General features: G+C 40.9%; 1 protein-coding gene across 1 annotated transcript; it reads left to right on the top strand.

Moving 5' to 3' along the window:
• Window positions 1-27452: 27452 nt before the first annotated feature.
• On the top strand, window positions 27453-57896 carry HAS2 (hyaluronan synthase 2). Its single transcript, XM_043601680.1, has 4 exons — window positions 27453-28119; window positions 40109-40735; window positions 52777-52878; window positions 54971-57896. Exons 2-4 carry the CDS (start codon window positions 40109-40111, stop codon window positions 55898-55900), a joined length of 1659 nt encoding a protein of 552 aa, XP_043457615.1. The 5' UTR covers window positions 27453-28119; the 3' UTR covers window positions 55901-57896.
• Window positions 57897-72089: the final 14193 nt, after the last annotated feature.

Raw genomic sequence — 72089 nt, 5'->3', positions numbered from 1 at the left:
ATAAGGATGTGCTCACAAATCTAACACCTATCTTAGAACCTCGTAAACTCAGTTGTTTATTGCCACCTTTTGCAGAAATAAGACTGCATGTTTACTAATTTATTTGCTTTTGACTGGAATTACATCAGCACAGTGTGGTGGACTAGTTTCCCAAGCTAAAATGAAATAATAAATGTCTAATGAATGCAAGATGGCCTAATGGAAAGAGTAGGAGTTTAATCCTAGCTCCATTAATCTGTAGTAAATTGAACAAGTTACTTAAACTCTCTGAGCCACAGCTTTTTCATCCATAAAACAGAGCTAATTCTCACCTGGCAGGGTTAACAAAAAATTTTGGATAATGTGTGGAAAGGATCCAATATGGGGTTTAACACTGCTTGTGCTCAATAAATAGTAATTATTATTATCACTGTCCTTATTAAATAATAAGAAGACAAATCCCCAACTTGAAGGCGAGAAGACAGCTCATTGAATCATATCTCTACAGAGTCAAAGGACTCATTGCCAACTTTTGCAGGGAAACTTCTTTTCTATTTATAAAAAAAAAAAAAACCTCAGCTTTTCCACCTGGGGGCTTATATCCGGGCCTCTGCTTAAGCCCTTGAATCTCCCAAGGAAGTGTCCCTCAAAACTTCTTGTCCTGAATTATGCCGTGTTCTTGGATGTACTTCCATCCCACATACATTTGTTGTGTTCTGAATATTTCTGGGGTTGCCATGGTTTCGAATACTCATTTCTCATCACAGCAGAACGTTGGAGCTGAGAGGTTACCATGTAAGGGAGGGAAGAGGCAGGCATGGTCATGCCACACTTCTAGGTTATTTCCTACAATGTGGTCTCAAATTACCAGTCAATCCTTGTATTTTCCTTACTTATCAAATGGGATCATTACACCTATTTCCCAAGTTTGTCATGGGGATTGCATGGACTAGTGCATGTTAAAACATGACTTTCTTTTACTCCATCTAAACTAAGCTGCTGAAATCCTTTGAGGGGCAAGAAGAGGTCCCAGAGAGCGTGGATTGTGTCGCTTAGTTATATGTGTGACTCCAGAGCTGAGCAAAGACTCGAGCACATAGTATGCATCGCACTCTGTATGTATCAGGAGTCAGACACGTATGAGGGGTGGTCTATGGACATACCTTCCTTGAGGGTCATAAGCTTTTATGGTCTACCTAGTTTTAGTCAGGTCTTTTGTCAAATTCCTGAGGGGAACTTGAGGGGGAGTAGGTGGTATCTGTTACATTCTTTTTTTTTAAATTAAAAAAAAATTTTTTTAATGTTTATTTCTGAGGGAGAAAGAGAGAGAGAGAGAGAGAGAGAGCGGGGGAGGGGCAGAGAGAGAAGGAGACACAGAATCCAAAGCAGGCTCCAGGCTCTGAGCTGACAGAGCCTGACAAGGGGCTCAAACTTGTGAACTGCTGATCTGAGCCGAAGTCAGCCACTTAACCAACTAAGCCACCCAGGCGCCCCAGTGTCTGTTACATTCTTAAGAGGGACCTTATGCCTGAGGGGATTGCTGTGGTCAGCCACTCCCAGCATTGTTCCAAAATATATGTTTTTCCCCACCCAGGGACCTCAGGTCCTAATCTTTCCCTCTCTGCCTACTGCACTGTATCTTTTCCTATCATATTTTCACTCTTTTAGAAAAGGGCCCCCAGGGGCGCCTGGGTGGCTCAGTCAGTTGAGCGTCCAACTTCAGCTCAGGTCACGATCTCGCGGTCTGTGAGTTCGAGCCCCGAGTCAGGCTCTGGGCTGATGGCTCAGAGCCTGGAGCCTGCTTCCAATTCTGTGTCTCCCTCTCTCTCTGCCCCTCCCCCGTTCATGCTCTGTCTCTCCCTGTCTCAAAAATAAATAAATGTTAAAAAAAATTTTTTTTTTTTTTTAAAGAAAAGGGCCCCTCAGGGGCACCTGGGTGGCTCAGTCAGTTGAGTGTCTGACTCTTGGTTTCCACTCAGGTCATGATCTCATGGTTCGTGAGTTCGAGCCCCTCATCGGGCTCTGTGCTGACAGCAAGGAGCCTGCTTGAGATTCTGTCTCCCTCTCTCTCTGCCCCTCCCCCACTCGTTCTCTATCTCTCTCTCAAAATTAATAAAAATAAACTTTAGAAAAGGGCGCCCCACCTGAATGGTATTCTCCTCAGCCTCCACAAAACGTCCTTCATGCTGCCATGACATTACCTTTGTTCATGTATTTCATTCCATTTTGAATGCCTCTTCCTTTCCAGCCTTTAGAAATTTTATCCTCCTTTCAAGATAGAAACTTGCATGCAGAGACCCGCATGATGTCTTTCATGGATTCCCTCACCATCTGCCTTCCATGTGTCTCTTTCCCACTCCTTCCCAAATACAACAGGTCCCAGGTCCCCCCATCCTGTTACTCCCTGGCAACCTGTCCATACCTCCCTCACAGCACTGCATGGACTTGCCGGGTTGGCTTCTGTGACTTATCTTTGTTAGATTATGAACTTCTTGCCAGGAAGATTTGCTTCATTTTTTATCTCCCAGAGTAGGGAACCTGGCAGGCATCCACTCCATTCGATGGGATCACATTGATTTAGTTGGAACTGACAGCAGTTTGTGAAATCATTTGCCTCTGCTGCTTCTCGCATTCTTGTTGACCATTTACTCTAATTACCTCTTACTGGAGTGGTATAGTCAGTTTAGTTTCTTGAGATGGGAAATTAAAACAACAAACAGGATTGAGTGGGGTGGGGCTGCCTGCAAGGTGATTATAAAGGATTTGAAGGCGGTACTGTGGAGACATGCAAATCAGTACCACGAATCCACCCCACCTTATTCTGAGTTATGTAGTTTCTAGCATTTTCTTTTGGGAGGAATTAGCGTGATGCGTCGAGGGTTGGTCTAACAACCAGCTGACTGGAATATGTGTGAACTCTGTAACTCTTTGGATGACTTTAATTGTCAAAGTGTCTTCTGGGAGAGCCTTAACCATAGGTTTGGTTTTGAAAACAAGCAGGAGGATGAGAAAGCTATGCTGTTCACATGTGTCTGAGTTTACATTGTACTAAAGTTTTTTAAAGCATTTTATAAAGGAGCTTTTAATAAGATAATCATTTTTTTGTAAAAGCAATACTTAAAAAGAAAATGCTTAATGATTAAGAAAAGATTAGGAATTGGGGGACCTGGGTGGCTCAGTCAGTTAAGCGTCTGACTTCAGCAAATAATTGTAAATGAATTCATCACACTTTGAAGACGCCACAGGCTTTCAGCTTCGGCTTCAGATCGTGATCTCATGATCAGTTAGTGAGTTCGAGCCCCACATCGGGCTCTGTGCTGACAGCTCAGAGCCTGGAGCTTGCTTCAGATTCTGTCTCCCTCTCTCTCTGCCCCTCCCCCACTCACACTCTGTCTCTCTCAAAAGTAAATAAAAAGATTTTTTTTTTTAATGTTTTTTAAAGAAAAGCTTAGGCAGGGGCACCTGGCTGGCTCAGTCTGTGAGCGTATGACTCTTGATCTTGGGGTTCTGAGTTCAAGCTCTACGTTGGGTACAGAGATTACTTAAAAAAAGAAATTAGAACAAGGACACCTGGTTGGCTCAGTTCTTTAAGCATCCAACTTCAGTTCAGGTCATGATCTCACGGGTTGTGGGTTCGAGCCCTGTGTTGGGTTCTGTGCTGACAGCTCAGAGCCTGGAGCCTGTTTCCAATTCTGTGTTTCCCTCTCTGCCCCTCCCCCACTTGTGCCCTGTCTCTCTCTGTCTCTCAAAAATAAATAAATGTTAAAAAAATTTAATAATTAAAGATGATTGTGTTCTTATTATGTAAATATGCAATTTGGGATATCATGTCTTACCATTTTGATACACATATCCTTTTTTTAAAAATTTTTTTTAACGTTTATTTATTTTTGAGAGAGAGAGAGACAGAGCATGAACGGGGGAGGGTCAGAAAGAGAGGGAGACACAGAATCTGAAACGGGCTCCAGGCTCTGAGCTGTCAGCACAGAGCCCAACACGGGGCTCGAACTCACGGATCGTGAGATCATGACCTGAGCCGAAGTTGGACGCTTAACCGACTGAGCCACCCAGGCGCCCCAATACACATATTCTTATTAACATATGTTGTTTGGCATTCAACAAGGATTTCCTCTTGGGGAACCAGAGTGCCAGGTTTTAGGTCTGTTACTAATTGTGTGACCCTGGGTATGCTGTTTAATCTCTAGAATTTAGTTTCGTTAGCGACAAAATGATAATTTGGATGATGTAACTACTAAGATCCTTTAGGGCTCACAAATTCTGAGTTTGTAACATCATGTAAATTAAAATGTGCAGTTCTGGTCTCCCTTTATTTTATTTTTTTAATTAATTGATTAATTAATTAATTATTATTGTTTTTAAGTAAGCTCTAGGCCAACCGTGGGGCTTGAATTCATGACCCTGAGATCCAGAGTCGCATACTCTACTGACTGAGCCAGCCAGGCACCGCTGTTCTCCCTTTATTTCAAAAATTAGAAAAGCAGAGCTCAGAGAGACTTAACAATGTTAATGGTATTTCGGAGACAGAATTTGGTGTTTCAGAGCGTGAGTTCTAGGGACGGAATGCCTAGGTTTGAATCTCGCTCCCACTTTTGCTTTGCTCTGTGACTTTATTTTTTTTTTTTTAATTTTTTTCCCAACGTTTATTTATTTTTGGGACAGAGAGAGACAGAGCATGAACGGGGGAGGGGCAGAGAGAGAGAGAGACACAGAATCGGAAACAGGCTCCAGGCTCCGAGCCACCAGCCCAGAGCCTGACGCGGGGCTCGAACTCACGGACCGGGAGATCGTGACCTGGCTGAAGTCGGACGCTTAACCGACTGCGCCACCCAGGCGCCCCTGCTCTGTGACTTTAGACAAGTTGTGTAAATATTCTGTGCTTCTTTTATCACCTATCAAATGGGCGATGTTGATGAATGATACCTGTGTGATAAGGTTGATGCAAAGATTTATCAATTAGCATGTGTTAAATGCTAAGAGCGGCGCCTGATTCATCAGAAGTATTAAATGTCATTTCCCACCTTGACCCAATATCCCACACCAGATAACAAAACAAAGGGTCCAGGAACCAAGTCTCCTGGCTGCACAAACAGTACATTTTACACTGTACCACATGCCCTCTAATGGCGTGCTTTAATTAACCATCAACACATATACAAACAGAGAGACTGAGTCCACTATGTATTCTGTACTGTGCTAAGCACCTTACCACCTTTTCTCTTCATTTCTCACAGTGATCCTGTCAGGCGAGTGTTTTCCAGCTACAGCGCCTTACCTGCAATTTCAGAATGACAGAAGCCCCGAACACTGAAAATGCTTCATTATTCATTGGATGACTTCACTGGAACTCCTTTGCAGGCAAAAATCTGACTTGAATGGACGTAAAGCAATGTGTAGACTTTCTTCCATTTAGTGTGAACATGAGCATGATTCACTAGAGAAAGTAAATGTTTTTATAATGGAGAGCTGTCTCAAATCCCCCGAAGATGTTAATATGCATTATTAGGTTGTTAGATAATACATAATGTTTGCACTGCATTCCCTTTTATTATTTGAAACTTCTAAATTGTATCTTTTTAGAGTGACACAAATGTTTTATAACTGGGGTGCCTGGGTGGCTCAGTTCAGCGACTGACTCTTGATTTCGGCTCAAGTCGTGATCTCACAGTTCATGGGACTGAGTCTGCATCAGGCTGCCAGCATAGGGCCTGCTTGGGACTCTCTCTCTCTCTCCCTCTCTCTCTCTGCCCCTCCCCCCCACTCTCTCTCTCTCTAAATAAATAAATAAATAAATAAACTTAAAAGCGTGTTTTATAACTGGACTGTGAGGACAGTTGTACAATTCTGTCAATTTACTTAAACAATCGCTGCGGGCACCTGGGTGACTCAGTGGGTGGAGCGTCTGACTCTTGCTTTTGGTTCAGGTCATGATCCTAGGACAATGGGATCGAGCTCAGCGTTGGGCTCCACGCTGGGTATGGAGCCTGCTTGCAATTCTTTCTCTCTTCCTCCCTCTGCCTCCTCCAGCTCATGCTCTCTCTCTCTAAAACAAACAAACAAGTAAGTAAATAAAAGTACACATGCATTTGAAAATACATATATCATTGAATTGGGTGTGCCTGGCTAGCTCGATCAGTGGAACATGCGACTCTTGATGTCAGAGTTGTAAGTTCAAGGATGTTGGGTATAGAGATTACTTAAAATCTTAAAAAAAATCACTGAATTGTACACAGAAAACACATCAATGTACATAATATTTAAATTTTACCTTAATAACACTATGTTCACAGGTCATTATGGAAAGATAAACATACATAATTATTAGGAACAAAAAAATTAATTAAGGAACACCTGTAACCTTTCAAGTTTAACATCCCCGCTGACCATGGTGTTTGGTGTTTTAGACTGAAGCTAGACTTGGCTGATAAAAGGACTTGAGTGCTGTCTACACAGGATTTGAATCTGTGATGACATGTGAGTGAATTTGATAGCAGTTTTCACAAAAGAGAAAGAAACCACACACACAACATACACAAAATAGACTAAAAAAGAGTAATAAAAAGAAGTTTCAAAAAATTAATGAAATTGAATAATTCCAAATACTGCTTCTTTTATCATTTTTCTTGAATCACCCCATTCCATCAGAATTCATTCCTCCTTATGGGCTTCCACAGACTTTTACGATTCTGTAAGGAAACTTAACAATATAGTCTAGTCATCTGAATTTGTTTTATAGAATAGTAAGCCCCTAGACAGCAAGGATAGTTCTATTCATTTTTGTATTACTTGTGGTTCATAAAGATGTTTAAATAAGGGTCTGATGAGTATCTGAATTATATTGAAGGACCACTTCCTCAGTAAAGGTTTATACGTGAAAAGTCTGTATTTTTCTCCTAAATTCCAAAATACTTCTGATCCCGAGTTTTGACTAAGAGATTATAGGTCACTATTACCACACAATTTCACAAAAACAGATGGTTGGAGATGTTAAGTTACTTACTTGTTCAAGATGACACAGCTATTAAATGGTGGAGCTGGTGTTCCAATCTGTGTCTGGTAAACTTAGAACCCAAACCTCTATCTGCTCCTCTTGAAGAGATCTGTAACTGTGGGTACAAAATTAACACATAAATAATCTTGATTTAAAAAAATTCCCTGTAATATATCAATGTTATAGACATTTAAATTTTTTTTTCTAAGAGTTGAAGATTTTCTTAATATTTTTGGTTAGAATTAGTCAACCTGCTTTCTTCGCTTCAGAACTTACCAGCTCTATCAGACTGCTCAAAACTATGGAGTCTTTATTCTTTTATTTGTCTCCTCTTTTAAAACTGTAAGCAATTACCTGAGCTAACCTCAACAGACAGAATTAGATAAGATAGTATGGAAAAAAACAAAAAAACAAAAATAGAAACTTTATCACCAATTGGGTTTTCTTTTTTTATCAAGCTCTTTAACAAATTATCTCCCCAAGCGCATCTTCTCCTGATACAATTGGGTCTCTTACCATGATGTGAGGTCACAGGATGAACTGTCAGATTTGAAAAGCAATAAATACAGTGCAGTCCAGTTTCCTGGGAAAGATCGAATGTTTTGAGTTTGACTTCCTTTCTATCCCTAAAAAACATTTCAGAAGGAAAAGATTGATGGATTCCTCATTGGTCTTTTTCCTTTGTATGTTTTGTTAGTTGTGTTTTTTTTTTTAAGCCAGGCTGTGAAAAGTTGTTGTTCATTAATGAAACTCAGAAAGTAGTCAAGCCCCTTTGAAGTTTAAGACAGCATCTGTTCCACTGTCCAAAGAGAGTAGAGAAATTAACATCTCCATCACATGAGTTTCAATGTAATTCAAGTTATTACCACCCAGAAGTTGCAGGTGCAAGAATATAGCTAGCTTTGTTTTATGAAGCATATTCATGTGTGTGTGTGTGTGTGTGTGCACCCACGTACAAAATAATGACCAGGTCTTATAAAATGCGTATTTTAAAAGGTAAATTACAAATGCGTTCATATTTTTTTTGCTTTCTTTTTGTTTTTTAATTTAAATGCATGTTAATTAGCATATAGTGTAGTATTGGTTTCAGTAGAATTTAGTGATTCATCACTCACACATAACACCCAGTGCTCATCCCAACAAATGCCCTCCTTAATGCTCGTCACCCATTTAGCCCAATTCCTCACCCACCTCTCCTGCAGCAGCCCTCAGTTTGTTCTCTATATTTAAGAGTCTTTTATGGTTTGCTTCCCTCTCTGTTTTTATATTATTTTATTTTTCTTTCCCTTCCCCTATATTCATCTGTTTTGTTTCTTAAATTCCACATATGAGTGAAATCATATATTTGCCTTTCTTTGATTGACTTATTTCACTTAGCGTAATACATTCTAGTTCCATACACATTGTTGCAAATGGCAAGATATCACTCTTTTTGATTGCCAAGTAATATTCCATTATATATATACATATATATATATATATATACACACCACATCTTCTTTATCCATTCATCAGTTGATGGACATTTGGCCTCTGTCTACAATTTGGCTATTGCTAATAGTGCTGCTATAAACATTTGAGTACAAATGCATTCATATTAAGTTAAAATTGCTCTTCGAATGGAATTTTTCTTTATTTCAAACAACGATAGTTTTTATAGATCCATTAATTCTCCTGACACAAACACTGCTTTGTTAATTTATGTATAATTTCTTAAGGTAATCATAATCGTAATCATAATCATAACCGCCAAAAATAAGGTAAGCTTCTACTTCTAAGAAGATAGAGTAGATATATTTTTCTTTATTTCACCTACAAAGTACAACTGAAACCTTGAAATTATAGATAAGACAAATAAAACCTTAAAAAGTCTGTTTCTGGAAAATAGAATAGAGACAGAGGAAAAAAAAAAACCCAAAGCAAAAGAAATAGAGTTCTAGCAAAAATGGTAGAAGTGTGTGTGTGTGTGTGTGTGTATGTGTGAGACAGCCAAAATGGAAATCTGTGGGACTATCATGAAAGATCTAATATTTGTGAAAAGGAGATGTTCATGACAATTCTAAAAGGTCAAAGTTAAAGGGACACAAAGGGAAATAAGGTTTTTACATTTCACTCAAGTTGATAAAATTTCAACACCAGTATTCTGTGATAAATTAGATATATGTAATGTAGTATCTATGGCAACCGTTAAAAAAGATATATAAAGAGATAAATTGAAAAAACTATAAATAGATCAAAATAACATTTTTAAAAAATGTTTAAGCAATCCATAGGGAGGAAAGGAAAAAAGACAGAAGTGAAAAACAGATAGAACAAAAAGAAAAGAAAATTTCAAATGGTGGGCTTAAGCCCCAACATATCAATAATAACATTAAATGTAAATGGTCCAAATATGCCAATTGTAAGATACAAATAAGCAGAGTAGATGAAAAACATGGTGCAAGTATGTACGGTCTACAAGAAACTTACTTCCAATATAATAATATAGGTAGGTTAAAAGTAAACGAAAGGAAAAAGATATATCATGGAAACATTAAAAGAAAGCAGGGGCACCTGGCTGGCTCAGTAGGAGCATATGACTCTGGTTCTTGGGGTTCTGGGTTAGAACCCCACACTGGGTGTAGACATTACTTTAAAAATAAAATCTTTAAAAAACATTAAAAGAAAGCAGAAATATCTGTATTAATATCAGCTAAAGTAGATTTCAAGGCAGTAAAAATTACGATATGCTACGAGGTATATTACATAATGGTAAAAAAGATCAATCTGCAAAAAAAAACGAATCCTAAATGTGTATGCATCAGACAACAAGAGCTTCAAAATCTGTGAAGGAAAAAATAATAAAATTGAAAGGAGAAATAGACAAATTCACACTTCCAATCTCTCTCTCAACAACTGGGAGAACCAGACAGAAAATCTGAAAAACAGTACAACTCAACAACACAATCAACCAACAGAATCGAATCAACATCTATAGAACACTTTGTTCACCAAGAGTGGAATATATTCAAGTGTCCACAGAAAATATTGCTAGGTGGGCCATACCATGGACCATAAAACAGATCTCAAAACATTTAAAATAAATGAAATCACACAGAATGTGTTTTCTGCTACAATGGAATCAAACTAGAAATTGATAACAGAAAGGGAAGAAAATAACCAAACGTGTGGAAACTAAACAATATACTTTTAAATAATCCATGGGTCAAAGAGGAACTTTCAAGGTAGATAAGAAAATATACTGAATGGAATGAAAATAAAAATACAGCATATCAAAGCATGTGGGGAGTAGTTAAAATGGTGTTGAGAGGGAAATTTACAGTGTTCTACATGCATGCTTTAGAAAAGAAGAAATATCTAAATAAATGTGAGAAATTTTTAAAAATTCTTACATAGTAATTTAGATTAATTTATAAGTTCTTATAATTCCAGTAGTTGCTACTTTATTTTATTACTACTAATTTAGAAGTTTATATGACTAAGAGACAAAAAAGGATATTGCTAACTGACAAAATAAATAACAAATAAAAAGTATAGGAAACACAGAAGTACCTTTAAGTTTACTACTAAACAGAGTAAAGTAGCAACTGATATAAAATTGCTATTGTGGTTTTCATTTGGTGTGTATCATCCATCATTTCAAATTTCTGTTAGCTTTTTTTCTTAAAAATTTCTTTTGCTTGGCTTTTTTGTTTTCAAAAATGTGTCTGTTTAGGGAAAAAATGGTAGAAATGTGTGTGTGTGTGAGATAGCCAAAATGGAAAACTAGCTTTTTATGTGAGTAAACTTAACACATTTATGCTTATTATATTGCCATTTTAAAATATAATTAGACTTATTTTTACCTCTGGTTTCATATATTCTATTTATCATACAATTATATTTGTGGAAAGAAAAATGACATTTTTTTTATAACATTGGGTTTTTAAAAGTTTTTATTAAATCCAGCTGAGTTTTTAAAAAAGTAAATTCTGGGGCGCCTGGGTGGCTCAGCCAGTTAAGTGTCGGACTTCAGCTCAGGTCATGATCTCCCGGTCCATGAGTTTGAGCCCCGTGTCAGGCTCTGTGCTGACAGCTCAGAGCCTGGAGCCTGTTTCAGATTCTGTGTCTCCCTCTCTCTGACCCTCCCCCGTTCATGCGCTGTCTCTCTCTGTCTCAAAAATAAACATTAAAAAAAAAGTAAATTCTACGCCCAACGCACAGCTTGAACTCAAGATCCCGACAAGAGTCACATCCAAGTGAACCATCCAGGTGCCCCAGAAAAATGACATTTTAGATTTGTGCACTTTGCATACTTCACATTGGTGCCTCTATATGGAATTAATGTATGATCAGAAGACCTGTTTATAAATAACTGAGAACCTGAACAATGGAATGGTAGGTGAGATACAGAAGGGAGATTAGATTTGAGAAATGTATAGAAAATAAAAGTAAAACAACTTGAATCTTAGTTGAATGAGGGAAGTGGCAGACAAAAAGATTACTTCACGAGCTCTAGCTGGGAGGACTTACCAGAGGGTGTCAGCAGTATGGAGTACAGTTGCCCCCAATGTGCCATTCCTCTCCCTGTAGATCCTGTCCCCTAGGAGCTCGTTGGAAAATTACACTTTCCATCCCTTTGAGGTCAGCTTTGTCCACGTGACTTGTTTAAACCAATGCACTGGGAGCAGAAGCGTGGTGTCACTTCTGAGCAGAAGTGGCCCAAATCCAGCCTCCTCTGCCACCTTCTCTTCCTTTGAATGTTCCAGGCAGGAGCTGTTCTCTCAGCCTGGACACCCAAGTAAAGAGCCACAAAGCAAAGCCTCAATGACACAAATACATTGAGAAATAACCTTTGCTTTCGTAAGTCACTGTGATTTGGGGTCTTTTTTGTACCGTAGTATAACTTAGCCTCAGCTGACTGATATATGCCGATGAGTTTCCTTATTATCCTGTCAGAACATGTTATTTCTATGAGCCATAGGTATTGACACCACTTTTTCTCTACACTCAAGACTTGCATGAATGGGATGATACAGCAAGTGAATAAAGGTTTAGAATATTTGAAATTGGGACTGCCTAGTAAATCCTCCCTATATGGTCAATTTACTTAAAGAATGTGGATATATGAGTGGGTGGGGAGAAAGAATTTATATATATCTGTATATATTTCTTTATATATTATGTTTATGTTATTATACACATTTATATTATGTATTATATATAATTATATTTACCTCACCTTAATGATATTATTTGTATAGCAACAGAAAACATTTTTATGTTAGTCTCTACAAAGAATAGGAATATGTGTGAAAGTTAAGAATAAGCACAATTTATGCCAATTTGTTTAAACAATTATTTTTAAACCACAATCATTTTTCCCCACTGATCCTAATGTCACCATTTCCCCCCAAAATAAAAACTTTTAGCCTTTTAGATTATAGCCTATGTTTCAAAATATAAATAGGAATATTTGGAGAGAGACAAAAGAGGAAAGAACCTTTGGAGACTGATCTAATCGTACTTGGGTGAGTTACTATAGATGTTTGAGGATGATTAAAATTTCATCTATCAAAATAAAAATAAGCCGGGCACCTGGGTGGCTCAGTCGGTTGAGCATCCGGCTTCGGCTCAGGTCATGATCCCATGGTTTGTGGGTTCGAGCCCCACGTCGGGCTCTGTGATGACAGCTCAAAGCCTGGAGCCTGCTTTGGATTCTGTGTCTCCCTCTCTCTCTGTCCCTCCCCTGCTCATGCTGTCTCTGTCTCTGTCTCAAAAATAAATAAAACATTTAAAAAATAAATAAAAATAAGCCAATGACAGTTATTGTTCAAGAATAATGTTTTGTAGAAGACATAAACATTAGACTCCCTTTTTTCCTTGCTCCTTCCCTTCTTTTATATAAATATATATATTTTTTAGCATCTACATATACCAGGCAGTGTGCTAGATGCTAGGGATTAATCAAAGAATAGGGCAGAGCCTGTCCCTGACTAAAATGAATTACATGTTTTAAATAGGCAGGACACATTCCTTCCTCATCTAAACAAGGCACAAGATAGGCGCCTGGGTGGCTCAGTCGTTTGAGCGTCCAACTTCAGCTCACGTCACCATCTTGTGGTTCGTGGGCTCGAGCCCTGAGTGGGGCTCTGTGCTGACAGCTCAGAGCCTGGAGGCTGCTTTGGATTCTGTCTCCCTCTCTGCCCCTACCCTGCTCGTGCTCTGTCTCTCTTTCCCTCTCAAAAATAAACAAACATTAAAAAATTATACAAAAAATAAATAAATAAACAAGGCACAAGACTTTCAACAAACTTGCAATCTTCACCGAGAAAAGCCAAGTCACCCTCAGGTGTAGCTAGCCAGTTAGAGGCCACTGAAGAAACAGAAGGTTGTTGGCCTTCTCCAATTTGGGTTTTCCCACTGGCAAAAGGAGAGACCGCCTGTATAAACAGTGATTCCAAGAAGCCAACGCCTGTGGCAGAGTACTTTATTAAGTGAAATGGTGGAAAGCCATTATTTAGTTAAAAGGCAAAGCGGAGCATTTGAGAAGACACTGGACTGGAGCAGAAACAAAGCGCGGGGTTCCTTCTGCAAGTCGGGTAACCTTGGGCAAATCGTATCTTCTGAGTTCAAGTTCTTCATCTGCGGAACAGAAGTAACGAGATCGGTTTTATCTTCTCATAGCGTTGTTAGGAATATCAAATAGACACAGGTAATGTTCACTGCAAACGTATCCTGCTCTTTTTATTTAAAAAGTATTTATTTATTGTTTATTTTAGAGAAAGCCGATGTGCATGTGCGAGCCGGGTAGAAGGGCAGGAGACAGAATCCTGTGCGGGTTCTGCACGGAGCCCAACACTGGGCTTGATCCCATGACCCTGGAATCATGACCTGAGCTGAAGTCACGGGTTGGACCCTCGACAGACTAACCACCCAAGGTGCCCTTTGCTCCTTTCATTTGAAATCTTACCATTTCCTTCCCCACCGCCTTTTCCTGCAGTTTTTGTCTATGTAAACAAGTAGCATAAGTCTGGGTTGGCTCCTCCCAGAACATCTAATACTACTGCATTAGGTCCATCATATTATAGGTCAGCCAGTAGCCAATATTTTTTTAATATCTATTATTTTTCAGGCTTCACATCAGGTGCTCCAAGAGACACAAAAGTGAATGGCACAACTGCTTTGGCATGACAGAAACTCTAGTTTTTGCTTTGGTTTGTTTTTAAGATTTTATTTCTGAGTAATCTCTATACCCAATGTGGGGCTCAAACTTACAACCCTGAGATCAAGAGTTACAGGCTCTATGCTTGAGCCAGCTGAGTGTCCCCAGAAGCTCTAGTTTTAAGAATTTATCCCAAGGGATGGGGCGCCTGGGTGGCTCAGTTGGTGAAACATCCGACTCTTCATTTCAGCTCAGGTCATGATCTCAGGGACTGAGTCCCACGTCAGGATTGTGCTGGCAGCATGGAGCCTGCTTGGGATTCTCTCCCCTCTCTCTCGGCCTGCCCCATTCAAAATCAATAAATAAACTTAATAAAAAAAAAAAAAAGAATCTATGCCAAGGGGATAATGGTACACGACTGAAAAAGTTTAAAATGGAAAACATGTCTTACAATATTTTTGTAATAGATAACGGAGAATAAAATAAACTATTAAGCAAAAGAGATTGGTTAAATATGTTCTGAAGTATTGGTAGCATAGAATAATAAGCAGTCATTTAAAAAGACTATGTAGATCGCTGTAACAATTGAAAAAAGAGGTACAAAAAATAAATGTTCCTCTTTTTCTAACTTCTATACATCAATCCATGTATCTATATGAAAAAATTTGCAACACTTCTGAGTGTCAATTCTCTTTTTACACTCTCTTGTGGTTTGATTCACTTACAACAAATAAGCATCATTTCTACAAAAACAATAAAGCTATTTTTTAAAATCTTTAATATTTATTTATTTTTGAGAGAGAGAAAGAGACAGAGTGTGAGCAGGGGAGGGGCAGAGAGAGAGAGGGAGACATAGAATCTGAAGAAGGCTCCAGGCTCTGAGCTGGACACGGGGCTCGAACTCACAAACTGCCAAGACCATGACCTGAGCTGAAGTCAGACACTGACCGAGCCACCGAGGTGCCCCCAAGAAAGCTATTTTCAAAGAATTGAAAGAAAGTGAATGCCATAGGACTAGGCTTCAAGAATTCACAAGCAAAACTAGTGTAAACACACAACTCGTTAGGGATAAGTGTGATGAAAAGAACAGCGTGGAGTCTCATAAAGATAAAGGGAGATGAATAAGAACATCAAGCCAGCCAGAAATAGGAAAAGTATTTTTATTTTATTGTTAATTTCATTATATTTATTTTATTTTATCTTATTTTAGAGAGGAGGGAGGGGCAGAGAGAGAGGGAGAGAGAATCCTGAGTAGGCTCCTCATTGTTAGCACGGAGCCCGTCGCAGGCCTTGATTCCACAATCCTGAGATCATGACCTGAGCTGAAATCAAGAGTCAGATGCTTAACCCACTGAGCCACCCAGGTGCCCTTGAAAAAGCATTTTAGGCAGAAAGGACAAATAGAGGGGCATCTGGGTGCCTCAGTCAGTTAAGTGTCTGACTTCAGCTCAGGTCACGGTCTTGCAGTTTGTGAGTTTGAGCCCCGCGTCAGGCTCTGTGCTGACAGCTCAGAGCCTGGAGCCTGCTTCGGATTCTGTGTCTCCCTCTCTCTGCCCCTCCCCCACTAATGCTGTCTCTCTCTCTCTCTCTCTCTCTCTCTCTCTTTCTCTCTCTCTCCCTCTCTCTCTCAAAAATAAATAAACATGAAAAAAATTTAAAAAAAGAAAAGAAAGGACAAACAGAGTAAGTTATTGGGATGGAAACATGCTCTAACTTGCTTACCATAAGTACACTGTTGTCAGAGAACAAAAAGTCAGTCGAGGAAATCTGAAGATCTAATTGTCTTTATTAAGTGATTCATGAGTGGGGCGGCGTCCCATCTAGCAAGCAGAGGGGAGCTCTGAGGAGGTGTAAAAACAGAAGGTTTTCATAGGAAGGAGGTTGTTAACAAAAGAAGTTAACGAAAGAAAAGACTGTTCCAGACAAGGCCACATTCCTTTAGGGAGAAGGGCAGGGGTCTTATTAGATGGATTACCTCATTTTGGGGGGAGATGGAGAGGGCCCGTGTGATAGATTGCCTCATTGGTACTGATCAGAAAATTCTTGACTGACTCCCTAAGACATATATTTCTGCGGGAAGCTGAAAACTGCAATTAGGTTAGGTATGATGCCCAGATTTGGTGACTTAGCCTAAGTAACACCATTTTGGGCCTGTGGTTTTCTTTCTAACACTGTAAATGGAAAAGTTCGCTATCAGGTTGGAAAGTTTAAGGCCATATCAGACGAAGAGTCTGGGCCTTTGCTGAGCTGACGATGAAAAGTGGTGATATTTTAGGTGAATGATAGATTGCACGGCATAAAATTTTAGTCTTGCGTGGATGCCTTGGTGTAGCTCCTGGCAGTACAACACTTAGAGGAAAGACCTTATTTCTGAGCCTATTCCCAGGGCTAACAAAAGCTTCCACCCTTGGAGGTCAGGGGTCCGAGGAAGGATGCTGTGGTGCCTGATTTCAGGAACAGTGGATGCACTTGGCCGTGTAAGCTGGTACTCATACAATACATGTGTTCAAGGCCCCTGTCACCAGCTAGACCACAAGACCTGACATATACTGTCCACTTTCTTGTACTCACTAATGTTTGTCCCACATTTTCCTTAATCCCTTTTCTCCAGCTTAACTCAGGCAAATGGAACCAGAAACCACCTCTCAGGTGATGGCAACTGCCCTGACAAGGTCTCCAGATGGCCCAGACCACCCAGACTTTCTTTCTATCTTTCTTTCTTTCTTTCTTTCTTTCTTTCTTCTTTTTCTTTCTTTCTTTCTTATTGAGAGACAGAGAGACACAGAGCATGAGCAGGGGAAGGGTAGAGAGAGGGGGAGACACAGAATCTGAAGCAGGCTCCAGGCTCTGAGCTGTCAGCACACAGCCCAGCACAGGGCGTGAACTCACAAACTGCGAGATCATGACTTGAGCTGAAGTCGATCGCCTAGCCAACCGAGCCACCCAGGCGCCCCCAGACTTTCTGAGCTAAACCCATTTGGTGCCTATGCAGATGGACCATGGAGTGACCTATGGACTTTTACATCATTATAATACTAAAATCTCCACCCAAGGAGAAGCCTCAGCCTCACTTACATAACATACAATGTGTAGGCACGTTTCCTTAAGGCCCATTCAGGACCTTATGCCCATCTTTACATACAATGACAAGCCTTCCCTATCTAAATATTCATCCTAACCCTAAGCAAAAAGAACCCATTCACCCTCTCCAGGGGAGCCAGGCTTTGGAACCCATTCTGTGATCTCTTTGTTTACTGCAAATAAGAGTTTTCTTTGTACAACAACTCAACCTGGGGCAGTTTCTGACTCAGTAGGGAGAGAACTCACCTTGGTTGGTTTGGTTACACCATCACATTAGAGGATGTAGCCTGGACTAGGAAAAAGGAAGCCAGTTTGATTTATAGATATTAGGCCTTTAGATATATGGCATATCAGCCTTCACTAGTACTCTTGTGCTGAGTCCTGCAAATGTTAGTGGCCAGACTGTAGAACAGATGATTGATAAGCACATAGTAGATGATCAATAAGCTTTTGGGGAATGAATACTTGGCAACAATGAACACAGTAACTCAAACTGGGGAATAAGGACGGAGCGTAGACCAACTTGGCCAGTATTTCCAAGAGACAAACTCTCCTGCTATACTTCCAACTCAGTATCGTCAGTTAAACAGCATAAATTTAGTTATTTGGAAGAGAGTTGGTAAGCCACGTTCAAGTTATTATATTTAGAATATTTCTTATTTTATTTAGAAAGTTAAATTTAATAATGACACAAGAAATAGCAAATGTATCTCCTTTCTTTGCTCTAAAAGCAGAAGTGTAAATATTTATCTCAGTTAACCATTTATTTGTGGACACTCCTACCAAAGAAACTTGCCAGAAGCCTGGGCATAAAAACCCTTGATTCAATCAGGCCTGAATCACTGACTCATTGTGTATGACCTGGGGCAAGTCACTTGACCTCTCAGAACTTTCAGCAGGAAACACAGGTGTAAAGCAAGAGTGTGCCGAAAACCAGATGCTCCATCTAAGTTGGCTTCATTGGGTAAATACGTCGTGGAAGAAAAAGAACATTGAATTCTTTCAAAGAAGTATTTTATTTATTTATTTAAATGTTTTTTATTTATTTTTGAGACAGAGAGAGACAGAGCATGAACGGTGGAGGGGCAGAGAGAGAGGGAGACACAGAATCGGAAACAGGCTCCAGGCTCTGAGCCATCAGCCCAGAGCCCGACGCGGGGCTTAAACTCGCGGACCGCAAGATCGTGACCTGAGCCAAAGTCGGACGCTTAACCGACTGAGCCACCCAGGCGCCCCACAAAGAAGTACTTTAAATTTGGCATTTAATTCTTAAACATGGGGCTTCTTAGAACTTGGTGAATACTTAGCAAATTCCTTATGAACTGCATACTTCCTTCTGGTACTCAACTTTATTGTAAAAGGATTTTCTTTAGGAATTAAAAACCAAATCTGCAGCTTTTAAATCTTTGAGATTTGCAGGTTTTGAACTTTTTGAAATCTGAGCAATGCTAGTGATGAAGTTTTGGGGTCCTGGGGGGGTTGTGGGGTCTGGAGCCGATGGCCAAGAAAGAATTCCTGAAGACGTCTTTGGTGCAAAAAAGGTGATTTTATTAAAGCATGGGGACAGGACCAAGGAGCAGGAAGAGTTGCATGGGATCCTGATGGGTAACTCGTTACATGCCCTCAGGTTGGGAGGGGGTCAGGGATAGAGTAAGTCTCTAAAGAATTTTGGAAGCAAAGTTTCCAGGACCTTGAGGGGTTACCTGTTGTTGGGAAAACATCATTTATTACTGTTTTGTAAAACCTCAGTCATGAGACCCTTCAGATGTATATCAGGGGTCCATAAGCTTGGAGTCCGATTGCCTAGCATATCCTAGCTGAGATAAAGGAAGTATATTTAAAGGATCCTCAAGATTGGGATAATTAAGCTAAGGTTCTCTTTGGCCCCTAGCAAAGTGTCATCCTTCAGGCAGCTGAGCTCCTAGAGGGAGGTCACTCTGCCAGTTTCAAGGACTTGTCAATGGGTTATAGGCAGTAAGGAATTTAATTTTTCATTTGCCTTAGTTTCCCACATTACCATGCCAAGCACTTAAGCCCCTTTCCTTTGTTCTTGGGCAGCCAGGATTGTCTGAGAAACATCACACATATTCCACCTGGGGGGGGGGGGGCGGGTGTGCTAGCTTGTTCTTTGCCCCTTAGCCTGCCTCATGCTCCCTCATCAGTAAAAATAGGAGCAAAAAGCCCACTAGGACTGGGAAGACTGAATATCTCCATAGCAGCGAAGGAGCAAGTTCTTAGATACTTATATTTCAACCTAACAATGTTTTCAATGACACCAATCATTTTGGTTAAAATTGCTTGCACACTTATCAGAGTTTTAGGTGGATAATTTTATTTACTTCTCACGTGAACTTCTAAAGTCAAGTTTTCCTACAATACCTATTTTACAGAGAGAGAAACTGAGGCTTTGAGAGATTAAGCGATTTGCCCAAGACCATATAGCGTTGCCTGAGACAGGTGGTGGGAGTTTAGAGCTCTCACTTTCACACTTGGTATTACCTTCCTTGGGGTGGAAATCACTGGATTAATATGCCAGCAGATAACGTATTGATTAGATAAGCCTCATCAAGACAAAGATGCTGGCTCTAAAAGAGATATTCTTTGGAACTCACAATTCAGCTGTATTTTGCAAAAGAGGCATTTTTACTCATTTGTTATCCAATCACAGGGACAAAAATCGAATCTTAAAGAGCTATGTGTAAAAAGCCCAGGAAATGATCTCTTCATCTCTAAAGCTGAAGTTCCCAAGCTTCAGAGTGCCTAAGAATTACCTGAGGAATCTTTCAAAATAGGCACGTCCCCATGACTCGCTGCTATGAATTTGCATGAAGTAGGTCTAGGGTTTGAACATGAGTCTGTAGTTTTAAAAGCAGCCAAGTAATTGCAGCGGAGGCTGCCCTCAGTCCACACTTTGAGTTCTGAAATTTCTTTTCACCTTGGATTCTTGGAGATCCCTGGCTTTTCAAAACAAACAATAAGGCTACTTCCCAAATTGCTTAATAGCAGCCTGACAAATTTGGTGTGAACAAACAACAGGTGCTATCTGCAAGAGGTGAGTCAGGACCCAAATCAGAATGTGTGCTGGTTCTTGGCTTAAGCGTAAATACGTAGATGGAACCCTGGCCTACTGAGTTCTCAAAACCAGCGATCTGGGCTGAACTCTGAAACTTTAAAATCCTCGAAAAAAAATGCTATGAGTGAGGACCTGTGCATAGTTCAGAAAAATGGAATTCTTTTGAATAGCATCACAATTGCTTGCTTTTAACCCAAATCATCCTGATACCTGTGGTAGGCAGGAAGTGACTAAGGCAATGCATATGGAGTGACGCCTCTTAATGGTATTTTTAGGACGGAAGGTGGCGGTACGGGTCTCAGGTGCCATTGGAATGGTAATTCTGCTAATTGGGTCTTGGAGCTAACACCTCTCTTGGAGAAAGGTAGGAAGTCTCACTTTACTGAATTGGTTCAGGGTTTTTCCTTCCAAGGATTTCGGCCACCTGTATTTGAAGGCAGACTTCTTACCCTGAAAGTTTGGATGTTGTTGTTTTTCTAAAAGGATAAAATCAGTTCTCAATGCCTGAGGAAGGCTAAATGGGATGGATTCTTGAAAAACTTTGTATTTCTTGGTTCCTATTCTTCTCGGGTAGCTTTCTCCCAAATACCTAAGAGTCCTTTGAGATTTCCCCTCCCCCAATTTAGGCTTTAAAAAGAAAATTAGTGTGAATCATTAGAGAAAAGAAAAGGTTCACTTAGGGTTCCCCCCCTTTGTCTTCTTTTTAAAGCTTTAAGTATATGATGTAACGAATTAGGAAGATGTGATATTTTCAAAGACTGAATAATACTTCTTTTGGACAAGGGAATTTTTAGTTCCTCCATGAACAGATTTTGGAGAAAGCAATCTGTGAACCCCCTGAAATAGTATGGAAAAATTTGAGTGAATATTCACTTTTCTGGGAACAGGGTCAGTTTTTTTTTAATTATAAAAATGGGTTCCCTCTACCTAGAAAACTTTAACAACTAGTAAGAAGTAAATTAGTTTAGAATAAGAAATACGAATATGGAATCAGAAATAACATTAGTTTATAGAAATTAAGCATATCTTTTCTAAGATTTTAAAAAGCTGGAAAGTTTGTTAATCTTTTCAGGACTAAGGTGAAAATCTCCAAGGCAGATCATTTAAATAATATGGCTACTTAATCTAATTTCACAATTAAGACTATTAGCAACTGCTTGTGGACACAGATATTATAACATCTCCTTAGTCATTAGGATTAGGATTAAAATATCAAAGGACAAGTAGACTACACATTTCCCTTTGAGTAACACTTTCTGCTTTTATCGATTTGTCGTGTAAATAATAAATCCTCAGTGACAGAAATCGTTGGCATTCAAATCAAGGAGGATAAATAGTTTTGTCCTTTTCTGTAATCTGAGTCAGAAAAATCCAAATTATAAATGTGTTATTTACACTGTATAAAGAATTTGCTCCCCCTCCAATCCGAAATACATAGGGGCCTGGAGGTAATTTAAAACATTAAAATTTATATAAAATAATTTTAAAAATTATCAAAAAATTTTGATAGACCAATAATATGAAAGTAAAGCTCCCACATATTCAGTGGTTTAAGGTGCAGTTCCAAAAGATAAAGTTTTCTTTCGATATATGTAATTAAATAAACTCTACATTCAATGTGGGGCTAGAAGTCAGTATCTTACTCGCATGCTCTACTGACTGAGCCAGCCCAGCATCCCTCTTTATTCTTTCTTAATGTTTATTTATGTTTGAGAGAGCGAGCATGGGAGAGGCAGAGAGAGAGACACACACAGAATCCGAAGCAGTCTCCAGGCTCCGAGCCGTCAGCACAGAGCCCGATACGGGGCTCGAACTCATGAACAGTGAGATCAAGACCTGAGCCGAAGTCAGACACTCAACCGACTGAGCCACCCAGGCACCCCAAGTCATATAATATTTTAAAGATAGTTTCCTCACTCATGGAAAGGAATATTAGAAGGTGGTTACAAAGAGTGTCTGATGAGAAAGGGATTTCCATCCCTTTTCTTTCATTTGAATAATCCTTACAACATAATTCTAATAATAATCAGGATGTAATCTGAAATGATCAACAATTGATAATTTACTACTCTGATATGGTAAGATCTTCAAACACTATAATAAAATATAAACTATCCTCTTCTACCTTTATCAGTGAATCAATAAGTATTTGGTCTTTTCCAATGTGTTTATTCTAATTTCCTGGATGTCTGATAGATGCTTCCATATCTCCCTATATTCACATCTTCAAATTTAGTCATAAACACAGTTAGCCATACCCTTTTCAAAATTTGGTCTGAATGAAAAAGAGAGCCTCAAAGTTTAGCCTTGGAATTAACATGAAAAGTAGTCTGATATCTATGTGATTCTGGAAACTCCTTCACATTATCCAAACTGGGATCTAGAAAACTAAATTCCAGTTCAATCTCTTTCCATTTTTGCACAGCTCAGACTCACAAACATCTATGTTTTGTAAAGCTGAAAAATGCTGTGTTTTAATCCCTACTGGGGTACAGTCTTAGGGTTTAGAGAATGTTACATCTCAAATGTATATAGAATAAGGAAATACATCAACATTTGAAAATCCTGCATTACTCAGTGAAAGGGTATTTTCCAAAGAATCAATTCACAATGTAAATTCATGAATGGTTGTAAAGGATGCATTTAAATTGTAAAGTAAACCAACAGATTTTAATGTAACAGAGTATACAAAGTTCATTCCTATTGTTTTATTTTTTATTTACATTACTATTGTTTCAGATACAACATTGCAACTTACCTTTATAAAATTACTATTTGGGAGCGCCTGCGTGGCTCAGTTGGTTAAGCTGTTGGTTAAGTGTCTGACTTGGGCTCAGGTCATGATCTCACGGTTCCTGAGTTCAAGCCCCACCTGGGGCTCACTGCTGCCAGGGCAGAGCCTCCTTTGGATCCTCTGTCTTCCTCTTTCTCTGCCCCACCCCCACAAATAAATAACATTAGAAAAATAAAATAAAAATAAAATTACTATTTGTTGGGATACCTGGCTGGCTTAGTCATAGAGCATGAGACTCTTGATCTTGGAATCCTGAATTTGAGCCCCACACTGAAAAAATTTATTATTTTTATTACTTAAGAAAAAATTATTGGGGCGCCTGGGTGGCTCAGTCTGTTGAGCATGCTACTTTGGCTCAGTTCATGATCTCGCGGTTCTTGAGTTCAAGCCCTGCGTCAGGCTCTGTGCTGACAGCTCAGAGCCTGGAGCCTGCTTCATATTCTGTGTCTCCCCCTCTCTCTACCCCTTCCCCACTCATGCTCTGTCTCTCTCTGTCTCTCAAAGATGAATAAACATTAAAAAAATTTTTTAATAAAAATAAAAAATACAAAAAATTATTACTGGTCAAGTTTTGACATAGTGTCAAAGAATATCTAAAAAGACTACTAAGATACTTCTCCAGTTTCCAATTACATATCTGTTTGAAGCCAGATTTTTTTATATACTTCAGTCAAAACAACAATTGGATGTTAAAGCAAATATGAGAATCCAGCTGTCTGCTATTAAGCCAGATAGTAGAGATTGCAAAAATGGAAAACAATGTTACATTTCACAAAAGCGTTATTAAGTTGACAAGCCATTGTGTTTATTATTATTTTAAATGAACTAGTAAATATTTTAAAACTTTCAGTCAGCTTTTATATCTAATCTGGTAAATATTGATAAATATAAACCCTATAAGCAAAGCTTTGTGAAGTCTGCAATAATTTTTAAGAATGTATAGAGAGGTCCTTTACATCAAAAAGTTGAGAGCCCCTTATGCATGGAATTGTGAAGGTACTAAATCCTTTTTCTGGAAACTGCCTCTCAGACATAGTGAGCACTTCTTTTGTGATGTGGGAGGAGGGAGATCAGCAACAAGATACTAACTCACATTAACTAAAGTAAAACTCCTACCTCTGAATTTCTTTGCTACGTTGTCTTGTGTAGTTGACAACATAATAAGTAGAAGTTGTATAAGGTAGGAGTTAGGATGTCAAAACCTGAAACACCTGTCATCTGCTGATCCAAATAGCTCATGTTTAAAATAGACGTTATATTTTAAATTAATTATTGAATGTTATTCAGGTGGTTGGTGCTGTAGATTGTGTAACTGAATCTCATGTCCCCTAATTTGCTGCTTGTGGATCAGTACTACATGGCTGGTGGCCATAATTCAGGCCTACAACTCAGAAGGGAATTTTCGTTAAATGTGAAGGTTTGGGTGTATCCATGGGCACAGAGAAATATTCAATCCATGAGATTCAGTGAGATGACAGCAGGAAGCTGAAGTAGGTCAAATAAATGAGCATAGGATAAAACCTCAGTCAATGCTCATCAAGAATAATATACAGAATAGAAAGCCAGGAGAAGGGTACTGTTTTTTGAATACCCACAACGGTTCTATTAGAAACCACTAGATTATATTTGGAACCCCTAGCTTACATTACCTAAGAGTAGATTTTAGCCCTACCCTTATCTCCTAATTTGGCAAATTATATCATCATAACAACAGTGTAAAGCAGGTATTTTCTTCATTTCCCAACGAGGAAATAAAGGTCTAGTGAGGTGAATACGCTTCCAGGATCACACAGATTCCACATCACACAGTCCCAAATCAAAGATAGGGTTTGGGTTTCAGGTCTCTCTTGGGGCACCTGGGTGGCTCAGTTGGTTAAGCATCCAACTTCGGCTCAGGTCACGATCTCATGGTTCCTGGGTTTGAGCCCCACATCTGGCTCTGTGTTGACAGTTCAGAGCCTGGAGCCTGCTTTGGATTCTGTGTCTCCTTCTATCTCTGTCCCTCCCCCACTCAAGCGCGTGCTCTCTCTCTCTCAAAAATAAACATTAAAAAAGAAAAAAAAGAAAATCTGATATATTTAAATATATATATAATATTTCTACCCTTGAGGAACTTTCATTTCTGGCTTGAAATTGTACTAGCCTTTTCCCTATTCTCTTGAGGTAGGGGGAACTGATAGAAATGCATGGATATGTAATGAGGTTTTATATTCATTCACAGTCAGGTAACATTTTACTTTTTCTTTATGGGCCATGAATTGCAAGTAAAAGGGGACAAACAACAAATGTGCTTTTGTTTAATAAAGAAACCCAGTTTTACTAAAGGTTCTTATTGCTGGAACTATTAGCAAAGGGGCAGCTAAGTGCTACTGAGCAAAAACCTGCAATTCTGCATTACAAATAATAAGCATAGAAATTTAGAGCTAAGATTGAGTGTTCCTGTGGGGTCCCACAGCTAGACACTTGACACCCACAATTTTCACCGTACCCCTAAATCGGCTTAATCCGCATTATATGTAAGAGTACATAAGTCAGATAATATGTTTTTTTTTAAGAAATTTTTTTAGCGCTTTATTTTTGAGACAGAGACAGAGCATGAGTGGGGGAGGGGCAGAGAGAAGGAGACACAGAATCCGAAGCAGGCTCCAGGCTCCGAGCTGTCAGCACAGAGCCCCAGGAGGGGCTTGAACCCACGAACCGCCAGATCATGGCCTGAGCCGAAGTCAGACGCTTAACTGACTGAGCCACCCAGGCGCTCCCCCAGATAATATATTTTCAGTTACAACTTAGCCTTTAAAAACTATCATACAACTAAAATTCAAGAACCAGTCTAAGTGGGATGAATCCGGCTCTCAAATTTAAGCCAGTTCCTCAAGAGTTGAATCACCTCAGGCAGTGTTCACACAAAGGCTGAAGCCTTGAAGATTTGTTGGGGAAAATTAGTGAGTGGGTTTCCCCAGACCAGCGTGAAGTCATCAGGCCAGGGCAATGCTTCCCAGAGGTGTAACCGCGGCGGGAGGGGGGGTGGTGGGGGTGGTGGTGCGGGTGGGGCGGAAACGCGCGGTACTTTGCAGGTCGGCCCCTGGGGACTGGGTTGGCTGACTACCTGGCCTGGTATTGCAATAAAATTCTTGACCTCTAAGCACATCCCCTAACACCACACCCAGCGCGAACTTGTTGAAAAGCATCGTTCCTAGTTTACTCGACTTTTCTGTTTTGACTTGTTCCTTATTGTCCAAAATACGTGATAAGGAGCAAGACCCCACTTTTCAAGACCTAGCTGAGTTCCAAAGCAGTTCACACTTCAGAGGATCCTTGGAAGGCGGGGGGGGGGGGGGGGGGAGCAAAGGAAAGGAAAGAAATCTCTTTTTACCCTGCAATAATTACAGCGGAACCTTCAATGGCCAAATTAGTGAATTTGTAAACCCACTCTCATTTTTTCCTAAACAGTGCCACCTAGTGTCCATTTTAAGTCATCAGGAGACGCTTTGGCGAGGACCAAAGAGAAATAAAGAAAGGGGAAAAGAGTAACCGGGAAGACTCTTTCCAGCTTTAGGGCGTTGGGGAAAAGATGGAGAAAAGAGCGTCTCAAGTATAAGTATTTTGGCTCGTTATCTTCTTAGAAAGCTCGAAAGAAGCAGAAGCCATTTAAGCCATTCCCTTGGAAATGGCTTTTTCTAAGCGCGCTACTTTCGAGTTCTACGGAGCACGATTTTTATTTTGTTATATTTATAATGCTCGCTGCTTGCGTGTTTTTACGTGAGGAGGCCAAGTGAAGGAAAAAAATATAACTATGTTTCCACTTTTCCCGCCACCCAAGACCGAAACTTCCGTGTAGGGAGGACTTTGACACTTGACGCCTGCTCAGAAACTTTTGAGCTACTGGGAAGAAAGGGTTAACACGCGGTAGACCTGTAGCCGATTTTATTTGGAGTCGCTGCCGGCGTTCGGAGGTTCCAGGTGTGCACACACACACACACACACACACACACACACCTCCCAGCTATCTCTCCCCAGGGCTGTTACTTAGTAGCCTAAGGGCACCATTTGGCCTCACAGCAAATTAGTTAAACCGTTTGGGGAGTTTATCGCGAAGAGGGAATCCTTGTAACTCAGACCGGAGCTGAGGGATTTCTGCAAAGCGCGGCCTCCCAGCTCCGTCGCTGGAGGGAAGGAGGGAATCAGGTGGTGGCCAGCCTGTGCGCAGTGCATTTCTCTGCACACGTTAGCAATCAAGTTAATTGAATTCATTGGAGTTTAGAACCGGCCTCTAGCTCAGAGAGGGCTTTGAATGGCCAATTTCTCTTTCTTCCTCTCCCCCTCCCCGCCTCCCGCCCGCCCGCCCGCGCTCCCAGTTCCCTCCCCCCGGGTTCCCCAGTCCGCACCTCCCTTCTCCACTCCCCTCAACCCCCACTCCCTCCTCCGCCCTATTAAAACACCCACCAGCTCCCTTGTTAAGACCCCCTTAAGTTGGAGGAGGCAGAAAGGCAACAACAGCGAGGAAGGAGAAGTCAAGACGTCTGGAAAGAATTACCCAGTCCTGGCTTCCAGCAGCCCATTGAACCAGGGACTTGAACCAGCCCCAGCCAAAGACTTTCTCCCGATTCTGCGCTTCCTGGGTTCTGCTGAGACTTCACCGGGCTTTTCTTGATACGAAAAAGAAAAGAGACTTTCCGTTATCAGGGGAGGGGGAACTGGAGCAAAATAATAATAATAATAATAATGATAATAATAAAATAAAAATAAAGTTAATTTATTTTTAAAGCACAAATTTTTCTTTTAAGAATTAGACTGAAGTGCAACGGAAATATTAAAAAGAATAGTGGTGAAATTTCCTTTTAAAGTGGGGGTGAACCAAACATTTCAGACTACCCCCCCATCCTTTTTAAATGTTGTTTTTAAATTTTTTATTTTTTTTGGCCGGTCGTCTCAAATTCATCTGATCTCTTATTACCTCAATTTTGGAAACTGCCCGCCACCGACCCTCCGGGACCACACAGACAGTCTGAGGACAACTTTATGACCAAGAGCTGAACAAGGTACGTTACACTGGCGCGATATGGTGAACCAGGAGGGCCCCCCGAATAGGCCAGGGAGAGGGAAGAAATTACCCACATAAGTGTTAAAAAATTGTAAAGCTAGTTTTCGACAGAGAAGTTTGAGGTCTGATAATTTCCAACAGACTGAAAATCAGGGGATATTTCAGATCACTGTCAGGCTTGGCAATATAATCCTGGCTTTCCCCATCCCTGCGGCGCTCGGCAGAAATCCGCTGCCTTTCTGGGAACACAGGTAACCTCTCTGCCTGGGAAAGACTGCACGTCCCGAGATGTACTTTTCCACTCCTCATCTTCCGGAGCCGCAGAGGGGCTCCCGGGCTAGGAAACCAGAATTTCCACTGTGCAAGGAAAATGCATTTCGCACAGCCACCCCCCTCCTTTTGCCCCTTCCCTTCCCATCCCTTCCCTTCCGTTCTCCCCCCCCCCCCCCCCCCCTACGTCGGGAGGAAAACCCTGGAACAGCCAGCTCAGTGCCTTTTACTTGTAAGTGGGAAACCCGCTTCTTACTTGGAATGCAAAGGGTTAAAGTGATTTGGGCTCCCAGCTCCTGGGAGCCGAGACCCTCCGAGAAGGAGGGTCCTTCGCCACCTCCTCGCAGCTACCGGCCTCGCTCGGCCACTCCCACTTTCCCGGGCTTCCCGTCCTTTGCACTCCCTGGACCCCAAGGCAGTGTCAGGCTCGGTCTGCCCGGGCTCAGCCCGGCTCCTGAAGCCTTACTTGGGCCAGGGGTCCCGGACACAAGCGGTGGCAGCCGCCGACCCGAGCGGGAGGAGGGCGCGCGAACCTCTGCTCGCCGCCGCCCGGGGGCAGGGCGTGCGTGGGGACCGCGCGCTGCAGCGCAGGCAGCTGCAACGTCCCGGGAGCCAACTCCGACGTGGCACGGAGCACGCTGGCGCTTCTCTTCGCAGCTGCAGCGCGGGGCCGCGCGGGTGGGGGGCTTGGGGGTGCCGTCCCCAGCGCCCGGCCTGGGGAGGGGGGGGACGGGGGCGCGCGGGAGCTGGGGCGAAGTGGGAGGCGAGCCAGAGGCAGGGTTGGGATGGATAATCAACACCTTGGGCGGAATTGGTCACGCTGGTTCCCGCCCAGCGTGAGCGAGGGCTCCGAAACGGGTCCCCGTGAACTGGAGGGCGGGTCTGAAAGGAGGGTCTGTGCGCGGGCCGGACGGGGAGGCGAGAGAGCACTTCCCCTCCGGCCAGGGAAACGCAGCCGAGGGGAAACGGCGCTGAAAGGATAATTAAGGCTGGAAAGAGGGGCTGGGAGCGGAGAGGCGGTGCCTGGGGAGGAGGGTTTACAAGACCCGGGTCCTATTACACCGGCTTCGGTGCCAGCGCCTCTTTTTCCATCCCCCGAACGCGCGCGCGGAGTTCTTGGACTCGGCGACCCTGCGCGCCTCCAGGGCGTGCGAGCCGCTGCAGCCGCGCGCCCAGAAGGTGCGTGTAGGAGCCCTGCCGGCCCCTCCCTGCCCGGTTCCCCACGCTTGGGGACCGTTGCAGCCGGGCGTCTCCCGAGCTGCTGCCCAGAAACGCTGCGCTCCAACCCACGTGGCTGGCCTGGGATTGCCTTTGACGTCACACCCTGGGGGGGAGGTGTGACGCAATAGGTCGGGGAGCCCTGATTGGCCGCGTAGGGCTTTCCCGAACTGGAGGCCTGAGTATATATAGACTCTCAGCTCAGTATTGCGAGTAAAGTGAAGGGTATTGGTAGTTGGGCTTTGCTGAGAAACTGAGGTGACTGCCAAGGGGGGGAAAGACTTCGCTGCCCTTTGTAGATTTCAAGCCCTTTTTTTTTCCCCCTCGCAGATTTTTTTCACTGCAGTGAGGGAGTATGATAATGTACCTTTGGAAGTGTTAAACAAGATTATAATTGTTTAGAAAGGTTTTTTTTTTACCACTTTTTAAAAGGCCAACACTTATTCAAATACATATGCAGTGACGAAAGGTTTAAAATTAAAATGTGCATTTATATAGAATTGGCTAGGACAAATATTTGTGTCCATCAAATTATTTGTAGATACTGTTTTAAATTTTACAGAATAGGATTGAAAAGAATACTTAAATTCTAAACTTTTTCTTTTCATACCAATGTGTGCAAATTGACTCATTAATTATATTTTTGCTGTGTTTTTCTAGTTGCTAGATACGATTACAGGAACCACTGAGGTGCTACATTTTTAATATCCATCATGCCACATCTCAGGTTTTTCCCACTGCTTGGCCCTTTTACGTTTTCAATAAAAGGTTAACTCTTTAACGTGCTTATGTTAGTGTCTATATTATGTCATGTGTGAGTTTGCAATTTTGGAACAAGTATTCAGAATTCTAGGTAAATATTTCTGGATGACAGCATTGTCATTAGAATATCATTACTCCTATTACATTTTTTAATTTATGTATTTCCTGAGGGGTATAGAAAACTGTCTTGTAGATACATTGACAAAAGTATATTACCTCAGTTGCTTGTGTTGTACCTGGAACTAACTCTTTACCAGAGAAAGTTATGCAGCTTATAAAAATGAAGTTCTTAAATAGACGATTAGCATCAAATTTGCATGTCACTCTCCACAAAGCAAAGATGTAGTAGGTTAACCTTCCTGGAACACAGGACTTGGGCAGCAAACGAATAAGAAACTTACTAGAAAGTAAGTCAGATTGGAACGAATAACTTTTGGTAGGTTTATAGAATAGCCTCACAGTTTTGAATTTCATAAACTCTTATTTTACACATGGTTTCCTTACCAGCTTTCTTTTAAAACAATTTTTTTTTTGACATTTTAAGCACAGACTGATTCATTTAGTATCTATTATTGGAACTGTGGGGAAAGCCCTTGGGGAGCGATGTGTAGGTCTCCTTTGGCAAAGCTATATTACATTGTCATAGTTTTAAAAATGGAAGTATAGTTCACACACAGTGTTACATTGGTTTCAGGTGTATAACATAGTGACTCAACAAGTCTGCTCTTCATCCTGTGCTCACCACCAATGTAGCTCCCCCTGCCCCTGGTATCGTACAAACATATTGCAATACCAGGGATTCTGTTCCCTACGCGGTACCTTTTATCCCTGTGGCTTAGTCACACAGTTACATTTTTCAATCTAAGAGCAAGTAGTTTGTTACATTATCAGCATCCTGACTGTTACATAATATGGGAGTGATGAGTTAATGTAATTGGAGAACAGATCATAAACTCCACTGTCTCTTTCTGGGTTCTGTTTTGTTTTTTGGTTGTTTTTTGTTTTGTTTTGTTTTTTGCTTGTTTTTGTTTTTAAATCCACCTTCACTCAGGCTGTGTTCCTCTAGGAGCCTGCAAGGACAGAGCCAGTGGCAGCTAGTAGACAGCTGACTGGGGGAGACAGCTCCCTGTAGAAAAATCACCTCCACCTCAAGTTGGTTTTAATCCTTTTCTCTCCAGTGGCAATCTGCCTAGAATAAGTATCGCCCCACGGCATATACCTTAAATTATTCAAGTATATCTCGAATGTCACCAATACATATAGATTTATAGAGTTTGTATATATACTGCCTTGTCCACAATCTGTCTTTCGAATTTGCACCCAAAGTAGGGCTTGGACTCCTGACCCCGAGATCAAGAGCAGCATGCTCTACTGACTGAGCCAGCCAGGCGCCCCTCACAATCTAGAAAAATGTTGTTGGTATAGAAGTCAAAACAAATATAATGAGGTCACACTCTTAAATATTTCTTTAACTTAAATAATAAAATATTTACAAAAGAATGCCTCTAAGATGCATCATTTTACTGCAAACTAAAAAACAAAAACAAGATGCAGTTCACATTTTAATGGAATTTGTCATACAAAAAATATACTCAAAGAAGTCTATAAATAACCACAGTGTAAGGCAAGACAGAAGAGGACCCATAAAAAGTGAAATAATGGCTACTGTTTATTACATGTCTAAAATGTATCAGGCACTGAGTTAGATACTTTATTTTTTTAATGTTTGTTTATTTTATTTTATTTAAAAAAAATTTTTTTTTTCAACGTTTATTTATTTTTGGGACAGAGAGAGACAGAGCATGAACAGGGGAGGGGCAGAGAGAGAGGGAGACACAGAATCGGAAACAGGTTCCAGGCTCTGAGCCATCAGCCCAGAGCCTGATGCGGGGCTCGAACTCCCGGACCGCGAGATCGTGACCTGGCTGAAGTCAGACGCTTAACCGACTGCGCCACCCAGGCGCCCCAATGTTTGTTTATTTTTGAGAGACAGACAGAGTGTGAGTGGGGGAGGGCAGAGAGAGAGGGAGACACAGAATTCGAAGCAGGTTCCAGGCTCTGAGCTATCCGCACAGAGCCTCACAGGGGACTCGAACTCATGAACCGCGAGATCATGACCTGAGCCAAAGTCCCATGCTTAACCCGCTGAGTCACCCAGGCGCCCCTATTTTATATACATTATATCTAATGTATATGGGCCAAATGCGCATCAAGAAAATTTTGTAATTAAAGGAATCTTGCTTCAGAAAGGTTGAACAACTCAATCAAAGTCACAGTGTTTAGTGAGGAGTGTGGATGAAATTTAATCCAATAAATCTTGAATATAATGCCCTTGAACTGGACTATGCTGTGGCTGGACTAGTCAAGTTTTCTGAGGGCTTAAATTGAGGAGAAATCACATCTGTGAGAGATCAGGAAGGATTTTGTGAAGAGCCTTGGCACTTGTGGCACATATGGTTACATGGGGTGTTGACCTAAAAGATAGTGTGCCCAAGAGCCAATGGAGGAACTTCAAGAACTAAGATTCCATGCCAAATTTTGTTTTGTTTTTTGTTTTTTTTTTTGTTTTTGCAAACTTTCTCCCCTTTGCCACACTGAACTCTAGGATGAAGCTTATGGCGGTGAAACTCAACCAATAGGGCAGTTGGGCGAATTGGCATCCTGGGGGTCATGGATCATTGCTGATGGTACAAATGAGGAAGAAATCCGAAACCTACAGCTGTGGGTGCAGACACAGCTGGGGTGACAAGGCCTTTGAAAGGCTTATTGCCTAACCTTGCGAGCTTGGCTCCAGGGTCTCTGCCAGGATCGATGCAGTGGGACTGGAGAGACAAAGGCCAACTTCAAAGCCAGAGAGGGAGAGGAGGTCAGAAGGGGACAAGATGAGGGTCATGTGCTCTAATATGTCCCAGAGGGTAATGTTCTCTAATGTGACGACTATTGAGAGGCTCCGTTTGGTACTTTTTCGGATTTCTAGTTGAGGACAGTAGCAGAGGCAATATGCATGGAGGAATGCGTATCGATCCAAATAAATCACTGGGGTTTTCTTAGACTTTAACCCAGTGATGGCCAAACTTTGTTGCAATTAGAATCAGTTATGGAGATTTGAAAATTACTGATGCCCTGTTAGCACCCCCTACCAATTAACTCTGGATGTTGTAGGAGCCGCATATCAGTAATTTTTACAGATCCCCCGAGTTAATTTGGACGTACATCAAAATTTGGGAACCACGACTTTTTAACCTTTGCTCACCACCATGGTTTCCTAATCCACTGTTAGCAGGCAAATGTCTACAAGCAAAGAATGTCTTGTAGTATAAAGATGTGGGTTTCCGTGCTCCATGCCAGTGTCACCTGCCTAAGTTAATATTCTTAATTGTGATCTACATATGATTTGAGGCTTAGCACCCCCATCCTCCATACAATGAGTTTAGGGGTAAAGAAAACCTGTGTTCCAGAACCAGTCCTTCTCTTTATGAGATGTGATTTTGAGCAATGCATTTTCTAAACAAATATTCTTTATGTATCTCCTTTTGGCCTTTGAGCCTTTGTATGTGTAAATATCGGCTACAAGTTAAAAAGACACCAACTTGGGGTGCCTGGGTGGCGCAGTCAGTTAAGCGTCCGACTTCAGCCAGGTCACGATCTCGCGGTCCGTGAGTTCGAGCCCCGCATCGGGCTCTGGGCTGATGGCTCAGAGCCTGGAACCTGTTTCCGATTCTGTGTCTCCCTCTCTCTCTGCCCTTCCCCCGTTCATGCTCTGTCTCTCTCTGTCCCCAAAATAAATAAACGTTGAAAAAAAAAATTTTTAAAAAAAAGACACCAACTTGGTCTTCAGTGGATTTGAGAATATAATGAGGAAGAGAGACAAGTGCACTTTATCCCTTAAGTTACTCTTCCTTTACATCAAAACCATTGGTATCCCATTGAAGCTGCAATAAATATATATAGTCCTTACCTACTTACAGTAAGCCTGCAAAAAAGTTGCACTCCCATTTTGCAGATGAGGAACTGAGGCTCAGGAGTAGATACCAAAAATGTACTCTTTGTACTCCTTCAGATGACCATGATGAAGAACATGCCCACATTGCAACCTACATTCATCCTTCTTATAGACACCCAGCTATGGGTGGCTACAATATGAAAATAAAGTTTCCATCCTGTCCCTAAAGTTTGAAGTTCAGAGATAATCGATTGTCTAAGGACACATGACTCATTCACCGGAACCCTCGGGTGATTTGCCTGAAGTCAGGTAGCTAATATGAGGCCAAACTTGGGCTTGAACCCATTTCTTCCCAGTCCTGCTAGTCTTTTCCCTATGCCACAGTTAACTAGCAGTGGATTAGAGGGCAGGGGAGTGAGTCAGGCTGATTAGGTAGTTAGTGGGCAGGCAACAAGTGGCAGAGATCTAACATCACTGAGCTCTAGCTGTTGATAATTCTTTTTAGGTACTTAAATGAGTTCTCTCTTTTAAATTAAGAATCTGTTGTGTGAAGTCAGTGGGATTATTTCCATTTTATAGATGAAGAAACTAAAGATGGCAAGTATTATGTGGCTTTCCCAATGTTGCCATGCCATTAAAAGGAAAAGCCAGGAATCTATCCCAATTCAGTCTGGTTCCAGAGGGACCAGGACACACACACACACACATACACACACACACACACACATTATTAGAGCCGAACGCAAAACAGTGTATGGATCAATGCACCATAAATATTGTAAGAGTTCCAGATTTCAAGTAGATAAAAGATGATCTCATTATCCCCCATGACCCACACTTGACCCCTGAATTCATAAGTTTCCTCAAATTGTAACTGACAGTTTCTGGAAACGCTTTTGGAGGGCCATTTGCCTTTTCTCACTTTATTATCCAAAGGTCTACAGTTGGTCTGGTACTTCTTACAAACCATTACGTTTAGGTAGCTGGGCAAGAGATTATGGAACTTGTCTTTTAAAAAGAAAGAAAAAAAGGGGCACCTGGATGGCTCAGTCTGTTAAGCATCTGACTCTTGGTTTCGTCTCAGGTCATGATCTTGCAGTTTCGTGGGTTTGAGCCCCACATCCGGCTCTGTGCTGAGAGTGCAGATCCTGCTTGGGATTCTCTCTCTCTCCTTTCTCTGCCTCTCCCCTCTCCTCTCCTCTCTGTGCTCACTCTCTCTCTCTCAAAATAAAAAAAACTTAAAAAAATAAAATAATTAAAAGAAAAAGAAAGAAAAAAAACCCCTTTAGGATGAGGGGTATTAAGGGTTCAACATATATTCATTGCCACTGCAGTAAAGAAAGGAGAGGGACCCACCCAAGTGCAAAAGGAGTTACTCATTTATTCAAAATATATTTATTGGATGCCTACTATGCGCCAGCCTCTGTCTTTGGTACAAGAACACACAGTTGATTGAGATAATCAAGTCCCTGTAGCCATAGAACGTACATAGGGCTCGTTGGAAAATCAAGTGTGGTCCGGGGAGAGTGACAGGGAGTGAAGAGAAGGTAGGGTGGAGGAGACATTTTAGAAGAGAATGGTAAGCTGAGACCTCTCTGAAGAGATATCCCTTAGTTCTAACTCTGTAGCCTTTCCCAGATGCTGATGACTAATTTGAATTCACTTCCTCTTTTTCCCCAAATCTAAAACAGAAGGACCACTTTATGAAGCTTTGGGAACTCAGTTCTCACCCCTGCACCCCTTAGTGCCATGGAAGCGGCTGTCATTCCAGCTCATCCCACCTTGCCTTCTGGTTAATAGAAAGAATAGGAGGAAGAAAGGCTCCGTTATCCATTGACCTATACAGTCCTACTTGGGGTATGTGAGCTCACAGCAAGGCTTCTATCTATCTGCTCTGCAGGTGGAACAATGAATGTAGCAGTGCCTTTCTTAAGGTAAAGCAGGATTTTGGCTGTAGGCGGTGATAACATGCTGTTGCATAGATGGAACCACCAGCTTTCTCTGGGATAACCCCATTCTCTGTCCCTTTTAGCTGCATCCACGCAGAAAAGTCTAAGAACCCAGAAATCTCTGCGTGTTGGCTAATCTTGTATCTGTACCTGAGTGTCAATTCCCCATTTTCCATAATAACGGGAAAAAGAGTTTTCTAACTTGTCCTTGCACAACATGTTTTATTAGCCGGAAGCAAAAGGAAGCTGCCTGTTTTGTCATGACAAATCAAATCTATTCAGCGAATATTTACTGAGAGTACAGTAACCTGGCTCTATGCTACCATGCGGATCCTACTTCTGGTTTTGAGACTGTTACTTAAATACTTAGAGTCTTGGTTTCCTCATCCTATGTGTATGTTATTTGTAACATGAGATTAAGAATACATTTATCACCTAAAGTAGTTAGGATTAAATGGGATCATGCCATTCAATAAGATAGACAATACTTAGCCCACTGCCTGGAACCTAATGAATGGTGAATAAACGTTAGCAGATATAACAACGAGGTCAATGACGATGTTGATGCATAAAGTTACAGGAATTCATTCAGCAAATATTTACTGAATACCACCTGTAAGCCAGGCAGGGTTTTAGGTCCTTGGGGCACATTAGCAACAGTAGATTTAGAAAAATCTGTTGACTTTGTGGAACTTACATTAGGGTGCATCAATCTATTCTTTACGCTTGGTTTGGCTTAGAATTCTGTGAAGACTCGTACTGGTGAATAATTGGTATCCAATCAAATAGCAGCTTAAAAATCAATTCAAGTTTGATGTGGGCAAAAAAAATAATTAAAATAAAATCCAACTTCTATGTTTTACATACTTACGGAAGGTAGATTTCTAAGTCGTCTCTCTCTTTAGCAGTAAACTCTTATGCTCCAGGACGGAACTACCGTATTTTCCAATTGAACAATGAAGCCATATGTCTGAGGAGATTTTGCTTATGAAGCAGAGTATCTGAATTGGGGATTGTCTCAGAAAGTCTCACACATATGGTGCCCATATCTATGCAATTGCCCAGGGGAAATGATAAAGAAACACACACTGTGTGTCACTCCTTGAGATCAATGTATTCCCTCCGTAAAGTTGGCTCTGAAAATGTGCCTTTTGCCCTTTGGCCTGTACTGACATATGCTGCATGTGTCTTACCGGGCAATAATACGATACATCTCAGAAATAGAAAGGTTCAGTTTTAACCAGGCTGCTGCAGTGTACTAGCAACTTTTCCCAGGCTTCAAAGGGACATTCTGTAGACTCCTATGATGTAAGAGGGTGTTCCCCCTCCAGCTGTGGCCAGCAGATGCTACGCAAACACTCTCTTTGTCCACGTGTGCTGATAAAAGCAAGGAAAATGTGAATAATGGAAAAGAATGGCAGGCAGTACTTTTGCTGGCTATGGTGATTTTAAACCCAAGCGAAGCACACACTTCAGCTTCTCCCTGGCTGAGCGTTGCAGTCCCCTTGAAATTTTTCACTCTTGTGAGAATGACTCACGTCTTGGAAACGACAAGTTCCAAGTCTGGTGCTCCCAGCACCTTTAGGCATTCGTTAAGGTGCCCGGTGGGAGTTTTCAGCATCCTGTCAGCTGTTTTAATTAACAAGGGATGCTGTGCTCTCTTGCCTCTCACTGGAACTGTTCCCCGGCACCGTGAACTTTCCATTCGTGTTGGGGTTCCCTTTATCAGCCTCCCAGGTTACATACTGTGATGTCCTGTAGAAGTGCTGGAAGGGGAGCACATCTGTGTTTGGTTGTTTTAGCTTCCTTGTTAGCTGATACTTTGTCTATTTTTTATTTTATTTAAATCCAAGTGAGTTAGCATATAGTGTAATGTCGATACTTTAAACTGGATTGTGTTTTGGCTTTTTTTTTTTTAATTTTTTTTTCAACGTTTATTTATTTTTGGGACAGAGAGAGACAGAGCATGAATGGGGGAGGGGCAGAGAGAGAGGGAGACACAGAATCGGAAACAGGCTCCAGGCTCTGAGCCATCAGCCCAGAGCCTGACGCGGGGCTCGAACTCCCGGACCGCGAGATCGTGACCTGGCTGAAGTCGGACGCTTAACCGACTGCGCCACCCAGGCGCCCCGTGTTTTGGCTTTTTAAACCCCCCTCAGAAACACTTTGATTTGGCTCCTCACCGCAGCTCTGTGAAGGGTCCCTGACAAATATTATTATCTCCATCCAACAAAAGAAAATAACGTCCACAAGCTAGAATCCTGGTCTCCAGGCTGTTCTGCATTACCTCGGGTTGTCTTAGTTAGGGTGAAGTCAACTCCAAATTTTAAAACACACGGAGATTTGGGGAGAGTGGTGCTCTTGGAGAGACATGGAAGTTGTGCCCTTTCCATACCCCCCTTTCAGCTGGCTGCTTCTGAGTAATGTCCTTTTATAATAAACCAGTAATCGAGCGGGTAAGCAGGTTTCCTGAGTTCTGTGAGCCACTCTAGCAAACTAATCAAACCCAATGTGGGCAGGTCTTGGGAACCTCTGGTTTAGAGCCAGTTGGTTAGAAGTACAGGTAACAACCTGGGCTTGGGACTGGTGTCTGAAGTTGGGGAGATGAGTGGCAGTCTTGTGGGACTGAACCCTTAACCTGTGGAGTCTGATGTTATTAGGGATGGTGTCAGAATTGAGTTAAATTGTGGGACACCCACTGTTGTCTGGAGAACTGTTTGTTGGGTGAGGAACCTCCTTTCCCTGACACGCTGGAGTTGGGTCCAGGAAAAGTTGGGCCCAAAAGAAAAACAAACTAACAAAAGTCTACCAGGTACCTCTTCTATGTTCAGCCTTGGAGATACTTCAGGAAATACAAAAAAATATATAGTTCTTCTCTACTCTGGTTGTTCAAAACCTTATTCAGAAGATACACAGACCATAGGGAGGAATACAAAATTGGCTGTTATTTTTTTTTTAATTTTTTTTTTTAACGTTTATTTATTTTTGAGACAGAGAAAGACAGAGCATGAACGGGGGAGGGTCAGAGAGAGAGGGAGACACAGAATCTGAAACAGGCTCCAGGCTCTGAGCAGTCAGCACAGAGCCCGACGCGGGGCTCGAACTCACATACCGCGAGATCGTGACCTGAGCCGAAGTCGGACGCCCAACCGACTGAGCCACCCAGGCGCCCCAAAATTGGCTGTTATTAAGAGCTGAAATGTGTTTCAGGTCTAATGTATCACAGCTTTTTGTTTTTCAGCTTAGAAGCATCTTTTTATTTTTTGTTTACTTTCTTCTCTTTAAGTTTTTTTGTATTACGGCTTTAAAAGGATGGGAAATTTACCTGTTGAAATGAAGCGTGATGCTCTTTCTTCCTTAACTGATTTTATTATTATTTTTTAAAGGTTTATTTTTGAGAGAGTGTGCGTGTGTTTGCCTGAGCAATTTGAGGAGGGGCACAGAGAGGGAGACAGAGGATCCAAAGCAGGCTCTGCACTGACAGCAGAGAGCCAGATGTGGGGCTTGAACTCACGAACCGTGAGATCATGACCTGAGCCAAAATTGGACACTTAACCGACTGAGCCGCCCAGGCTCCCCTAACACATTGTGCTTTTCAGTAGAGCCTTGCCACCGTCATCTCATTTGATCCTTGAAACAGCACTCTGAGGTCCACCAGAAGGACATCCGTATCCCTGTTGTGCAAATGAGCAAATTGAGGTGCAGAAAGTCACTTAGCTAGTTAAGTGAGAAAGTGAGGTTGGAGCTCCTGAGTGCTTCTAGTCCAACACTCCCCGTGAAACCATGTGTATAACAAGTATGGGGCAAGAGTGGTTAACCAAGAGTATCATTTGATTATATTACAGATGCATTGTGAGAGGTTTCTCTGTATCCTGAGAATAATTGGAACCACACTTTTTGGAGTCTCCCTCCTCCTTGGAATCACAGCTGCTTACATTGTTGGCTACCAGTTTATCCAAACAGATAATTACTATTTCTCTTTTGGACTGTATGGTGCCTTTTTAGCATCACACCTCATCATCCAAAGTCTGTTTGCCTTTTTGGAGCACCGAAAAATGAAAAAATCCTTAGAAACGCCCATTAAATTGAACAAAACCGTTGCTCTTTGCATCGCCGCGTATCAAGAAGATCCAGACTACTTACGAAAATGTTTGCAATCTGTGAAAAGGCTAACCTACCCCGGGATTAAAGTTGTCATGGTCATAGATGGGAACTCAGAAGATGACCTTTACATGATGGACATCTTTAGTGAAGTCATGGGCAGGGACAAATCAGCCACTTATATCTGGAAGAACAACTTCCATGAGAAAGGTCCTGGTGAGACGGATGAGTCACATAAGGAAAGCTCGCAGCATGTCACCCAGTTGGTCTTGTCCAACAAGAGTATTTGCATCATGCAAAAATGGGGTGGAAAAAGAGAAGTCATGTACACGGCCTTCAGAGCACTGGGACGAAGTGTGGATTATGTACAGGTAGGTTTCCGAATTCCTGCCAGGGCAAACATACATTTAAATAAAGCAGCTTTTGTGTCTCTCCAGGCATATGCTATAGCCCATCCTTGTCCCTCTGAACACAGTACTCCTTTCAGTTCATTTGAAAACCGCGTGACTGTTGAAAGCACATTTTGAAAGCGAGGAAAAAAAAATCTTGTGAAACTGTTAAAGACTATCTACGAAAATGCTGAACTTACGCGGTGTTATTGGTTGGAAATTGAGATTATTTTGAACAGGAGACCCTTCCTTCCTTCTCTCCCCCTCCCTTACCTTCTCTGCCCCCTTGGTTCTGCCAAGTCAAATCCAACGTCATTTTCCACAGTCTTAAAATCTCCAGACCTTGTACGAAAATAGTGTCTGCCGAGCAGAAGGGTCTTGAGAAAATCTGCAGGCTCAAGGGATGGCTATAAAACGTTTTTCACGGAGACTGGGCAAAATGGGGGTGGTGAGAACAATTTTGATTTAAAAGGGTAAGGCATTCAAAGCTGGGAGACAGAAGGAGAAGGAAAATGAAAAAGGGAGAAAAACAAACACACACAAAAACCCTTCCCAGAGCAAAACCGAAGTAATGTTTATTTCACTCCCCAAACAGCATTACCTCACTCACTGCACTTGACCTTTGAAAGCATTTGTGATGGTGTTTGCTTGCATGAAAATGAGACAGGCTGTGTCTGTCATTAATTCCCTGACTGCTCTGCTTGCTCCAGCATTTCTCCCCTCCTCGTTCTCACTGAAGCTTTCTTTAGAATGTTAGTAGGGTCCCTGTGAGTTTTCTAACTGCAATTTTCTTGCAGATACTTCAGTTAAATTTTGGCCATGATGATACGGAGAAGGGAGAAATGTCTGCAGTTTAAGAGAATCCAGTGGGACACTCTCCCAATCTCCAATCAGTGAAATCCGACTTTTCAGAAGACCCATCATATACTTTAGGGTCCCTGATTGTCACAAGGTCACGCCCAGTGGGATGGCATGCTCTGTGTGATTGGGGGAGAATGGGCACCGGCTTCAGAGTCAGCTGGATGACCCGCCTGGAGCAGGACCACCTTTCCAAGCCTCAGTTTCATGGAGAGAATAAGCCAGTCTCACAAAGGGTTTGAGATTACCACGGGGTTAATTCTGGTTACTATCTGAGGAGTTTTGAGGCATTTTTTCCCCCTCAGTTGGTACCAATCTGCATATTAATCTCTTCTAGGGAGTTGATAGAGTTTCGCTCCCAAGTGTCTCCTAATTTCTAGAATGTTCACAATCGAGGTACTTTTAGTTAACTCAGGACATTTTTATGTATTTTCATAGTGTAACTTCAGGCCCAGATAGAGGATGAAATGATCCTTTTAAAGGAAGTGATGGGGTGGCTGGGGAATTTACAGAGGGTTTGAAGACTGAAGCCTAAGATGAAGAAACATGTTTTGATATTTCGCCTTTAATTCTAGTTAAAACAATTGCTACATTTGTCATTTCTAATCAAGATGTCATTGTGTGAGTTTTCTTTTTTCTTCTCTTTTTTTTTTAAGCCTGTTCCTCCCAAAGCCGCTTCTTCCATCATTCCTGTGTTGAACTTTGTTTGTATCCTTGACAACTTGACATTGTGCCTGACCAGGACAAAATAATACAAGCTATGGAACGTTAGTCTGGGCTCCTTACTAGAACCCTAATCAGGCTTGAGAACTTTCCTTCCATCAGGCTGAGGCCTCCAAGTAGACTAACCTGAGCACCAGCTGTTAACTGGGTCCTAAATCCTGCTAGAATTCTCCATCCATTCCAAATGTTCAAGGGGACTGACACAAGAGTAGAAAACCATTTGGCATTCTGAAATCAGGTGACTCCATCCTGCCATTCCTCATCAAAATCCCCAATTTTTAACCATGTCTGTTCTATAAAAGTGGAAACATTATAACAGTCAAACCAGTACGTTCTCACCATCCATTCTGACTGACCCAGGGTCTGAGAGTTGCAAAGCAGAAAGAAGCCACAGAAAGACCAAGGAGAGAGGTTCAAGGATGTTGGCTACTAAGCATTACAAGTGACTGAATGTGGAGAGCAGATTGGCTACCGAAGGAAGGAAGTAAAGTTTAGGTGCTCATACACAAGAGAGAATGGGGGCTGGGGCAGAAATAGGACCATCTGCTCACATCCTTGCTACCCTGACTGAAGACACTGCTTAGCTGGGCAGAGATGGCGCGGATGATTGTTTTTCTCAGATGCGGCTGAATCTTTGCACTGGCTAGTTCTCTTCACTTCATCTTTTTTTTTAAGTTTATTTATTTATTTGAGAGAGGGAGAGAGACAGAGACAGAGAGAGAGAGAGAGAGAGAGAGCGAGCGCGAGAGCGCATGCATGCGGGGGAGGGGGAAACCCAAGCAGGCTTCGCGCTGTCCGTACAGAGCCCAATGCGGGGCACTATCTGAGAATCATGAGTCGAAATCAGGAGTCCAACGCTTAATGGACTGAGCCACCCAGGAGCCCCTCCATGACCCTTTTAGCAGGAGAAAAGGAAGACTAAATTATTCAAAATAGTAGAGTTGACCCTTGTTATTCATGGAGTCTGTATTTGTAAATTACCCTACTCATTAAAATGTAGTCGTAACCCCCAAATCACTACTTGGCTGCGCTTTTGTGATCATTTTGAGACGTGCAGAACAGCAAGAAATTTGATTCACCTGATGTTCATGTTCCCAACTGAGGTCAAAGAAGACTGTGCTCTGCCTTTTTCAGCTTTTATACTGTAAACAAGTAACTTCTTCATAATGTATTTAGTATCATGTTTTTCACATTGTTGTGCTTTTTGTTGGTGATGTAGCTGTTTAAAATGCCCCCCCGCCAAGTGTAGTGCTGAAGTGCTTGCTGTCTAGTGTTCCTGAGCACAAAGCTATGATTGCCTTATGGAGAAAATGTATTTCTTAGGTGGGCTTTGTCCAGGCATCAGGTACAGTACCTTTGGCCCTAAATTCACTGTTAATGATTCAAATACATATAGTAAGATGTATTTAAATGGGAACACAAATAACACAGTTATTTATTAGGTATTGATTTATTAGGTATTTATTAGGTATTGATCAGTAGACAAAGATGTGACCAGAGCCTCAGAGGAACCTAACCTTATATTTCTGCTAGAAGCCATTTTTTTTTTTTTTTTTTTTTTTGGTGTTCTCTACATCAGTGTTCATGGAAACTTCGTGGAACATAACTACCCTGAATCATGAGAATTGACAAGTATGTATGTAGTATTTGCTTGGTTCCCGTATTGTATGGGAAGCCTGAACTATTCTGAGGGCCAATGTTGAGAATGTTCTATGTCTTTTTATATCATTCATTTTAGAGGATAAGATTGGAGCACAGTGAAATAGGAATGGGACATCTGAATTCCAGACTTGAATCTGTTGTTTCCTTGCTATGGGCCTCAGCTGGTAGAACAGATGATCTCCGAGATCATTCCCAGCTCAGAACTCTAACTCAGTACAGTTTTTTTTGTTTTTGTTTTTTTGGTTTTTTGTTTGTTTTTCAGTACAGTTTTAATTTCTCTGACATTTTTAACAGTTACTATCATATTTTTCACTTTCATTTGGTTTACTTTTTTAAGATTTTATTTTCAAGTAATCTCTACAGGCAACATGGGGCTCGAACTCACAACCCTGAGATCAAGAGTCACACACTCCACGGACTGAACCAGCCAGATGTCCCTCACTTTGATTTTTAGTATGCCCTTTTCCCCCAGTTTGGGCTCTTGAATGTAAGCCCTGAGTAAAATGCTACCATTATGGGACTTCCTGATTCCCTTCTTTAGAATGAGAATTCCAGCCATTTGGAATAAGGGCGTTTCTTGGCTTCAGCCTTAGAGGTGACAACATTTGGTTTCCCACGTTCCCAGCTGTCTTGTCACCTTTGTTTTACACCTTCTATGACTTTCACTCATGTTTAAGCCTTCCTAAAAAGAAAAGAGAATGACCAAATGACTCCTTTTTTAACCTTAATGTTTTGAATAGATTCTAGGTTGACCAAAGTCAGTAAGTATTTTACAACAACTTGGGTAATTCATTCTCCCAAGGAAGGTATATATCTTCCTAATTCTTTTAAAAAACAGCAACAGAGAAGGGCCAAATTGCTTAGATGTCTATGATACAGAGGCTTTCCACTGGATGGATTTGAGATCCTTTGTCATAAACTCAATTGGTGTAGGAGAGGGTAATCTTCCTTATCCTGCCTCCTTCTCACAAAAAGAATGATTATTTTTTCATTGAGGGTATTTTTTTTTCTGGAATGGTTTTACTGCTAAATTTCAAAGTGTGTTTTTAACTCTAAAATTCTTAAATTTTATGATTTTGTATTTGCCACTGAATCTGAGGCTGGTAAATTTAGCTATAGACTTACTTGTAAATTCCATTTACCCAAAATCCAAGTAAATAGAAAATCAAGATTTTTAAAAATTAAAAGTATCATGCAATATTGATAAAGTCCTAGAAGTTGGTTATGATAAAATTAATTGCCATCCATCTTAAGCTTTTGAGTGACCTTGTTGGTTATATGAGAAATTTTAAATTGTGTGCAATATCCTATTTTTGTGAAGGTTATTTTCCATCCTAATTTTTTTGGTCTCCCCTATCTCCTGCATGTATGTGGTTTCACCCAAATTATGTACTCCTTTTCAGCAGATAATTCAGTTTTCAAGTTGAGATTTGAAAAATAAAATTCTGTCTTCTACATTTATGTACTTCCGAAACCAAAGAATATGTTCCCATTTTAAATAGTATCACATGCATTAGGTTCAGTGTCAATGAGATATGAAGTCAAGATGCAACAAACATTTTTTTTAAGTTTTAATGGGTCCAGGGTCTACTCTTTGCTATAGGATGAATTTTCCCACAATAGAATGTACTTTACCCAAAGGTACATTCAAGGCTATAAAGGAATCATAATCGGCTGCAAACTGCTCTCTAATTTTTTAATTTTCTCTAGTAAACAACCCAGTGTAAGGACTTTTACATTGCCTGCTCAGAATTGAGTTTGCCGAACTTAAGTTTATTGGGTATTGGACTAGGTAGGGATTGGTTCCCTGCTCTCCCGGTGAGTCATCACTTATTTACAGTGATTGTACGAAGGACCCCTTCTCTCATTGGATTAGTGTCCTTAGTGGGTGTCTCTGTGTTTGGTTTGTCACTTCTGGTTTTGGTTCGTCACTTTATGTCTTCCTTTTATTGAGCATTTACTATGAGTTAGCCAATATTAAGTGCTTTACATACGTGATCGAACTAAATTACCAATATAACAAACTTTAGGTGGATGTGATTATCCATATTTTTCACCTGAGAGGTGGAGGCTTAGGAAAGTGAGGTAAGGACACTACAGTCAACAAGTTAGTCCAAGTTTATATAAACTTGGTGAATGGTGGATTGAGATCTGTTTAGTTCCAATATTTGCATGGTGCTTTCTCTTTTTCCAATAGTGTGTTTACTCTGGTATTATACTGTTAAGAGTTCAAGGAAACTGGCATCATCTTGTGTTTGGTAGTAAATAACTATTTGTAAATTTTGTTGTTGTTCTGGCCTACCCCTTTTCACTAGATAAATGTCCCCAGGGAAAGGAGAGTGAGGGAGGCTTTCCATTTACTTTGTGGTAAAGCTGTGTCAGGAAAGCTGGTAGCAGGGTCATGACCAAGAGTAAATTCCACACACTATAGAAAAAAATAGTCTCACTGGGTCAAGGTTAAGATGAAGGGTCAAGCCTTGCAAGCAGGCAAAGGATAAAAGCAGTAGCAACAGAAGGGGTCCTGATTTATTTTCAACCTGTTTCCTCATTGAAGGCAGCCAGAGTAATTAAGATTTCCTCTTAATCTGTGTAGCTCTCAGTGCCCTTTGAAGTGGCATGGGGCTCGAGTTGGGGTGGGGAGATCCACCAGGCAGTCTGAAAGGAAACACGTTCAAAAAAGTGAAACATGGAGACTTGACATTTTAGACTTGGGTCTTAGAATTTGAACAGCATTTGGTAGAATAGGTAACAGTCTTTCTTTCTTTCTTTCTTTCTTTCTTTCTTTCTTTCTTTCTTTCTTTCTTAATTTCTTTCTTTCAGTTCTATTTATTTTTTTTAAGTTCTATCTATTATTTTTGAGAGAGAGCATGAGCAAGGGAGGGGCAGAGAGAAAAAAGAGAATCCCAAGCAGGCTCCGTACTGTCAACATGGAGCCCGATGTAGGGCTCAGACCTACCAAAAGTGAGATCATGACTTGAGCCAAAATCAGGAGTCAGATGCTGAACCGACTGAGCCACCCAGGTGCCCGGTAACACTATTTCTAAGGGAGATTTTTGTTTAAATTATAGTGAGGTAGATTAAGATCAGTGAGATAAATTGGAATGAATTTATAGTCTAATAACTTACGTAATAAACTATACACTAATCGTTTGTAACTGGATTATAGATAGTTGCAGACACATTTGAATTTGTTCATTGGGATAAGACATCCTTGATATGTAATCAGTTCCCATGGTCATTTTAGAGATTCTTTACTGAGCCATCTCTTTGTGTTAAGGATTGTCATAATCCCTGAGGTTATGGGTTTATTTACTTAGGGAGTATAAAAGTGTAAAGCTTATTACCTTAAACTAATAATACACTTCTCTACAGTCCTTTGTAAATTTACAAGGTACTTTGATATGCAGTGTCTCACTCCAGTACCATGATGATGGTAAGCGGCTTGTTAAAGGTCACAGAAGTAGTGAGAAACAGGACCCAAGACTTAATTGACGCTTCTTGATTCTGAGGGCATTTATCCTTATAATAGGCACAACTTGACAAAAGGAAAAAAAAAACTACTTTATTAATGTTTCACACTTTTTATGCAGTTACTGTTCTTTATAACACATGACGATGGAGGCATTGGGGATTTTTTTTTTAAATTTTTTAAAATATTTGTTTATTTTTGAGACAGAGAGACAGAGCATGTAGAGGGGAGGGGCAGAGAGAGAGGGAGACACAGAATCTGAAACGGGCTTCAGGCTCTGAGCTGTCAGCACAGAGCCCGACGCGGGGCTCGAACTCACGAGCCGTGAGATCATGACCTGAGCTGAAGTCGGACACTTAACCGACTGAGCCATCCAGGCGCCCCAGGATTTTTTTTTTAATCCACTAGAATTAAAATTGGGCTTAGAACGTATTTAATCTCTACTTAAAAAAAATTTATGAAAGAGAACCCTCCCCCTGCAACCAATTATTTTCGTCCCACGGTTGGCAAACTCTGCTTGTAAAGGGTCTGATAGTAAATATTAGGTTTTGCAGGCCATATGGTCTCTATTACAACTATTCAACTTTGCTGTTTTAGTGTGAAAACAGCCATAGATGACATGAAAATGAATATGCTTGAGTTCCAATACAACTTTATTTATGGACACTGGGATTTGAATTTCATATAACTTCCATGTGCCACAAAATATTATTATTTTTTAATTTTTTCATTTATTTTAAAAGGCAAAAGCCATTTTTAGCCCACAGGCCCTAACAAAACAGGTGGCAGGCTAGACTTGGCTTGAAGACCTAAGATTGTCAACCCCTGGCTTATTTATTTTTTTAATTTTTAAAAATGTTTTATTTATTTTTGAGAGAGAGAGAGACACAGAGAGAGCAGAGGAAGGGCAGAAAGAGAGGGAGACACAGAATCTGAAACGGGCTCCAGGCTCCCAGCTGTCAGCACCAAGCCTGACACAGGGCTCGAACTCACAAGTCAGTCGTGAGATTGTGACCTGAGTGCGAGTAGGAAGTAGGATTCTTAACCAACTGAGCCACCGAGGCATCCCATCAACCCTGGTTTAGATAGGAAGGAAAGGGGAGGGCGTTCCCTCTTGACTGCATTGGGGAAGGATGAAGACGGAGGGACGAGGATCTTATGCACTTGAGTTGGATTCTGTGGTTAAGACTGAGGTGGCTGGTTCCTCCCAAATGTGTCTTTTTGCCTTGACACTTTCCCACTCATTTTAGTGAAAACTTTGCTTCATTTCCATAACTCCTAGTGAGAAATCCTATGACTAGTGATGATGTGGTTTAAACAAATTACAGTTAAGACATTCAGTGTGGACAGTGAGATGTTTTGATTTGTTCTCTAATTGTTTCCTGTGTGCAAATCATGGCCTGTAGTTTGTCCCCAGGTGAGGTCAAGCTCTGCGTCAACTGGTGTTTGTCCCCCACCGTTTCTAGCCTAGAGCTAAATAGCCAACATTTATGAAATCACATACTTATTATTAATTGGTGGGGAGACAACTAGAAAGCCTGTTCCCACTCTACGGATTTTCAGAGGGACTAAAGTTACACTCTTGATATACTAATAAATACAAACTGTTAGGTCGATGAACATACATGCTGACTGTCATAAGTGATGGCTTTCTAGCTGGCATTCTGTCACCAAATAGCATCCAGAAGTTGGACCTCTTTTTTTCCTTTCTCCTCTTTTTAATATGGAATGCTTCACCTTGCATGTCCTCCTTGCTCCGGGCCATGCTCGGCTCCTCTGTAGTGTTCCACGTTTCATTTATGTGCTGCTGAAGCACCTAACAGAAATCGAACTTCTTTAAAGCTCTTTGATCCTGCCACTGCAAACCCCTTCCCAGGAGATTTCTGGGAGCTTTCCCTTCCGACACAGTTAAACCCACCAGAACAGTCTCTCTCTCTCGGAGAACTGCTGGCTGTTTGCAGTTGGAAAGTGGGAGGGGCAGGACCAATTTCAACATTCAGAGCCTCAGAAGTGTGGTTCAAGGTCATTTCAAAGGGGCGGTTCCCTTGGCTCGCCCCTGCTCACAAGCAGGCGGAGTGACTTGCGTATTAATTCTAGATTGCCCCTTCCTGTTGTTTTTAGTCTTATTTTAGCTTTCTGGTTTTACCTTTCCCAGCCTGAGTCAATAGAGGTGGGTGTGGCCATAAGCTCAGGATGCTGCAGCTAAAGGTGGGTCAACTCTTGCCCCCGCCCTTCTACCCGTATTCCAGGCCGGACAGGCTTGCAGCCATCCATGTACAAGCCAGTGGTAGACCAGGCACTCAGAGAGGCAAAAACGTCACTTTGGGTGAAATTTGTTTAGGCTGCTTCTGAGGCTTCGTCCAAACCCAAGTATTAGTAAAATCGTACTTTCTACACTGAAAAACTAATGCCCAGCTCTTGCCTAGATGAAGTGAGATCATGCTGGACCAAAAGAGAATACTCAAAACAAAACAAAACAGAACAAAACAAAACAAAACAAAATAAAACAAAATAAATGGTTTTGTTGAGAAAATGAATGGTCCTAAATAAGTAGAGTAAAATAAGAAATTCAGATGTTAACCCTAAAATTACTATGATTAACTAAATACAGAGAGATTATAACTGAATACCCTATATACTTCTTAATTTATACGATTTTTTTAATGTTTAATTTTTGAGAGAGAGAGAGAGAGAGAGAGAGAGAGCGCGCGCGTGCATGCATGCACGTGTTCTCGAGGTGGGGAGGGGCAGAGAGAGAGGGAGAGACAGAATCAGAAGCAGGCTCCAGGCTCTGAGCTGTCAGCACAGAGCCCAACATGGGGCTCCAACTCACACACTGTGAGATCATGACCTGAACCAAAGTCGGATGCTTAAGCGACTGAGCCTCCCAGGCACCCCATATAAGTTTCAATCATGCATTTAAATCGCTATTTTACCAACGTTATTCATTAATATATAATATATATATTTTTGAAAAAAATTAATTTATACTTTTTTCAGAAAAAAATAGCTGTCAGTAAAACTGAGACACACATTTTTTAAAATGTTGAAATTCCTTAATTAGTTAAGTCAGGGACTCATGAGAGAGAGAGAGGGAGAGAGAGGGAGAGAGAGAGAATCCCCTTTAACTCAAGACTTTATGCTTCTACAAATTATTTTCTAATTTTTTTTTTCCATTCCAAACTGGTATATGAAATCCCTACTATTTTAATAAAGTAGTATGGAGAACTGTAAAGATAATTACTTTTGGTGTAAATAAATAGGCTAAATATTGATTAAATCCATTTTGGTGAGTCAGACTTGATGGAAAAATAATGGAATTGCTGATTAACACTCCAGTCTCTACTAATTTTTTATTGTTTGGATGGGGTTGTGAAACTGGTTCATTACATGTCAACCTGATCCATTTTTATCTACTAGGCTTTGCTGTAGTCCACAGAAAGGAATACCATGTCTTACTGGTATTAATCAGGGATGGGGAGGTGGGGGCACTTCTCTTATTTCTGGTTTTCTTTGATCATGTGGAAGAAGCTCTATCCACAGGTATAGCCTACCTGCGGGAAAGGTGGTAGCATTTCTCAGCTGTGTCACTCCTCCCTCCCTAAGAGAAGTGATTTAATCTGATTGGTGAGTCCAGGAGAAGGGGAGCTGGCTCCTTCTTACCCATTCCGTCTGGGAGTGGGTGGCCACCAAGGAGCTGGCATCGGCCAGACCTTTAGAAGGGCATGCACTTTATCTGTAAGAGGAGGCTGCCCGCACTTAGGTGCTATTTGGACTTGATAAGTCTGTCTAATACTGGAAAATGTAATTAGGAAGGCTGCTATTCCACAGGGTATAAGCCCTGTGCTCTGTATCAGCTTTACGATGATACCAGGGATATTTTGGTTTCTCATCTCCCTTATTCTTCTGTTTCATTTTCCAGTTGGCTCAGAAATCAGGCTGGAAAGAAAAGTATTTGTAACCCGGCCCCCTTGGGCCTCCAACAGGAATGTTCGTCAGAGGTTCACTAATATAGACTAATCCCAATAACTTTCTTGAAGTCATAATTTGGTTTGGTTTCAGAATTGCTTTTTTGGACCCGTCTAAAGATTTAAAAAAAATTTTTTTTGATCTTTATTTATTTTTGAGAGAGAGAGAGAGAGAGAGAGAGAGAGAGAGAGAGAGACAGAGTACGAACAGGGGAGGAACAGAGAAAGAGGGAGACACAGAATCTGAAGCAGGCTCCAGGCTTGGAGCTCCGAGCTGTCAGCACAGAGCCCGATGCGGAGCTCAAACTCAGGAACCACGAGATCATGACCTGAACCAAAGACGGACGCTTAACCAACTGAACCACCCAGGCGCCCCTGAAGATTGTTTGTTTGTTTTAATTTTTTTTTTAACATTTATTTATTATTGAGAGACAGAGAGACACAGAGCATGAGCAGGGGAGGGGCAGAGAGAGAGGGAGACACAGAATCCAAAGCAGGCTCCAGGCTCTGAGCTGCCAGCACAGAGCCCAACATGGGGCTTGAACCCACAAACTGCGAGATCACGACCCGAGCTGAAGTCTGTCGCTTAACCAACTGAGCCACCCAGGCAACCCCCCTGAAGATTGTTTTTAAGAACAACTATTAGCATGTCTAGAATGACTTCAGATAATTTACATTTGCTTTTAGGTACAAAGGGCTGGATGAATACTTGATGCTTTAGGATAAAAAGGTGGTCTGCAGATATGCTACCTCCCTTTCTGATGTTGTGTCAGTTGCTAAGTTCTGCTCTTATGGGCAACTTGCTTCAGAACTATACGACCGAATGGAGGAGAATGGCTTTCCTGTCTTCTAGTTACCATATGAAGATAGGGAGGAAAGTCGCTGTTAAACATGCCTCCCTTTCAATACACTCTTAGGATTTTATGACCATCATTCAGACCTGAGGGATAAGTTGCCTAAAGGGAAAAAAAAACAAAACCATCTATGGTGACCAACCCAGATGTCTACTAAATCCTGGAAAACTGGGATGTCACCTGGGAGACAAGACTTTCACTGCCATGATGAGGAACATCCATGGTAAACCAAGACGAGCTGGTTAGCCTACAAGACCTACCTAGCACGTCACTTCAGCTGTTCTGTCCAGCAATGCCATTTACTTCAATACTGAGCTCGCTCTTTGTATCGATTGTGACATAACAAACGGTCATCCCTTGCAATAAATACTTGCTTATTGAGGCCCCGTGACAATAAGGCTGAAGACATAATATATATGCCCAATTTTGACTGTATTGACTACACTCCTACTTCTTCCTTTAACTCATTTTGTACTTTTTGCTTCACAGGTTTGTGATTCAGACACCATGCTTGACCCTGCGTCATCTGTGGAAATGGTAAAAGTTTTAGAAGAAGACCCTATGGTCGGAGGTGTCGGGGGAGATGTCCAGGTGTGTAAGCCTTCACTTTCGGCATGAGTCGCTTTTAGTTATACTCTTACTCATTGATTCATTGAACACGTATTTATTACACACCAAACTCTCTGCCAGATGTGGCTTTTGGTGCTAGAGACACATTAGTATGTGCCTTGACCCACTTTATTGCCTCTTTCCTTCCCTAAATTGAAAAAAAGAATTAGGATTTCTTGTTTAACCCTGGAATGTAACCCTTGTTTGCTGTGGCTGATAAGTGATATATACTTAATTTAAATGTGTAATGATTTCTATCGTATCTTCTTGAACCATAACTTAATGTTCTGGTAAAATCTGATGTTAGAGTTCATTTAGCTGTGAAGGTAAAAAAAAAAAAAAAAAAAAAGGAAGAAGGGCAGATGATGGATTCTATATTTTATACCTATGTGTTTAAAAGCTGGTCAATATATGCTTGATTAAAAATCCAAATTGGAATACAAAGAAAGAAAAGAGAAGAAGCAAGTCAAATTTATACTGGTAAGAAAGGCAAAGGAATAATTAATTAATAAGTGGATTTTCTGATTATGATTTATTTCCCACTTTTTTTTTTTTTGAGAGGGAGGAGGGACAGAGGGAGAGAAAAACAGAGAGGGAGAATCTTTTTTTTTTTTTATAAATTTTTTTTTTTAACATTTATTTATTTTTGAGACAGAGACAGAGCATGAACGGGGGAGGGGCAGAGAGAGAGGGAGACACAGAATCTGAAACAGGCTCCAGGCTCTGAGCTGTCAGCACAGAGCCCGACGCGGGGCTCGAACTCACGGACCCCGAGATCATGACCTGAGCCGAAGTCAGCCGCCTAACCGACTGAGCCACCCAGGCGCCCCAGAGAGGGAGAATCTTAAGTAGACTCCAAGCATGAGCCGGAATCAAGAGTCGGCTGCTTAATCAACTGAGCCACCCAGGTGTCCCCCTGCTAATTCTCTTTATTTCCCAGTATTTGCTATAAGTGGAGGAACAAGTAAACAAATATTAATGAAGGCTACTTGGAATATGTGGGATTGGAAATGAATATATATGTGAATATGTGAAAATATGTGAAGATTAAAATGAGTGCTTTGTAGGGGGCTCCTAGGTGGCTCAGCCGGTTAAGCGTCCAGTTCTTGGTTTCGGCTCAGGTAATGATCTCACAGTCTCATGAGTACAAGCCCCACTTCGGACTCTGTGCTGATAGCGGGGAGCCTGCTTAGGATTCTCTCTTTCCCTCTCTCTCTGCCCCTCCCCCACTTGCACTGTCTCTGTCTCAAAATAAATAAATAAACTTAAAAAAATGAGTGCTTTGCAAACACGTGATCAGATTTTGGCAAAAGGTGAGAAGCACGTGGAAACTTGACTTTAAAATTTGGGTTCTGCGTTGCTGTATAACCCATTTTACACATGCATGGTGACACTGAAGGCAAAGACAATGCCTGGAGCAGACAAAGAAACAGCCTGGTGATAAAAGAGGAAGCATGCAAAATCTAGATGAGAACTGAACAAAACTGAGATGAAACAAAGAATTTAGAAATATTGCCAAGAAAAAGCTGCTAATTTTCAGTAGCTTTTGCATAGAGCATTATTTCAGGATTTAAGTTTTGGGGAAAGGCCAGAACAAGCAATTTATCACTGGCATTGTGTAAAAGAGAGAAAGAAGGAGAAGGAAAATTAATAGAATTGAATGAGTTGGAAATTAACCAGAACAGGAGAGAAGAGGACTTAAAAACCTTCAAATCTTAGATGGTAGGAAAGAGTGGGAAACTTTAGGATCTGAGTCCTAAAGCCTAAAAATATTATAGCGTAACAACAAGAAGGACAAAAAGCAGCAAAAAGAGGACAGAGTCATGAAGTAGAAAAACTATTGCTCATCAAGGAGTCCCAATGCATGGACGCAATTGATCAGATTAATCTAGTAACATAGGATCAGAGAAAATAAAAGATAACTGTGTCAAAATGAAGAAGGATGCTTCATAGGAGGAGCAAATAACACACTTCGCTCTAGGCAGTAACCTCACAACAGCACAGATTTTGTTGGTATTTTAGCTAAGGCTTACCTTTATTTATTCTTTTTTTTTTTTTTTTTTCCTTCTTGCAGATTTTAAACAAGTATGATTCCTGGATCTCCTTCCTCAGCAGTGTGAGATACTGGATGGCTTTTAACATAGAAAGGGCCTGCCAGTCTTATTTTGGGTGTGTCCAGTGCATCAGTGGGCCTCTGGGAATGTACAGAAACTCCTTGCTGCATGAATTTGTGGAAGACTGGTACAATCAGGAATTTATGGGCAGCCAATGTAGTTTTGGTGACGATCGGCATCTAACGAACCGAGTGCTGAGTCTGGGCTATGCAACAAAATACACAGCTCGATCCAAGTGCCTTACGGAGACACCTATAGAATATCTGAGATGGTTAAACCAGCAGACCCGTTGGAGTAAGTCCTACTTCCGAGAGTGGCTGTACAATGCGATGTGGTTTCATAAACATCACTTGTGGATGACCTATGAGGCAGTTATCACTGGATTCTTCCCTTTCTTCCTCATTGCCACAGTAATCCAGCTCTTCTACAGGGGAAAAATTTGGAACATCCTCCTCTTCTTGTTAACTGTCCAGTTAGTAGGTCTCATAAAGTCATCCTTTGCCAGCTGCCTTAGAGGAAATATTGTCATGGTCTTCATGTCCCTCTACTCAGTGTTATACATGTCAAGTTTACTTCCCGCCAAGATGTTTGCAATTGCCACGATAAACAAAGCTGGGTGGGGCACATCTGGAAGGAAAACCATTGTTGTTAATTTCATAGGACTCATTCCAGTATCAGTTTGGTTTACAATCCTCCTGGGCGGTGTGATTTTCACCATTTATAAGGAATCTAAGAAGCCATTCTCAGAATCCAAACAGACCGTTCTAATTGTTGGAACGTTGCTCTATGCATGCTATTGGGTCATGCTTTTGACGCTGTATGTGGTTCTCATCAATAAATGTGGCAGGAGGAAGAAGGGACAACAGTATGACATGGTGCTCGATGTATGATCTCACGTTGTTTGACGTTTGCAGTCACACACGCAGACACACACAAAACCTTAGTTCCTCTTGTGGCATCAGATAGTGCCACCAAAGGAGACATATCACTGCTGCTGGGACTTGAACAAAGACATTTCTATGGGTTTATTTTGATTCTGCCAAAGTAAAACAAGACATCAATGAGAAGAAACTCAGAGTTTAACCTGTTATTTCTATGAAAATGGGAAACATTCTTTGTTTATGCACTTTTTCCTTACTGTACATCCGCCTAACAGTGTTTGTCCTATATACCTCACTAGCCATGCTTTATGTGGGTTATCACGGAAGAAAAGGATTTTGGAAACTCAAGGAAAAGTTCTTTCAACGTATACAACCTAACTTATGGACTGTGTTGATAGCTAATTTTTTTTTTTTTTTTTAGAAAGGATTTTCTGTTTAACTCTACCAAATGAAATGCCAAAGGAAATTTTAAAGGCCGTTGGCTGTGCTGTATTTTTATATAACTGTACTGTGTTTTAAAATTTTGTATGCCAATTTTTAAAGCAAATTTTGCATATTCTATATTTTACTTCTCTGCCAAAATACACCTGATCTTTTTTTATTATTATTAAAATAGGTTCTGAAAAAATTCATACTTAAAAAAAAAAAATCTACCCAAAATGTGAAGCTTGGTTGACTGATGTTGTTCATGATAGAAAGAATAAAATATTTCTCTCTCTCTCTCTACCTTTTAAAATGGAATAGTTTCTTTCTGTGAAAAATATTTAAACTTTCAATATTTTAACTTCTTTTCATTTCTTTTAGAAAAGGCCAATATACCTGTCACACTTTGGAAGTAGAAATATGTACTTAGGTGTACAAAATAAAAGGAAAATCAGAAAATCGAGGCCAAAGGGGTAGAAAAGTGCAATTTTTCATAAGATTAAAAAAAAAGGGAATGCTAGTCCTTGAAAGAAAACACTAGGCATCAGCACTGGACAAAACATGGGTATCAGAGATTAATAACCTTTGGGGTTTCTGGCAGTGTTTTCTCAGGCTGAGTACAATGGAAAGTGGAAAAAAATTATCTGTATTATTTGGACAAATACAATGCAGTTCATCATTTTGTTCTGTGGCTTGAATTCACCAGATACTGTCCACATATTGAACATAATTTGCTGGTCTTTTTTTTTTTTTTTTCCAGCTTACCAGTTCACTTTACATGTTACCATGAGGTTTACACTGGTGACTTGGATACATTTTAATAAGTGTAAAGCCTATAGATATGAAAATTGACACATTTAAGTTCCTCTTCTACTTTCTAGGGAGGATTTTTTTTCTGAATTTATGCAGATAATTGCTTCATCTGTCTTGTTATTGGCCTACATAGGTATGTTTACATAGTAAAAATAATATCAAGGTTTAATAAGTGTATCAAGAATTGGCACATAAAAGAAATTGATGGACCAGGTACCCCTAGCCCGGCTAATTTAGCTACTCCAAGGGCCTCAGTTACCCAGTTTGACATTTGACATGACCCATCTTGCCTTGTAGCTGGTGATGTGTAGACCTGTGTTAAACATAATCGAACACATGAGTCGTCGCATAGAAAATGTTGTGATGAGGCAGAGTGTGAATGTGGCAAAGGGTTCAACTATGTGCCTCTGTCATTCTGCTTCCTTTCCGTGCAGATGCCTACGTTCCATCTGTCCTGCTTAAGAAAAAGCTGCACATTCTACCTTCGGAGTACAAAAGGTACATACCATTTTGCAACTCAAACTCACTGATGGGAGAGTTGGTGGGGGAAAAACACAGCATGCCAATAAATGAAACTAAAACTTGAGTTTGCCTTTTTAACTATTTATGTTCTAAGTTAAGCTTTGATAACTTTCAAATGTCAAATTCTCTCATTCTTATAAAAGATTGAATTAATTGCCTGTATTTATTGTAGCAATTATTCAATGTATTTCCAGTATAGGATGTATAGTATAATTGATTTTTTGTAAATAAAATATTTTTGATAAGAGTATTGCCTTTTTTTCTAAGGGAAGGGGAAATTTCAAATGAAACAAAACCTCTGTTTTCCTGATGGTAGTGGAATAGATTTAAGAATGGGGTATATAGAAAATAAACAAACATAGTTGGTAAAAGGTAATAGAAATCATTTCATGTTACTAATGATGAAGCAGAAATCCCTCAAATTAGTGTGGTTTGGAAATCTGGAAAACAGAGGAGTGAGAGAGAGAGAGAGATTCAGTTAATATAATCTTGCCTTTTCTTTAATCTTAAATTTCCCTTGGAAGCATCCCAAATTTAGACAAAAATTATTTTATTATAATAATTTATCATAGTGGAGGAAAAATCACAGATTTTCAGAAAATTCATAAGCAACTTTATTATTATAAATAATAACAAGATCTTAAAAATAACTTGAACTCCAATAGAGGGCAATAATTAAATGAATTATGGCATTTTCAAACAATGTAACATTATTGCCCATTAAAATGTTTTCAGAGAACATGAGGATATTGGAAAAATGTTACATTAAAATTTTCTAACCATTTTGTACAGTAACATCTCAAATTTGTAAAAAGAAACATGTTTAAATATCATCTCTACTATTGGGAATATCACAGGTTTCTATACTGTATACATTTTTGTATTTTCCAAATACCATGATCCTGTATTGTTTTTATAATCAGAAAAAGGACAATAAATATTGCTTTTTTAAAAAAAGTGGGTCGGGGCATCTAATAGCATTTCCTGGTTTGAGGAACTCTGATGCTAATCCATTTTACCACTCATCCCTCAAATTCATCTTGCTTCCTGATTTTCTTTTTATTATTTAGTTCCTGAGAATCTCTCATTACTTTGGCACAGTTACATTATACACACACACACACACACACACACAATATAAAACAACGTTAAGCCACTGACCATTATTGCCACTCCAGTGATGGTTCTAATCTCAGTGATCAGTGATTCACTGATAAAGTCACTTGGTGCTCTGTTAGAGGCTGGCAAAGTTAACATAACGAGCCAGTATACAGGGTAGCCTTTTCTGGCTGTGTGGTCTGTCATGTGACCACTCTTCTCTTCTTTTGGACTACAAAAGCATCCATAGGCAATATGCCAACCAATGTGTGTGGCCAGCTTCCAATAACACATTATGGACACTGACATTTGAATTTATAATTTGCATGCATTTTGAAGTATTCTTTTAGTCATTTAAATATCTTAAAACTATTCCTAGTTTACCAGCATTACTAAAACAGGCAACGAGCCAGATCTGGCCTGCCGGCCATGGTTTAAAGACGCTTATTAGTCTATAGGAATCTACTGACTCATCTGTACCATTAAATACACCAACACCTAAGTTTCGAGCACATACCATGCATCAGGTACTGCCAGAGCACATTGTACAGACGGGCTGTTTTAGCTCTATCAGTCTGAAGGGGTTCCACTATTTTTGCCACTTACCGGTGAGGAATTTGAGGCTTGGAGTTGATATCTTGAGACCATAAAGCTATTAAATTGTGATGGTGGAATTTAGGTCCAGGTATTCTGATGTCAGAATTACCTTTTAAACAGTTTATACTCAGTGTGCCGTCCGTGGTCCAGCAGCACAAGCAGCGCCTGGAATTTGGTTAGAAATGAAAATGCATGGGGCGCCCGGGTGGCTCAGTCTGTTAAGTGCATGACTCTTGATTTTGGCTCAGGTCATGATCTTATGGTTTGTGAGATGAAGCCCTGTACTGGTCTCTGTGCTGGGCGTGGAGCCTGCTTAAGATTCTCTCTCCTCCCTCTGCCCCTTCCCCTGCTTGTGCACACACTCTCTCTCCCTCAAAATAGATAAATAAACTTTAGGGGGAAAAAAAAAGAAATGCAAATGCGTGCCCTGCCCCAGACCCACTGAATCAAAATCTTGGGCTGGGCCCCAGAACCTGCTTAATAAGTTTCCTAGATGCGGGCACCTGGGTGGCTGAGTTGGTTAATCGTCCAGCTCTTGGTTTTGGCTCAGGTCATGATCTCACGGCTTTGTGGGTTCAAGCCCTGCTTCGGTTTTCTTTCTCCCTCTCTCTGCCCTCCACCACTCGCACTGTCTGTCTCAAAATAAATAAACACACTTGAAAAAATTTTTTTATTGTTTATTGACTTTTAAGAGCGAGCGAGAGAGAGAGAGAGAGCGTGAGTGGGAAAGGGGCAGAGAGACACACAGAATCCAAAGCAGGCTCCAGGCTCTGAGCTGTCAGCACAGAGCCCAATGCAGGGCTCCAACCCAAGAATGTGAGATCATGACCTAGCCAAAGTTGGATGCTTAACTGACTGAGCCACCCAGATGCCCCAATAAATAAATAAACTTAAAAAAAAGATCTATAGATGATTTTACTCACATTAGAGTTTGAGAAGCATTGCTCTAATCTAGTGTATTGGTTTCCTCAGATTAAGTATCATCCCTATGATAACTATCATTTCAAATATTTGCATTTTCCTGTTGAGCTTTCTACATTTAGTATCAAATACGGATGTTGGCAAATACCTGGTTTTAGTGAAGTTTACTGAGCACCTCTTATGAGCCAGAAATCAAAATTTATACTCAAAGAGGTTATAATTGAGTAAGAAGGATATGATGATTACACAAACATTTGGTGCAAAATGGAATAATAAAGGTATAAAGAATGGCATGGGGATATGAAAAGAAGGAATGAAGTGAATGAGTAGTTCTGTAAAGATAGGCTTCAATATAGTGTGGCACTGGGGTGATTCTTTAAGGATGTGTGGCTTTATGGGGACTGAAGACTTTCCAGATGAAAAGGATGTGGTGTGATTTTGATATGTGTTCCTTTCCACAGAATTAACAAGTTTAATTAAGGTGTGGGCAGTATTTAACCAAGAGTTCAGATTTAGCTATAGAAAGAACATCTGACGGTAGATCATAGAAGACCATAACCCAACAGGGAGAAATACAAGGATGAAGTGTTTGAATGTGATAGATCACGGTACCTGCGGATAATTTTGGATGGGGTTCTAACATTGCAAACTGAGCTACATGGTGGAGGTTTGGATTTGAATGTCCCACATAAACAAGTATGATTTGGTTCACATGTGCTTATAATAAACTGGTATTGCTCTTCCAGGCACTTGGCTCCTTTCATCCTGTTCCCTGTAGGTCTCCCTCCAGGTACCCAAATACCACCTTCAGCTTCTTTTATATGCCGTATAACCAGCTGGTCACAACAACCATTTGATTCCCGCCCCCCCCCCCTTGCCATTTCACTCAACTTCGTCTCTCACCCTACTTAAGACATTCTGTATATCTTGCCTGAACTGTTAAAAACACTTCCTGACTACCTCTTTTCCTCATTTCTGTTTCATCCAGTGGAGTCTCTACATTTCTGTCAAACTTCTCCTTCTAAGACCTAACTCTGAATAAAAGGTTTAATTTCATCTCATTGTCAGCAAGATAAAAGCATTACATCTTTACGAATGCAGTCAAGGCTAATGATCTGTTTATGTCCTCTCTTGCAGTCCATAATCCTACTATTTTTTGTGGTCCCACTAAAGTAGTGTTGCTCCCTCGTGTACACATGTTGCTCTTTACCTTAGTCAAGTTTCTTTATTGCAAACATTCTCAGAAACCTCAATGTGCTGATGAGTTTTGTGAATCTGTAAGAGAGGCTCATCGCATAGAGAAGTTCCTACACTTAGATGACTATGACATCCATTCCATGGTGATGTTGACTAACGTCTGGATTAACATTGTTGTCCTGCAGTATATAGTTTAGGTAACGCCAGCATATAATTCCTGACACCACAAGTTGGATTTGTGTTCTTTCAAGATCTAGAAAAAACATGCAAAGCTTAAAGCTCCTTATTTCTTGAGTAATCAGCTCCAGGTGTGGAGACATCAGGGGTTAAGGGGGAGAAGCCTTCAGGTTCATTATGGCTCAGACTGTGGGCTACAGAAACAGGCTCTTCTCAAAAGAGTTCAACTCACCCACTTGCTGTCAGAAAGCTCTCCCTGCTCTGGCTTCAGCAAACCTAGGTGACATGTTTTTTCTCTGCTATTTAGGGCAACAAGAAGTTCAATCCTGATACGTTGGGGAGACATGCAATGAGCAGGGGGCCTATCCTCTGAAAGAATTTGGCATTGTATAGAGAACTGACTGAAAAGAGGCACAATTACTTTATAAGCCAAAGGGAAGGTTGCCTTTTATCTTGGATTGAGTTGGTTGTTGGGAGGCAAAATCAAACACATTCATCTCTTAACCGGGTCAGGATAGAGTCACAGTTATACATGTTTACTCAGAAGGAACAGAGGCATGAGCATGTCACGTAGGGACACATCCCGTTTTCTAGAAAACACGTGATGTGTCTCTTCAAGTAAGACAAAAAAAAAAAATAATAAAGTTTTAAGGATATAAAAATCTTGGAAAAAAAGGATCTCTGGGATCAAAATTGAGTAGCTGTTTAAGTGAAGCTCTCAGTATAGTCACAAAAGGAAACTTGAGGTTCATTCAGTCCAACTCAGTTGCCTCAAATCTTTGGTGGAACGAGGCAAGGACCTAAAGAAAGAGAGGGAGAGTGAAGGCTCCTTATCTCGAATCAAACTGCAATCCAGTTATTTTAGCACTTTGCTCAAGGTTGCACATCTGGCTACAAATCTGGGTTTCTTTTATCCAGATGTTTTGGCCTGCTTTATACTGCAGAAAACCTCAAATTAGCGATTTCTGGGCAGCTACCCTACTCTTACATCTGACATTTTGAAGCTATTCTTAAATCCATTCCCCTCAAAAGGGGTTGTAAATTATAAGCTTTGATATTTGGATTTTAAATAAAAACCCACCCTGGGAAGTCTACAATACCTGAAATTTTCAGCACTGTTAAGAAATATCTTGACATGTCAAAAATGGATATTCCAAAGTTCTTGCCCTAAAACAAATTGTTGCCATATTTCCCACTTTGGAAGTGCATAAGGCCAGAACAAGTGTGGAGGTCTGACTTATTTTGTATTTGGGCTTATTTGTATTGGTTGCAGATTGACTTAAACTTGAGAAAATTATCCCACTTCTTATTTTCCTCATCTGGATAATGGGGGTGACACATCTCAAAGTCAAGACAGCCTATGAAAAGTACCCTAGGAAAGAAAGTTGCCACAGAATGGAAGTTTAGTAAAATTTTCTTTTCTTTTCCCCCTCCTTCCTAAGCAACTAACTTTAATGCAACTAAAGCAATGCTCCTTTTCTTAATTTGTTTCCTTCACTTGTTCCCTACTTTCTTCTTAAAATTTCTTTACGCAGCAAACCACTGAACCAAGGGCTGGGACGTTTAGCTCAAATACCAAGGAATTTTTCTTCTCAGGGATGCATTTTATCTTTATTTTGTTTCCAGGTTCATAATTCACGATGGTACAAATTCCAGGTTCATAATTCACATGATGAGGCAGCATCAGCTTCTCCAGGCCTGGGAACTTAACAGATATGGCGCACTTTAAATTGTTTGTGTCTCTTTCACGGTTGGTGTTTTTAATTTTTAATTTTATTATTTTTTTATTTTTAAAATATTTTCATTAATTTTTTTCATGTTTATTTATTCATTTTTTAATTTATTTTGAGAGCTGCAGCCACAAGCAGGGCAGGGGCAGAGAAAGAGAGAGAGAGAGAGAGAGAGAGGATCCCAAGCTGTCAGCACAGAGCCTGAGGCCCAGCTCTTTTTTTAGACCTTGACCTGAAGTGTAAGACCCTCAGAGCAAATGCCTCATGTGTGGCCAGTACACAATTCATTCTCCCTGTGAGAGGGTGAGTTGAAACTTTTCTGGTACCACTGAAATGGGATTGGGCATCCGTTTCTGGACCTGCCATGATTTCAATCTTGCAAAAGCCACCAATTCCACTGGTTGTGTCCTTCAACGTACCTCAAATGTGCATTTTAAATCACCCAATTGTTAGTTTCTATATGCCCTTAAGAGTTCTTCTGGGAATAGGTGGCCTTCTTTTCCTTTAGACACAGAGCAGGTGAACTGTTACAATTGCCTAGTATGTTCTGACTTTGAGAAGAGCACTCAATACGATTTTGTGTCTGACAAAATAAATATTTTGAAATGTCTAGAACAGGGTAGATGAGAAGTAGGAAGAGCATGGCGTTGGCATCAGATGGATTTGAGTCCTGCCTCCACCATATTCCGGTTGACTCTTAGTGAAAACCCCAGTTTTTTTCATTTTAAAAGCATAACAACTCCCCTGCCACAAACCTTATAAGGCTGCTGTTGGGGTCGATACAAATAATGGAAGGGAAAGGCCATCGGAAATTCAGAAAAATCCTTCAGATTTGAGTTCCTGTTGTTAGTTCTGAGCGTCAAGAGGCATTCAGATTTTTACCATGGCTGAAGTGAGATTAGGGCCCTTAGTCTTTTTTTTTTTTTTTTTTTCAACGTTTTTATTTATTTTTGGGACAGAGAGAGACAGAGCATGAACAGGCGAGGGGCAGAGAGAGAGGGAGACACAGAATCGGAAACAGGCTCCAGGCTCTGAGCCATCAGCCCAGAGCCTGACGTGGGGCTCGAACTCACAGACCGCGAGATCGTGACCTGGCTGAAGTCGGACGCTTAACCGACTGCGCCACCCAGGCGCCCCGGGCCCTTAGTCTTAATGGACACTTCCTATCATCCTTATTGCTACACCCTAGTTGCACTGCCATCATCTTGTGCCTGTTGCCACAGACATCCATCTGTCCTCTACTCTCGCTCCTTGTTATTTTTCCATGGAGCAGTCAGTGGGAGATCATGTCACGTGCCTGCTTAGAAGCCTTCAAATCCTTCAAATGTGTCTTCTTATCTCGAGATACTATGCTCCACAAGGTCCTTCGTGATTTGCCTTCTGTTTCCATGACCTATTGTTGAATTCCCGTCTTTCTTCCTTATTGTACAACGCACTGGAACTCTTTCTGTTCCTCAACCGAGACAAGCTTGTTTCCACTTCAAGATCGCTACCTGTTACTATTTATTTTGCCTAAGAACTTAGCATGCTTGGTTTCTTATTTAGGTCACCTCCTCAGAGAGGCCTTATTTGATTCTGCTCCCTAAAGTGACAATTCCATTCCTAGTCACTTTCTAACACATCATCCTGTGATTTTCCTCAACACTTTTACCATTAATGGAAACTAAAATATTTATCAATTTGTTTACTTGACTGTTGTCTCTCAGCTCCTAGAATAAAACCCAGAGAGCAGGGGTAGAGTCTGTACAGCCTAGAACGGTGCTGGGTAGATAGAAAGTGCCCAGTGAATACTGCTAAGTACATACAGGTATAAAATAATGGTGCTAAATGCTCAACTTTCGTAAATCTTGTACCTGCTTGCTCCAAATTGAAGCATAGAACACGTAACAGAGGACATCAAGGGTATAAAGAATGGCTCATTTGTTATTCAAATTTTAAAAAAGGATTTTCCTCTTCTCTGCTGTTCATTTCCATGAAGCAAGAACTTACCCCACATGTTAGACCCAAGGAAATACTTGAAACTGTGTGGCTTGGTTATATACAGACTGCGGATCTAAATTTTTTTTTCCATGTTTTAATCAATATTGCATAGATGTGGATTTAAGCACACAAAGAGGGTTTTATGTTTTTTACTATCTTTAATAGCTGACAACCTTCTTTTTATCTCTGAGTATCTGGAGAAGATAACTTTAAAAAGGGAAATACGCTACTTCTGTGTGCATTGATGACCACAGCTATTGCTTGCCTAATTTTCAACTCCACCCAGGAGAAGTCCCACCCAGTCTTGCCAAGAATCTAGGAACTGGATGGTTATTTGGAACCAGTACTAGTTTTCCCCAAGTATATTTTTGGCAGAAGAAACAGCTAGAGATTAAGGAGTGTGAAGAGGGCTGAAAGCTTCCATTGACCTTCTGGGGCCTTGATTAAGGCTGCTTATGTTGCCGTGACTCCATCAGATGGCCACCTTCCAAACTGTTCAAAACATTACTTCTGGGCATATAGAGCTGATATCTCAGTGCAGGGATAGAAGCCCAGCCTGGACAAGGTCCAGTTAAGAAAGTATCTCCATTGGAATACTATCTGGCAAGGGACAAATCCAATGATGCCATAGGCATTATCTGCCTTCCCTTTCCATGCTTGAATCATTTCCTTCATAGACCAGATAACGAGCAGTCTAAAGAAATATAACTGGGTGAGAATCTGTATGTAAACATTGAACTATTTCTTCAGAGTTGATCTTGTCCAGCTGAACTTCTGGAGTCAGACAAATATGGGCCCCAGCTATAATCTCATTGTCTCTTTCTACCATCATGAATGAGAACATGTATGGACAAGTGTCTTTGTCTTATTTCGTTTAGTCTAAACTCACTGATAAATTCTTCTTTTTTTCCTGTTTAAACTAAGTTGACAGATGTAAATCGTACGGTGGATGGAGGCTTTGATTGGGGGTAAAAATTAGTAGACAATCACTTTAATTCAACTGATTCCTATTCATGACTATTTCGCCAGTCCTGATTAGTTCACTCAACTTGTCACGTCATCCTGTGAAGTAACAACCTCTGTGAAGCCTTTTGGTAGTCGCTAAACTCCATCTGGGAGTCAGTGACTCCATCTTTTATTTCCAAATGGCACTTGTATTTTCCAGGAATAATGCCCTTAATATAAAATACTATAATGATTTAAAAGTTTCTCTCTACTTTCTAACAGGCCGTGATATGCCCAAGGAGAAGGGCTGTATCTTACTCATCTTTTTCAAAAATATTTTTTAATGTTTCTTTATTTTTGAGAGGGAGAGAGAGAGAACGAATGGAGGAGGGGCAGAGAGAGAGGGAGACACAGAATCTGAAGCAGCTCCAGGCTCTGACACACAGCCTGGAGCACAGTCTCCAGCACAGAGCCTGACGCGGGACTCGAACTCAGGAACAGCAAGATCATGACCTGAGCCAAAGTCAGACATTTAACCTACTGAGCCTCCCAAGTGACCCTCTTACTCATCTTTGTAAACATATCTTACCTCCATGAAATGCTTATTGACTGAAGACTTTGTATTTGCTGATCATGTGAGTAAATAAGTCATCAAGTGAGTACATAAGAGTTATTTATCTTAATTTAGCAAAAAATACAGAATCCTTAAGTCAATGACAAGTAAATTTTGGTTGAGAGCCTGCCAAATGACAAGCAGTTTTGAATAAACGATTTCATAAACACTGAACAAGCCTATAAATTAAACATTAATATCCTCCCCCACCTTTTTTTTTAGTAAAAAAGGTGTCATGAAACATAGGGTTGAGGGAATGAATGCCAAATTCAAAATATCAAAACCAGGAAAGTCTCTCACTTAAAATAAATTTGTTCACCAAGTGGCCAAAATTGTGTTTTACTGAATTTAATTAATTAATAGAAATCAAGCTAAGTGGCATCAACAGAGATATCCCTCAGAATAATGACATTTGCTATTCATCTTCCATAATAACCCCATTGTATAGATGAAGAAATTGGGGACTCAGCAATATAAAAAAATTACTAAAGTCTATAATGAGGCAGCATTAATTCAAAACAGATTTATTCCCTTCAAGTCTGATGCTCTTTCCAATTTCTCATAACTTCCTTACAATTGTTTTCTTCTATACATTCTAATAGTATTACATTAAATCATATCTCAATAAACACATTTTTATGGGGTGTTAAAATAATGGAGTCCATTTATGTTACTCTGATTACCAAAAAACAAAGATATGTGTTTATCTAACAATATGCAGCTTAGAGAATCTAAAAGGTTGATGCATCTAAAATTGGAGTGGTTAAAAGCATAGGTTTTGGACTAATTTGGGGCCAAAGGTGTGAATTAGAATCCCAGCTCTGCTATTCATAAGATGGGTGACACTGAGTAGGTCACACAGACTCAATGAGGCTAAATTTCCTCCTTTTTAAATAATCTTTTTCTTGATTGCAATGGAACAAGACTGGCTAATCAAAGCAGAGAAGGAATGTGCTGGAGTTGCTAATGAGGAAAGACCAGAGAACCAGGTAAAGAGGGTGGAGACATTAAAGGAGAATTCTCATCCTGATTCTTAACTCTTTTCCATGCCCACCTCCCACAAGGAATGACCTTCAGCCCACTTTCTTTAAATTATCACAAGGGAGATTCTGATTGGTTCATGAGTTTATTCTGATAGGTCACATGACTACTCCTTGGCTGAAATTGTGCAGAGCTCTTCAACAGCCATTGCCATCAATTCTGTACACAATATAAAGGAGGTAATTCTCCAAAAGGTAGCACAAATCCTCTTATCAAAAACAAAACAAAACAAAAACAAAAAAACCCCACACAAGCAAAAAAACCCCAAAAAACCCAGGAGTCCCCAAAACAATAGACATCTACGGAACTCCTTCATAGGGTTACTGTGAAGGTGGCAATCAGAGGGCAGGAAATCAAAGGAGAGTAAGAGAAAGGAAGAGATCTTTGGTCTTCAAGTCCCAGATTGCTTGATTAATACCCATATTAATGATCAGCGTTTTATGATTTTACAATTAGTTTTAGATATTTTAGAATTTTAAAAATGTCCTATGAAATTGATCATTAGTTGAGGAATCAGGAAGAATTGCAAGAGCTTTGATTTTCCTGCTATATTTCTATAGTTAAAATACTTCCTCCATGAGGTTAAGGAAGCTCCTTTGTCGAAGGGAGATACTAAAATATCAATCGGAAACATGATTTCAGGTCAAAAGAAACTTTGGACACAATCGGGTTTATCTACATCAGAGAGAAAAGCTAAAAGCTCAGAAGAGAAAAGGGGTTGGCAAAGGATATTTTGTAATCCTAGGTCTTTATCAGTTATACGGAGAACTAGAAACAAAAGGCCAGACCAATGAGGTCACCTATAAAATCCTTTTTTTAATACGTGTAATTCTTGAAGTTCATGTGCGCCTGGCTGTTTAGTGGGTCTGAGTCATGATTTGTACACCGTGAAGACGAGTTGTATGTCGGGGGGGGTCAGAACTCCAGAAGCAGCGGACAAACATTAACACTAAGCCAGGTCTCTGAATAAAAAGCCAAATGGTCTGGTCTACAAGCTGTGGAAAGGAAGTCAGTGAAAGTGATGGCGATCTGGTCTGAGGGAAAAACTAATGCTATCTGACTTACCCTTGGTAGACAGTGGTTTCATTTGTTCAGAGATCACTGCCTAGACAAAGGTTTCTTGAAGACACCTAATCTTCTGTCTTCATTTTTGAAAAAAAAAAATATATATATATATATGGATCCATGTGCCATGCACATAGCTTTTTGGAGGTTTAGCAGAGGACATGGCATTCTGGAACACTTAAGTACCCTGAGCTCTCTGTAACAAAGAGGAGGGTCCCTGGCAACCTGCCCCCATGACAAAGCTTGTGTTCAAACTTTAGGCTCCCCTAGGGTTGGCAATGATGGTTTTCATTTAGGCCTGGTTGGGCCCCCCAAGTAGAAGACTTGGAGACTAGTTCTGAATCAACTCTGTCATGCAGTTGCTTGGGGGTGCCAGATTTGAGAAGAAAAAAAAAAAAGGCAAAACAAAAAACACTCTCGAAGTCCAGAAAAGTTTGGCTCAAGCGTTTGCATATAATAAAAAATAACAAAGAGGAAGAAAAGTGTGTTTGTTCTTATGAAATACGGAGTCAGTGCTTTTATGTCATCATCAAAAAGCAGTGTCAAACCTCAGTCACAGCTGCTGCTAAATGCATCGGAGAAAGACCCTGAAGGTGAGTGATAGGGTGGGATTATGGGAATCCTTGCCTGACAAATCTGTGGATTTCGACAGCCCGGCTAATTACAGGGCAGGGCGGCCCAAACACTGGCTCTGACAGAGGGACTGGGTTCCACACTCAGGGTAGTAACTTAAGCCACCCTGGGTGTCCAACCTCTGCTCTCAATCTACCCTCAGAACAGGCTGTCCTCAGGCTTAGTCTACAGAACTCCAGAGGACAGAGAAGGCAAAGAGGAATTTTTGCGTGCCCTTTAAAACTCCAGCTGAGTTCAGACTTCAAACAGCAAATGAGAGATTCCCATATCCCTGCTCTTGACTTTTCCCGTAATCCAATCTCCAGGATTTGAAGGGTTTTAAATCAGGGCGTCTCCACCCTGTTTGGAGGGTGTCATGGGAATCTCCAAACAAAGTTGTATTTCGCTTTTACTCCAGCCTGTGGGAATGTGGTGTGAGCCTCTATCAGCTGTGCGAGTCCCCAGCCTTTGGGTTGCGATGGCACGGTGCCAGCTCTCTAATGGTTGCCGGCTTTAGTGATTAAACTCAATTTAGATGCGGAGTGTTGAGGTTTTGCGTGCAAGCTGCAGAATCCGATTGCCTATGGTCGGATTTCAGCGCCACTATTTAAAAATGGCATAAGCTCTGTCTAGTCAGTTAACCCCCGAGTCTGTTTCTCCTTCCAAAAGAAAGAGATAAGGAGAATAGCAAGCATTGGTTGAATTCTTACTCTGTGAAATATGCTCAGAACACTCTATGCTTTCAACTCATGTAATCTTCATAATCCTCCTATAAAGCAGGTACTCTTATCATAATTGTCACCCCCGTTTTATGGAGCATCACAGGGCACAGAGTGATTAAATACCATGCCCTGGGTGCCAGGCTCGCACACAGTGGACAGGGATTTGAACTCTGCAAGTTTAGCCCCAGTGACTCAGTGTCCACTTACTACGCTGTAGTGCCTCTCCGATGGTAGTGGGAGGGAAAAGTACCTAACTCAAAGTGTTCTGGTGACACTAAATGAGCTCTACGTAAACAGGTTGTAGCACAGTGCCTGGAGCATGGTAAACAGTAAATATTAATCATTATTGATAATGGTGATGGCGGTGTGATGGTTATGAGAAGGCGATGATGCTAATAGTGATGGAGTTTGAGAAAATGCACATCCATCCTTTTCAACCATGTGTCACCTTCTTGAGGACAGGAATCCAGGACAGTGGCGTTTCTCATCACCTTGAACTGATGGAAAGGGAGTGACGCTCCCATCTCTTTAGAAAGAAAGCCTTAGCATCTTTATTTTACTTTTTTAAAGTCTATTTATTTATTGAGAGAGAGACAGAGACAGAGAGATGGGGGAGGGGCAGAAAGAGAGGGAAAGAGAGAATCCCAAGCAGCCCCCATGCGCTGTCAGCTCAGAGACGGATGCAGGCTTGAGCCGAGATCAAGAGTTGGATGCTTAGCTGACTGAGCCACCCAGGAGCCCCAAAACCTACCCTCTTTAAATAAAATAAAAAAAATAAAGGGCTCCACTGTTCCTGGGTGACTGTGAAAGGGAAGGAAAAAAGAAAAAAAAGGAAAAGAGTCAAAGCAAGGATTTCTCTGCCCTCCTTCCCCAAATCCGACTTATCCCTCAGGCCCTGCCCTAGGTGATTCCCACAACAAATTGTTTGGGTGCGCACTATTTTGCGATTCTACCGATTAAGACATTTGAGCATGAAACACGAAAGAGGCTAAGAAAGCCGCTGAGACACCACAGCCGGAATCTCTGAGCCAGGGTTTCACCCAGGCCCGGGTGCCATGCTGCTGTCGCGGTCATCAGTCATCACTGTTTGTGGAAAATAATTGAAATAACCCTTAGAGCATCCCCAAGGTAACGCTCGTCTCTGACTCTTCCCAGCATTCTCTCATGTGACAAACACATATTGAGCGTCTCATCGATACGAAGGCTGGCTTCCACCACCTCCACGACAGGCCACTGGGCAAGTGTCTGGTCCCAGTTGGAAGCAGGGCTCCAGACCATCATAGCAGGAGGCAGCTGGCCAGGAAGATATTAAACAAGGACACAGACACATAATTCCAAGCAGTTGGGAGTCTGTTGTTTTAAATACCCTGCAGCTCCTCTTCGGTTCTCTGGAGGCAAAAATAGCTCAGTTGCCAGGGAACCTATGTGTAGCGATAACTTCTCACTAAACAGATGTACAAATCTAAACTCTAAAAGATTGCTCTTTAAAGCTTCCACTGACGTTTGCACAATATAAGATGGGTTCATCATTAACACCCTAAGAATATGTTGTCATGTTGAAATACTATAAGTTAAGAGAACACACCGATCAGAAAAAATTAGGGACTAGATGCTGTCCCTATCAAGCTCATCTCAGAGTCATGGCCTCCCATGTCCCTCCAGACACTGTAGTTGAACAGAGGTTGAGAAAATGGTTTCTGAGAATTGCAAGGGAAATAAATCAGGTAAATCGATATGGTTAG

Source organism: Prionailurus bengalensis, chromosome F2, assembly GCF_016509475.1.
Source record: "Prionailurus bengalensis isolate Pbe53 chromosome F2, Fcat_Pben_1.1_paternal_pri, whole genome shotgun sequence".
NCBI classification, from domain to species: domain Eukaryota; kingdom Metazoa; phylum Chordata; class Mammalia; order Carnivora; family Felidae; genus Prionailurus; species Prionailurus bengalensis.
Note: the sequence above shows the minus strand (reverse complement) of the source record. Positions and strands in the feature narration are given on the sequence as shown.

Coding starts and splice junctions, on each gene's coding strand:
- HAS2 (XM_043601680.1), top strand. CDS start 40,109: ATGCATTGTGAGAGGTTTCTCTGTATCCTGAGAATAATTGGAACCACA. Junction 40,736..52,776: donor GAAGTGTGGATTATGTACAG/GTAGGTTTCCGA, acceptor TTTGCTTCACAG/GTTTGTGATTCAGACACCAT. Junction 52,879..54,970: donor GTGTCGGGGGAGATGTCCAG/GTGTGTAAGCCT, acceptor TCCTTCTTGCAG/ATTTTAAACAAGTATGATTC.